Raw genomic sequence first — 65,709 nt, 5'->3', positions numbered from 1 at the left:
AGTTAGGTAAATATATATTTTATGGTGGTTTAGATGGTACAATGATTCTCTCTACACTATACTTGCTTGTTTTGTCACAAACTGAAATTAGGCGAACTATTCAAATTTTAGCAACTATGAAATGGCGGAGCTATATCTGCATAGTGCATCTTTAATTGTATTGTTAACAAATTTCAAGAAAATAATTTCAAAAGTAAAGTCAATATTGCATTTTAAAAAGCAGATTGAATATCTATTCAAATTGAAAGAGTGATTTGGTGCAGTGAACAAGTGACTGAGAATTTGGTTGTAAAGTTTTGAAACATGAGCCATTTTGATTATCTGTTTAGTTTTTGTGCCACATACATTACTTCTGAGTGATTGAAAAAAACTGTAATTGATCCTGCATCATGATACAGATGTGTGTACATCTTCTGTTTTATCTGGTGCAATATTATGTCCAGCTGGCAGGTATTGTGTAGGCCGTCATCGTAAATAGGAATTTGTTCTTAACGGACTTGCCTAGTTAAATAAAGGTTAAATAAGTTGTATTTTACCAGCCCTTCTCATCCTTTGACAGAGCATTCTGGCTGGTGACAGAACACATGCTTTGCACTTGGCTGAGTTCTCACACTCAGAGAGTTGTCTTGGGGGTGGCTTGTCGTTTCACACTCCCAACTCCTTCAGCCTCCCACCCATAGTCCTGTATGGTTCTGTATGGCTCAGTTGGTAGAGCATTGGAATTTGCAATGCCAAGATTATGGGTTTGATTCCCCTGGCCACCCATATGTAAAATATATGCACGCATGACTAAGTTGCTCTGGATAAAAGCTTCTGCTAAATGGCATGTATTGTTATATATTATCAAATTGTTTCAGCTACCAACTATTACATTCAGGTGAAGAACTAAACTCATTCTGATGACTTACTAATTGTATTTACCTTACAGCATTGAAGCATAATTCATGTTTTTGTCTGGTCTAGAATATACAAAACCAAGACTAAGGAGATGATTGTTGACTACAGGAAGAGGAGCACTGAGCACGTCCCCATTCTCATCGACGGGGCTGTATTGGAGCAGGTTGAGAGCTTCAAATTCCTTGGTGTCCACATCAACAACAAACTAGAATGGTCCAAACACACCAAGACAGTCATGAAGAGGGCACAACAAAGCCTATTCCCCCTCATGAAATTAAAAAGATTTGGCATGGGTCCTACAATACAGATGTGTGTCAGTCTTCTGTTTTATCTGGTGCAATATTATGTCTAGCTGGCAGGTATTGTATTTTACCAGCCCTTCTCTCACCCTTTGACAGAGCATTCTGGCTGGTGACAGAACATAGGCTTTCCGCTTGGCTGAGATCTCACACTCAGAGAGTTGTCTTGGGGATGCTTGTCGTTTCACACACACACCCACCCACCTCAACCCCCCACCCAGCTCTGGCTTGCCAGGGCACCGCAGCCTGCTCATGGACTAATGTGTCACTGTCAGTCCGCTGTCTTCAGATACTTCTTTCAAATAAATACTCCCACAGTGAGAAACAAGAAAGGAAAAAGAGAGACACTGATATGAATAGTTTTTAGGTAACAGAAAACAAAGTATACATTTTTATTCTATATCAAATCAAAGTGTATTTGTCACCTTACAGTGAAATGCTTACTTACAGGCTCTAACCAATAGTGCGGAGAAAAAAAAACTGTGTGTGTGTAGGTAAGTAAAGAAATAAAACAGTAAAAAGACATTTGAAAAAAAGAGTAGCAAGGCTCTATACAGACACCGGTTAGTCAGGCTTATTGAGGTAGTATGTACATGTGGGTATGGTTAAAGTGACTATACATATATATATATATGATGAACAGAGAGTAGCAGTAGCGTAAAAAGAGGGGTTGGTGGGTGGTGGGACACAATGCAGATAGCCCGGTTAGCCAATGTGCGGGAGCACTGGTTGGTCGGGCCAATTGAGGTAGTATGTACAGAAATGTATAGTTAAAGTGACTATACATATATATGATGAACAGAGAGTAGCAGCAGTGTAAAAGAGGGGTTGGGGGGTGGCACACAATGCAAATAGTCTGGGTAACCATCTCGTTACCTGTTTAGGAGTCTTATGGCTTGGGGATAAAAACTGTTGAGATGCCTTTTTGTCCTAGACTTGGCACTCCGGTACCGCTTGCCATGCGGTAGTCGAGAGAACAGTCTATGACTGGGGTGGCAGGTACCGAGTCAATGTGCGGGGGTAAAGGTTTTTGGGCCTTCCTCTGACACCACCTAGTATAAAGGTCCTGGATGGCAGGAAGCATGGCCCCAGTGATGTACTGGGCTGTAAGCACTACCCTCTGTAACGCCTTACAGTCGGATGCCGAGCAGTTTCCATACCAGGCGGTGATGCAGCTGTAGAACCTATTGAGGATCTGGGGCACCCATGCCAAGTCTCCTGACTTGGACCATGATAGTTTGCTGGTGATCGATGTGAATGGGGGCATGTTCGGCCCTCCCTTTCCCTGTAGTCCATGATCATCTCCTTAGTCTTGCTCATGTTGAGGGAGAGGTTGTTGTCCTGGCACCACACTGCCAGGTCTCTGACCTCCTACCTATAGGCTGTGTCATCGTTGTCGGTGATCAGGCGTACTACTGAGGTGTCGTCAGCAAACGTAATGATGGTGTTGGAATCATGCTTGACCACTTCTTGGCTACCGACGTGAGTGCTATGGGGCGGTAGTCATTTAGGCAGGTTACCTTCGCTTTCTTAGGTACAGGGACTATGGTGGTCTGCTTGAAACATGTAGGTATTACAGACTGTCGGGGAGAGGGTGAAAATGTCAGTGAAGACACTTTCCAGTTGGTCTGCGCATGCTCTGAGTACACGTCCTGGTAATCTGTCTGGCCCCTCGGCTTTGTGAATGTTGACCTGTTTAAAGGTCTTGCTCACATCGGCTATGGAGCGTGTGATCACACAATCGTCCAGACTAGCTGGTGCTCTCATGCATGCTTCAGTGTTGCTTGCCTCGAAGCGAGCACAAAAGACATTTAGCCCATCTGGTAGGATTGCATCACTGGGCAGCTCGCGGCTGCTTTTCCTTTTGTAGTCCGTAATAGTTTGCAAGCCCTGCCACATCCGATGAGTGTCAGAGCCAGTGTAGTAGGATTCAGTCTTAATTCTGTTTGGACGCTTTGCCTGTTTGACGGTTCGTCGGAGGGCATAGCAGGATTTCTTATAAGCGTCTGGATTAGTGTCACTTCTTGAAAGCGGCAGATCTAGGCTTTTAACTCGGTGTGAATGTTGCCTGGAATCCATGGCTTCTGGTTGGGATATGTATGTACGGTCACTGGGGGATGACGTTGTCGATGCACATATTGATGAAGCCTGAGACGGAGGTGATATACTCCTCAATGCCATTGGATGAATCCCGAAACATTCCAGTCTGTGCTAGCAAAACAGTCCTGTAGCATTGTCAGACCATTTCCGTATTGAGCGAGTCACTGGTACTTCCTCCTTTAGTGATCATCAATGAAAGATTTTGTAATAGTCAAATGTTTTTTTTTTCTTATTTGAGAAGATAATCATATAAAAAGTAATGTGTATATTCTATTGTGAAAGACAATGACTTTATATGTTGCAATGTGAAACATGTATTTCTAGATGAAACACTGATTAGTGACTGTATGATTTTTTGTGTTGTACTTTTAGTCAATTGAAAATGAGCTTACAGTTTTGAAACAACTGCCTTTTTGATTATCTGTTTGGAAATTTGTACTGTTGTAAAAATGTACCACATACTTGTGAAAATTGCACCAGTGATTTAATAAAAACTAACGAATATAGGTTGATAACAGCTGATTGCTGAACACTGTAAATGCATATGTTCACCTCATAAATGTATAAATTTGACAAATATAAAAATAAAAAAAAATCACATATGGATGTGGCTATAAATATTAAATCATCATTCTCCATCAGTCAGGTGGCTTCAATAGGACAAAGTGAAATTAGTCACAATGTGCTAACATTTGGAATTATATTGTTCTGTTCAATGCACTGCAGAAATACCTAGGTTGTATATACAGTAACAATATATTCCGCTCATCTGAATTTCATTGATACACTCTAAACTGATGAATTTCAAGCAGAGAGACAGGCGATACTGTATCAGATTACAAGTCACGGAGAAAAGGTGATCTTGTATAATGTTGCATGGGGCAGAAATGGCATACAACACCGTGCTACGTAGCCAACTGCTTTACAATACCTTTATTTCTGATGATTTGTCTAACGTACAGTTGAAGTCGGAATTTTAAATACATTTAGGTTGAAAACTCATTTTTCAACCACTCCACAAATTTCTTGTTAACAAACTAGTTTTGGCCAGTCGGTTAGGAAATCTACTTTGTGCATGACACACGCCATTTTTCCAACAATTGTTTACAGACAATTCCAGTGGGTCAGAAATGTACATACACTAAGTTGACTGTGCCTTTAAACAGCTTGGAAAATTCCAGAAAATTATGCCATGGCTTTAGAAGCTAATTGACATAATTTGAGTCAATTGAAAGTGGACCTTTGTAGGTAGGCCTTGAAATACATCCAATCTCAGTGCCTCTTTGCGTGACATCATGGGAAAATTAAAATAAATCAGCCAAGACCTCAGAAAACAAATTGTAGACCTCCACAAGTCTGGTTCATCCTTGGGAGCAATTTACAAATGCCTGAAGGTCCCACATTCATCTGAACAAACAATAGTACGCAAGTATAAACATCATGGGACCACGCAGCCGTCATACTGGTCAGGAAGGAGACGCGTTCTGTCTCTTAGAGATGAACGTATTTTGGTGCGAAAAGTGCAAATCAATCCCAGAACAACAGCAAAGGACCTTGTGAAGATGCTAGAGGAAAGCGGTACAAAAGTATCTATATCCACAGTAAAACAAGTCCTATATCGACATATCCTGAAATGCCACTCAGCAAGGAAGAAGCCACTGCTCAAAAAACGCCATAAAAAAGCCAGACTACGGTTTGCACATGGGGACAAAGATCGTACTTTTTGGAGAAATGTCCTCTGGTCTGATGAAACAAAAATAGAACTGTTTGGCCATAATGACCATCGTTTGGAGGAAAAAGGGGGAGGCTTGCAAGCCGAAGAACACCATCCCAACCGTGAAGCACGGGGGTGGCAGCATCATGTTGTGGGGGTACTTTGCTGCAGGAGGGACTGGTGCACTTCACAAAATAGATGGCATCGTGAGGGAGGAAAATTATGTGGATATATTGAAGCAAAATCTCAAGACATTAGTCAGGAAGTTATAAAGCTTGGTCACAAATGGGTCTTTCAAATGGACAATGACCCCAAGCATACTTCCAAAGTTGGCTTAAGGACAACAAAGTCAAGGTATTGGAGTGGCCATCACAAAGCACTGACCTCAATCCTATAGACAATTTGTGGGCAGAACTGAAAAAGCGTGTACGAGCAAGGTGGCCTACAAAGCGGACTCAGTTACTCCAGCACTGTCAGGAGGAATGGGCCAAAATTCACCCAATTTATTGTGGGAATCTTGTGGAAGGCTACCCTAAATGTTTGACCCAAGTTAAACAATTTAAAGGCAATGCTACCAAATACTAATTGAGTGTATGTAAACTTCTGACCCACTGAGAATGTGATGAAATAAATAAAAGCTGAAATAAATAATTATCTACTATTATTCTGACATTTCACATTCTTAAAAGAAGGTAGTGACCCTAACTGACCTAAGACAGGATTAAATGTCAGGAATTGTGAAAAACTGAGTTTAAATGTATTTGGCTAAGGTGTATGTAAACTTCCGACTTCAACTGTGTGTGTGTGAGAGATATACGTACAGTGCCTTGCGAAAGTATTCTGCCCCCTTGAACTTTGTGACCTTTTGCCACATTTCAGCCTTCAAACATAAAGATATAAAACTGTATTTTTTTGTGAAGAATCAACAACAAGTGGGACACAATCATGAAGTGGAACGACATTTATTGGATATTTCAAACTTTTTTAACAAATCAAAAACTGAAAAATTGGGCGTGCAAAATTATTCAGCCCCCTTAAGTAAATACTTTGTAGCCACCTTTTGCTGCGATTACAGCTGTAAGTCGCTTGGGGTATGTCTCTATCAGTTTTGCACATCGAGAGACTGACATTTTTTCCCATTCCTCCTTGCAAAACAGCTCGAGCTCAGTGAAGTTGGATGGAGAGCATTTGTCAACAGCAGTTTTCAGTTCTTTCCACAGATTCTCGATTGGATTCAGGTCTGGACTTTGACTTGGCCATTCTAACACCTGGATATGTTTATTTTTGAACCATTCCATTGTAGATTTTGCTTTATGTTTTGGATCATTGTCTTGTTGGAAGACAAATCTCCGTCCCAGTCTCAGGTCTTTTGCAGACTCCATCAGGTTTTCTTCCAGAATGGTCCTGTATTTGGCTCCATCCATCTTCCAATCAATTTTAACTATCTTCCCTGTCCCTGCTGAAGAAAAGCAGGCCCAAACGATGATGCTGCCACCACCATGTTTGACAGTGGGGATGGTGTGTTCAGGGTGATGAGCTGTGTTTTACGCCAAACATAACGTTTTGCATTGTTGCCAAAAAGTTCAATTTTGGTTTCATCTGACCAGAGCACCTTCTTCCACATGTTTGGTGTGTCTCCCAGGTGGCTTGTGGCAAACGTTAAACGACACTTTTTATGGATATCTTTAAGAAATGGCTTTCTTCTTGCCACTCTTCGATAAAGGCCAGATTTGTGCAATATACGACTGATTGTTGTCCTATGGACAGAGTCTCCCACCTCAGCTGTAGATCTCTGCAGTTCATCCAGAGTGATCATGAGCCTCTTGGCTGCATCTCTGATCAGTCTTCTCCTTGTATGAGCTGAAAGTTTAGAGGGACGGCCAGGTCTTGGTAGATTTGCAGTGGTCTGATACTCCTTCCATTTCAATATTATCGCTTGCACAGTGCTCCTTGGGATGTTTAAAGCTTGGGAAATCTTTTTGTATCCATATCCGGCTTTAAACTTCTTCACAACAGTATCTCGGACCTGCCTGGTGTGTTCCTTGTTCTTCATGATGCTCTCTGCGCTTTTAACGGACCTCTGAGACTATCACAGTGCAGGCGCATTTATACGGAGACTTGATTACACACAGGTGGATTGTATTTATCATCATTAGTCATTTAGGTCAACATTGGATCATTCAGAGATACTCACTGAACTTCTGGAGAGAGTTTGCTACACTGAAAGTAAAGGGGCTGAATAATTTTGCACGCCCAATTTTTCAGTTTTTGATTTGTTAAAAAAGTTTGAAATATCCAATAAATGTCGTTCCACTTCATGATTGTGTCCCACTTGTTGTTGATTCTTCACAAAAAAATACAGTTTTATATCTTTATGTTTGAAGCCTGAAATGTGGCAAAAGGTCGCAAAGTTCAAGGGGGCCGAATACTTTCGCAAGGCACTGTATATCTATCTCACACAGAATAACCCACAGCCTCTAGTCCTGAGGGGCCGCAGCACCCGGCCCAACCTTACCTCCTGTCTAGCAGACTCTGTGGGAGGATGAGGAGTGTGGTGTAGGATGAAGGTCCACCCAATGTGGAGGCACTGTGGGGATGGCAGAGGTCTGTGTCCCCCCCTAGGGGAGGGGGGTAGTTACAAGAGTCACTGTATGTACTATATAAGGATACAACATGCTCACAACCTGCCATTGGATACAAATTATAAGGAAATTGTGCATGTCAAGTTATAGTAAATACTGTATAGAAAATTATATTTACCATCTATTTCTATTCATCACTTTAAAAATAACAGTTTTGAAATGTCTACCTTGTATTTTTAGCTATTAGATTGAGCCTATCATTCCTTATCTGATGAATTGGTGACAAATATTTCTCAGCAAAACTGATTTTGCATGAAAATACTTGGGTGAAAGATGTTTGAAACCCCAATAAATGCTCAAAGTTTCTGAACATAAGAGAAGAGGCATTACAAGTGTTATACGTTTATAGAGTTTTGTACTTTAAGAGCTTTGAAAATATACCACTTACATCTGAAAAATGTACCAAAATGATTGAAAAAAACAAACGTTTATGTTTAAAAAATATTTGATAATGGCGCTATCTGGTGGTTGTCCAAAGAACATCTCAGAAAACATAGTCCTCTCTTCAGCACCAAGCCCATTCCAAGGAAATGGTACAGTTCCCTCATTTAGAAGCTGTGTACATTTGTTTAAGATTATTATCATAGTGTTGAAATCCATACAAAATAAAGTGTTTGTTTGTTCTCAGCTAATGGGTCAGGTTCTGAGTGCTTGTTTGTTTTTTCTCTCTCAATTCCTTCAGGGAAAAAGCACATTTGAGCAGGGGCCACAGAATATCCTAAAGCAGACAGAACTTTGTGTCATGATGGTAGTTAGTAATAATAGCGTAGGACTACTGGATCTATGTTCATTATTATTTTTTACTTATTTAACCAGGCAAGTCAGTTGAGAGCACATTCTTATTTACAATGACTATGTAGGCCTATACAGTAAATCTCCCACATCCAGCATGCTGCAAAATCTTTAGTAAAACAGTAGCCTAAATACAGTTTGTCAGCTTGCAAACCTGCAAACTGACTTTGCACTGAACTATGCCCCAGAGAGCTATCATTAATGGAATGTGAGGTCAATAGTGATAACACAATAAAGACTATAGTTCAAGTATTGTGCCAGAATTCATGTTCTTCCTGTACTTTATACTATTATCAATGGGATACATTTCAGAGTAGGCTATGATATGGTGATAACAATTGCTAAAACAAAAAGTCCATCATTTCCAAACAACCAGGTCAGGTCATGTCTGAAGACCCAAAATAAATATGAAGTTCTGTAGTAGGCTAATATTGTTTTACTGGCTTTGTTATTTCTGTGGATTGTGTGGGTTTACAGCTGAGCTGAACAATAGTCTTGGTCCATTTCGATTATACAGTGTGTCTCTCCTGGTTCCACCCTTAATTGTTCAGAATCTAACAAACGGATAGTCCAAAAATATTGAAAGCTCGTGCCCAACTTTTAAAGGGACGTTCTGTTTGACGTAAATCCTGTTGTGAAAACGCACAATCCAGTGATACGACACACCAGCTGCCAAGCATCTATTTTCCCGCGCACAGTCAAGGTTGGTTGACTCGCGAGTTTGACCTAGTTGGCACTCTGCCAACTCAGTGAGCGCTCATGGAGGCCAAAGATTTGGAACGTTTGTATAACAGGAATTTAGAGCGCGCGTGCGTAGCCACAAACCATTCTTAAAAAGATTCACATGAAACGAGCATAGTAGCCAACATGTTGTTTACACCATCTAATAGCAAAATAAGGATTGTGTTTGCTGTCATTCTGTTTTATGATAAGAATATATACAACTAAAAGCACATTTCTATAATGAACAAAAATATAAATGCAAAATGCAACAATTTCAAAGATTTTACTCAGATGATCCAGCAAGTGAAGAAGCTGAATGTGGAGTTCCTGGGCCTGGCGTGGGTACATGTGGTCTGTGGTAGTGAAGCCGGATGTGGAGGTCCTGGGCCTGGCGTGGGTACATGTGGTCTGTGGTAGTGAAGCCGGATGTGGAGGTCCTGGGCCTGGCGTGGGTACATGTGGTCTGTGGTAGTGAAGCCGGATGTGGAGGTCCTGGGCCTGGCGTGGGTACATGTGGTCTGTGGTAGTGAAGCCGGATGTGGAGTTCCTGGGCCTGGCGTGGTACATGTGGTCTGTGGTAGTGAAGCCGGATGTGGAGTTCCTGGGCCTGGCGTGGGTACATGTGGTCTGTGGTAGTGAAGCCGGATGTGGAGTTCCTGGGCCTGGCGTGGGTACATGTGGTCTGTGGTAGTGAAGCCGGATGTGGAGTTCCTGGGCCTGGCGTGGGTACATGTGGTCTGTGGTAGTGAAGCCGGATGTGGAGTTCCTGGGCCTGGCGTGGGTACATGTGGTCTGTGGTAGTGAAGCCGGATGTGGAGTTCCTGGGCCTGGCGTGGGTACATGTGGTCTGTGGTAGTGAAGCCGGATGTGGAGTTCCTGGGCCTGGCGTGGGTACATGTGGTCTGTGGTAGTGAAGCTGAATGTGGAGTTCCTGGGCCTGGCGTGGGTACATGTGGTCTGTGGTAGTGAAGCCGGATGTGGAGTTCCTGGGCCTGGCGTGGGTACATGTGGTCTGCGGTGAAGAAGCTGAATGTGGAGTTCCTGGGCCTGGCGTGGGTACATGTGGTCTGCGGTGAAGAAGCTGAATGTGGAGTTCCTGGGCCTGGCGTGGGTACATGTGGTCTGTGGTAGTGAAGCTGAATGTGGAGTTCCTGGGCCTGGCGTGGGTACATGTGGTCTGTGGTAGTGAAGCCGGATGTGGAGTTCCTGGGCCTGGCGTGGGTACATGTGGTCTGCGGTGAAGAAGCTGAATGTGGAGTTCCTGGGCCTGGCGTGGGTACATGTGGTCTGCGGTGAAGAAGCTGAATGTGGAGTTCCTGGGCCTGGCGTGGGTACATGTGGTCTGCGGTGAAGAAGCTGAATGTGGAGTTCCTGGGCCTGGCGTGGGTACATGTGGTCTGCGGTGAAGAAGCTGAATGTGGAGTTCCTGGGCCTGGCGTGGGTACATGTGGTCTGCGGTGAAGAAGCTGAATGTGGAGTTCCTGGGCCTGGCGTGGGTACATGTGGTCTGTGGTAGTGAAGCCGGATGTGGAGTTCCTGGGCCTGGCGTGGGTACATGTGGTCTGCGGTGAAGAAGCTGATGTGGAGTTCCTGGGCCTGGCGTGGGTACATGTGGTCTGTGGTGAAGAAGCTGAATGTGGAGTTCCTGGGCCTGGCGTGGGTACATGTGGTCTGCGGAAGCTGAATGTGGAGTTCCTGGGCCTGGCGTGGTAGCTGAATGAATGAGTTCCTGGGCCTGGCGTGGGTACATGTGGTCTGTGGTAAGAAGCTGAATGTGGAGTTCCTGGGCCTGGCGTGGGTACATGTGGTCTGCGGTGAAGAAGCTGAATGTGGAGTTCCTGGGCCTGGCGTGGGTACATGTGGTCTGCGGTGAAGAAGCTGAATGTGGAGTTCCTGGGCCTGGCGTGGGTACATGTGGTCTGCGGTGAAGAAGCTGAATGTGGAGTTCCTGGGCCTGGCGTGGGTACATGTGGTCTGCGGTGAAGAAACTGAATGTGGAGTTCCTGGGCCTGGCATGGGTACATGTGGTCTGCGGTGAAGAAGCTGAATGTGGAGTTCCTGGGCCTGGCGTGGGTACATGTGGTCTGCGGTGAAGAAGCTGAATGTGGAGTTCCTGGGCCTGGCGTGGGTACATGTGGTCTGCGGTTGTGAGGCTGGTTGGATATACAGCCAAATTATCGAAAATTACGTTGGAGGCGGTTTATAGTAGATAAATTGACATTCAGTTATCTGGCAACAGCTATATTGGACAATCCTGCAGTCATCATGCCAATTGTATGCTCCATCAAAACTTGAGACTGTGGCATTGTGTTGTGTGACAAAACAGCACGTTTTAGAGTTGCCTTTTATTGTCCCCAGCACAAGGTGCACCGGTGTAATGATCATGCTGCTTAATCAACTTCCTGATATACCACACCTGTCAGGTGGATGGATTATATTGGAAAATGAGAAATGCTCACTAACAGGCATGTAAACAAACAAACAAACAAACAAACATTTTAGAGAAATAAGCTTTTTGTGTGTGTGGAAAATGTCTGTAATCTTTTATTTCAGCTCATGAAACATGGGACCAACACTTTACATGTTGTGTTTATATTTTTGTTCAGTATACATAGGCCTACATGAAGAAAATGTTTGTAGGGTCGGCTATTATGAGAAAAAGTGTTCAGTAGCAACAAATGATAGGCTATGTGCTGCGTTCATATGCTTGTCGTAGCTTCCTATTTCCTACCTGTGATGTCGGAAATACGACTTCATTTCATTCATGTACTTTTTGGTCGGAACATTTCTTCAACCTATAATAAGACTTTAGCTATCTTGATAAGGTTGATAAGTTAATTATAAGCAACGTTAGATAGCCTATCTAGCTTTCTTAACAATGACAATATCTGTAGTTGTTTAAAACGGATTTGTTATAATCTTTTGTTCCCCACTTGTAAATTTATTCAGACTTGAAGGGTCTTTCAAGTGAATTTACGAATAGGAACTAGGAACTTCCAATATCTCGGATAATACATAAACACAGCAATAAACCCGTTCTAGATACACAACAACTATAATAAAAATAAAGGAAATATGAGGAAGATAAAAAAAAATAGTACTTTATATTATTGATGGAAGAAACAAAAATGTGTTTGGCTGTGTGATGGTAACCCTTTTAGTTTACAGATAATGAACCACTAATATAAACTATGAAACATAATAAATCATTGAATATATATGATTTATATAAAACATCTGGTTTTGTATTTAATATTCATATAAAATACTAAATGAGCCATTTATCCATGTTGACTTTAAAGATTATAATTCCGTATATATGCCTATACGCAGAACACTTTTTTAAGTGCCTCGAAAATGTATAGGCTACTTCTTTCCAAAAATATAATAATTCAACAACAAAACTATTATGGTTATGGATGTTGTGCTAGGATAGATACTTTGTGTTATTATCTAAGCGAAACATAATTCACTCAAACGTCTTACAATATTTGCAAGATATGGATGAGTTTATTGTGCCAAATTGAATGCTCAGTAAAAATGCGCATGCGCGTCAGGAGACCGCGGTAGGCCCTGCTGTTTATCCAACTCTAGTTCAACCCAGCGCAGAAAAACAAGGAGCAGGAAAATCCCGATGAACAGAGAAGGTAAGAATTACATTTTTACCGACAAAATCTACAATAATTTGGAAACGCGCCTGTTTATAGTGCGGACGCAGTCATATTGAAGAGGAGTCAACGGAGATGTTTTCTTGTTGTTGCTATGTTTGCTTGATTCAGAAGGCCTGGTGACCCACATTCATAATCTAGGCTACAAATACCGGAGAGTGAGCAGCAGAACGCCGCAGATGTTTTTGAGGTTTAAATATTCCCCGGGTTTCGTATGTTTACAATCTTCTGTAATATTGTTGCTATATCTATCGCATAATGTGTTAACTTTGTTTCTATATTTAACCTGGTTGCTCGCAGTGACCCCTGTTTTGGAGTGATGAAACGCGCAGTTGGTTTCGGGTGCGCATTTGGAATGACAGCACAGTTGCGTCTGTTTCACAGTAATTTCTAGCGATGTTCATTTTGGGGTTGAACGCTGCGGTTGTGCAGCTAAGGTGCCATTAGCTGTGGATGCGATTGTTACGTTTTTACTGTGCAATCGGATGCTTTCTCATGGATTTGGGCTCTCCCGTGTGAAACAAGTCCAAGTTATCCAGAACATTTTCACCTAGGTTCCGCGGACGCAACCTGTAAACGTAGCGAGCGGGTTGATCCAGTGAGAAATTCAAATCAATATTATGCAGAGGAAATCCGTTGGCTATAACGGGGATAAACATTTAGCATGAGCTTGAATGGGTTTGTCAGTGATCAGATATACTGCCAATGGGCATAATGGACACTGTAATCAAGAATGAGCTACAGTTACAATTCGAACCTCGGATTTTGGCTCATAGAATGAGGGAGAGCATTGTGCGCCAGTACACTAAATAGCTGCAGTTTGTGTATTTTTCTCAAAATATTGCAATGTAGGCTATGGGTAAAAAAATGCAGACCACTTATAGTTGTACGCAGATACAGTGGCTCTTGTAAGCAAGATTTTTAGCATATATACTGAACACAAATATAAATGCAACATGCAACAATTTCAAATATTTTACTGAGTTACACATCATATAATGAAATCAGTCAATTGAAATAAATTAACCAAGGCCCTAATCAATGGATTTCACATGACTGGGCAGGGGTGCAGCCCACCCACTGGGGAGCCAGGCCCAGCAAATCAGAATGAGTTTCCTCCACAAAATGGCTTTATTACAGACAGATATACTCCTCAACTTATGGTAGAGAAATTAACTCTCAATTCTCTGGCAACAGCTCTGGTGGACATTCCTGCAGTCAAGCATGCAAATTGCACGCTGACCTCAACTTGAGATATCTGTGGCATTGTGTTGTGTGACAAAACTGCACATTTTAGAGTTGCCTTTTATGGTCCACAGCACAAGGTGCACTTGTGTAATGATCATGCTGGTTAATCAGCTTCTTGATATGCCACACCTGTCAGGTGGATGGATTATCTTGGCAAAGTAGCAATGCTCAAATTGGTGGAGATTTTGAGAGAGTTTTGGAACATTTCTGGTATAAAAAAATAAAAAATTCAGCTCACGAAACCAACACTATGTGTTGAGTTTATATTTTTGTTCAGTGTATATGGCTTTTGACTCGGCTACAATGTATTCCACTGGTAAAAGTCTAAATGGCTTTAGTTCTAGTAACCAAATCAGTTGAGTAACCTATCTGACCATCTTCATTCTGTTATTGTACTGCCTTGATGTAGGCTACAAATGTTGTTTATTTATGCATGGGATGCCTGACAAATGCAATTTGAGTTCACTGGCTCCTGTGATGCTCAGTGGTGTTGGACAGCCTTGAAAAAATACCAATATGTTTCTTAATCAGCTGTAAAACAAGCAAATCCATGGTAGGTAACAGTAATACATTTTAAAGTGAAAAATCTTGTATGTTAAACAAAAACCAATGATTGCAAAGTTAAACAAACCATACAACTCTATACACAATTTTAGTAACAGAGTGATGCACTGTTTGTGCAGTCATTGTTACTAAACTTTGCATCTGCACTCTGTTACCGTGGAATTGCCCAGTATCACCTAACAATGGCTAATGTTTGCCTAGTCCAGGATGGATACGTCATCTGTTATTGATAAGTTGCCCTCTGACTTATGCCGATCCAATATCTGCACTGACGGATGCAGCGTGTAACCAATGCTGAAACATCCATTTAACCATGCAAATGGAATAACAAGTTGTTCAGTGGCTCTATGGTTGAACAAGTTGAGGGCAGGCCATGGTTAGTAATTCCTATTCTGTAATGGAATAAATATTCTGCACACTCAGGATCAATGCACAAATTTCATTTAAGTATGCTAAGCTTTCAGTCGCAAGACCTTCATCAGAGCATACACATTCTTCTCATTCTTAATAGTTATCCACTCTGAGCTGTATCTGTTTTGTTGACAGTACTAGAGATACCTAGTTTGCCCTGCATCTAGTGCTATCTTTAGTGCTGCGTCTGTGTGACTTGTCTGAGTGACCTTAGTGTTGTTGTTTGTGTTTAGGAGTTTGTGGCAAAGTTGTCTTTGAGTCCTGCACAGAGCATGGCCTTCATGGCCCTTGGCAGCTCTCTTCCCTCAAACCATCATTGGGTGCCACGTCACAGCTCTCACACAATATTGGGCAGGAAGCCATAACCTGCTGCACAGTAGCCTGTTGTCTGAATTCTAGAATCTGCACAGTGACTTTTGGTTTGACTGTGGCCAAGTTAGGTGTGTCAGTCGCTCCCCAAATAGTATGCGGTTTATTTCTTAGCCTAAACCTTGTATTCTTAGAAACTGCACAGTAAGGAAATATGTTTGAGGCAATGTGCATTTGACACCTAGACTCCGGCATACAATATTAGCTGCCCTCAGATGGAGTGACGTATAGATAAAGATAAAATCAAATCAAAGTTTATTTGTCACGTGTGCCAAATATAGCAGGTGTAGACCTTACAGTGAAATGCTTGCTTACAGGCTCTAACCAACAGTGCAATAAAAATAAAAAGGTATTAGGTGAACAATAGGTAAGTAAAAAATAAAAACAGTAAAAAGACAGTGAAAAATAACAGTAGCGAGGCTATATACAGTAGCGAGGCTATATACAGGCACTGGTTAGTCGGGCTGATTGAGGTAGTATGTACATGTAGATATGGTTAAAGTGACTGCATATACATTTACATTTAAGTCATTTAGCAGACGCTCTTATCCAGAGCGACTTACAAATTGGTGCTTTCACCTTATGACATCCAGTGGAACAGCCACTTTACAATAGTGCATCTAGGTCTTTTAAGGGGGAGGGGGAGAAGGATTACTTTATCCTATCCTAGGTATTCCTTAAAGAGGTGGGGTTTCAGGTGTCTCCGGAAGGTGGTGATTGACTCCGCTGTCCTGGCGTCGTGAGGGAGTTTGTTCCACCATTGGGGGGCCAGAGCAGCGAACAGTTTTGACTGGGCTGAGCGGGAACTGTACTTCCTCAGTGGTAGGGAGGCGAGCAGGCCAGAGGTGGATGAACGCAGTGCCCTTGTTTGGGTGTAGGGCCTGATCAGAGCCTGGAGGTACTGAGGTGCCGTTCCCCTCACAGCTCCGTAGGCAAGCACCATGGTCTTGTAGCGGATGCGAGCTTCAACTGGAAGCCAGTGGAGATAAACAGAGTAGCAATAGCGTGAAAGAGGGGGTGGTGGGTGGCGGGACACAATGCAGATAGGTGCGGGGGGCACTTGTTGGTCGGGGCTAATTGAGGTAGTATGTACATGAATATATTGTTAAAGTGACTAGGCATATATGATAAACAGAGTAGCAGCAGCGTAAAATAGGGGTTTGGGGGGACAGGGACACAATGCAAATAGTCCGGGTAGCCATTTGATTACCTGTTCAGGAGTCTTATGGTTTGGGGGTAAAAGCTGTTGAGAAGCCTTTTGGTCCTAGACTTGGCACTCCGGTACCGCTTGACATGCGGTAGTAGAGAGAACAGTCTATGGGGTCTTTGATAATTGTTAGGGCCTTCCTCTGACACCGCCTGGTGTAGATGTCCTGGATGGCAGGCAGCTTAGCCCCAGTGATGTACTGGGCCGTACGCACTACCCTCTGTAGTGCCTTGCGGTCGGAGGCCGAGCAGTTGCCGTACTAGGCAGTGATGCAACCAGTCCCAAGCACAACACAACAGCCTAGGGATCTCTAAGCTGAACCTGACAGCACTGCAGCAGGGAATGGCAGCTCAGATCGTATGCCCACCGACTACAGTTACATTACAGCCTGATAGTATTATGTCCTTAGGGCTTTTGATCTTGGAGCGTGTTATTAGTTCTTCACTGCAAAATACCTTTGACAGTCTTGAAATCAATTGCAGTGTTAAAGAATCGATCCAAACCTTTGTGAAATGTGTACAAAATTAGCTGTGGAGTTCAGGAATCGATCCATGATGTGGGGGTGTGATGACTTCTCTGTTGGAAATAATTAATGAGGAAACACACAAACAGAATGTCCTTTTTTAAGGTGGCAGAGTGAGGAGAGATCGAAACAGGCATGTGGTAGTACGGCTATAAGACCACATCCCTTTTGTAGCTACTCTGAACTTACCCTCATTTTCATTATGATCTTCCAGTAGAATGGAGGCTAATATGCAAATCCAGCTCGTTCCAATAAGCCTACTTGACACTTCTGTTCCCTTTTTAGGTATAGAGGTGGTCTTTTCCAGTAGTGTACAGTAATGTATCTAGGTCTAACTCAGTGTAGGACACCACCTCTCTTCTTGGGATGTATGTCAACCGTTTGATGCGAACTGACCACTCTGTGTCATGATGTTCAGGAAGAAATGGACGCAGATGGCTTTTTCTTCTAGCATAAGCTTGTCTCTGGCATTTGTACGCTATTGTGGTGCTGCCTGAAATTACAGTCTTTGTTATAGCAGAGCACCAAAGCTTTCATCACCGACAACAATATGTCACGTCTTTGACCATCGTCTGAAATAGCAAACCTTTAGCCACATTTTTTATTTAATGAGCATCTTATTGCAAAGGATAAATTGGCCTTTTGTTTTAACGCACAACACATCCATTTAATCCTTTGGTGACGAAGTTCATTGCTCTTATATAGCATTGACTTCATCTTCAAATTGTCGCGTTTAATGTATTTTTATCTTATGTATTCCTTGTATATTGCTAGAAGTTTCAGGGTAGGTAAACTTTAGTCTAGCACTACCTAGGTCAGACATAAATGTCAGTGGTGACTCAGACCAGACGGTGGATGTTCTGTGTAGAATGTGATCTCCACTCAAGTGGTGCCCTCCTACAGTGGTAATGGCGGTCAGACTGGCTCTGTCTTTGTGCAAAGAGGATGGAAACAGGGATTGGTTTGCTTTCATCAGAATGTAGCCTAATTTCCTTGCTTTATTATAGCACTGGAATTGATTGTGTGTGTTTCTGACTGGTGTGTGACTACTGTGGGAGCTTCAGGATGACCCAGATGTTTTAGTTGTGATTCATCTCTAATCAAAACCTCTGGGAGTAGCAGAGCAGGCAGGATGGCTCTCTGGGCTGGCGGTTCTAGAACAGAACCATCAGCACTGCGCTTCTCTCACATGGCACCACCTTGTCCTCTGAAAATATACACAATCCACCACAACCAACCCCAATGAAACCCAAATCTACACCATAACACCATCCTCGGTCCAACAGCTTATTGGATTAATATAAACCAAAACTGCGGACTTAAGAGCAAGAAAGAATGTGATGGGTGTTTTGAGGCTGTTTTCCCAAATAGTGGATTGTGTTAGGCTAGTATCCAATTCCCTCTGGGTCTCTGCCTGCTAAAGACTGCATTCTGGCACGATACATTGTTTGTTTCTTTGGCTGGTCACAAGGACATTTGAGAAGCTTCAGGAGGGTCACGTCACAAGAATGTCAGGTAACAACTGTTTCATATTCCTATCATGTAGACTATCCCAAACCACAGGACAATCTTGATATAATATGAGCATGATTATCATTGGCCTTTGTTTTTCTATTTTCCATGTGGACATTTTGAACAAGGCGGATGTGCAGAGACCACAGCCTGCAGAGGGTTTGTTGCCTTACAAGACATCTCTTAAAGTGAAGGAAGTAAGGAGATGAGGAAAAAGACTGTGGATTTTGAGGAATGTACAGTCTGTATGCAAGGATTCCATTTAGACTGACACCATTGGTGTGACGGTCTGAATAATTTCTGCATAAACGCTGTGACCAATTTAGGTTATGTGTATATGTAATTTAGATTGACTGATCTAGCTATGTGGCAGCCTATTGGGGGATGGGTTTCTCAATGCTGGTCTTTGGGTTTGCCGAGGTAAAGTCGTTGGTAAAAATGTGTCCAGGTAATAAGTAAAAATGGTGTTACGTAAGTGTTTTGGGATCATGGCCTGATTTTTAAAACAACAAAAATATATTTAAAAAAAAAAAATGATCGCCTGACTATCATGGAATAAATAGGTAAAATATCTATTGAATACGGTTTCTGATGTTGATGTGATTGTCTACTGTTGTACTTGTTTTTGTTTGTGTTGTTGGTGTATTGCTATGATGTCTTAGAAAGCTTGGACATACTGAGGGCTCCTTGATGACTTTGCCAGAGCAGTCTGTCTGTATCTTGCATCTCCAGAGAGCACACTCTTCCTCATTCAGCAGTCTGTAACTGTGGGAATTTCCCCTATAGCCAATGATCTCACTGTCTGGGCTACAGCAGACAGACAACCACTGAACTGATGTCTCCTTCCACCCTCCCTCCATTCAGCCCCATGACTGAGTTTGATGATATGAACATTAGGCCTAATGGAGTTGATCTCAGCAGGAATACATTGTTGCTGGGCTGTAGTTGGTCATCTGTAGGGTAAATTCCAATCTTTTGGGATGTATGTGGCAAATGGATTTTGGAAGAAAACTCTGCAACAAGTATTGGGATTAAAGGCTCCGAACTGAAGAAAATTGTGCCTTTTGATAAATTGACATCCCTGATCATCATCACCATTGGCTGTGATGCTAAACTATATGCTGCTGTGCACTCCCGTGTTTTTATGATGATTAAATTAGAAGTTTAATTGTCGAATGCAGGCAGTATTTGACAGAGCGTACCACCCTCTGTAGCGCTTTGCGGTCCCTGGCTGTGGAGTTGCCGTACCAGGCTGTGATGCAGCCCGACAGTATGCCCTCGATGGTGCCCCTGTAGAACACGGAGTGCCCTCGGAGACAGTCTACATTTCTTCAGCATCCTGAGGTTGAAGACTCTGTCGTGACTAGTTCACCATGGTGTTGGTGTGGTTTGACCATCTCAGCTCCTCGGAGATGTGTACGCTGAGGAACTTAACGTTTTTGACTGTCTCCGCTGTGATCCCGTTGATGACCAGGAATACGACTTTCCCGAATTGGATCCTTTGTTTGTACCCCCCATGGCAATTGAACTTATCCCAGAGGCTGCTCCAAGACGCCGCCGGCAGAGAAGGGGTATTCGGGGTGGACTTCTAGTCCGACTCAGGAGGCTGGCACACCATCCACCACTTCCGATTAGATTACTCGCTAATGTTCAGTCTCTGGACAATAAAGTAGACAAGCTCAGGTCGAGGATCTCCTTCCAGAGAGACATCAGGGATTGTAACATACAGAATCATGGCTCCCTCTGGTTATACTGTCCCTGTCCATACAGCCACCTGAGTTCTCAGTTCATCGCGCAGACAGGAATAAAGAACTCTCTGGGAAGAAAGGAGGGGGTGTATGTTTCATGATTAACTACTCATGGTTTGATTGTGATAACATATAGAAACTCAAGTCCTTTTGTTCACCCAACCCAGAATACCTCACGATCAAATGCCGACCGTATTACCTTCCAAGAGAATACTCTTCAGTTATAGTCACAGCCGTGTATATTCCCCCTCAAGCCGATACCACGACGGCCCTCAAGGAACTACACTTTACTTTATGCAAACTGGAAACTACATCCTGAGGCTGCATTTACTGGTGCTGGGGATTTTAACAAAGCACATTTTGAGAAAGAACTTCAGTAATGTTTATCAACACATTGACTGTTGTACTCGCTTAGGAAAAACAGATCACTGCTACTCGCCTTTTCAAGACTCCTACAAGGCCCTCCCCCGCCCTCCCTTTGGCAAATCAGATCATGACACCATTTTGCTCCTCCCTTCCTATAGGCAGAAACTTGAACAGGACGTACCCGTGCTAAGGACTATTCAAGTCTGGTCTGACCAATCGGAATACATGCTTAAAGATTGTTTTCATCATGCGGACTGGGATATGTTCCGGGTAGCTTCAGAGAATAACATTGACGTTTACCTGGACACTGTGACTGAGTTCATCAGGAAGTGTATAGGGATGTTGTTCCCACGGTGTCTATTAAAACCTACCCAAACCGTGGATGGATGGCAGCATTCTCGCAAAACTGAAAGTGTGAACTACCGCATTTAACCATGGCAAGGTGACTGACAATATGGTCGAATACAAACTTTGTAGTTATTCCCTCCGTAAGGCAATCGAACAAGCAAAACGTCAGTACAGAGACGAAGTGTTGCAATTCAACAGCTCAGACGCAAGACATATGTGGCAGGGTCTACAGACCTTCATAAGATTACAAAGGGAAAACCAGCCATGTTGCGGGCATCAATGTCTTGCTCCTAGACAAGCTAAACGCCTTCGCCCGTTTTGAGGATCACACAGTGCCACCGATGATTCCCGCTCCGAAGTATTGTGGGCTCTCATTCTCCGTGGCCGACGTGAGTAAGACATGTAAGCGTGTTAACCCTCGCAAGGCATGTTAACCCGGTCCAGACGGCTTCCCAAGCCGTGTCTTCGGAGCATGTGCAGACCAGCTGTCTGGAGTGTTTTACGGACATATTCAATCTCTCCCTATCCCAGTCTGCTGTCCCCACTTGCTTCAAAATGTCCATAATTGTTCCTGTACCGAAGAAAGCAAAGGCAACTGAACGAAATGACTATCGCCATGAAGCACTCACTTCTGTCATTATGAAGTGCTTTGAGAGGCTAGTTAAGGATCTGTCGTGTTTTTGGCTATGCCGGATTAAGTGATAAGACATGCTATTCTATAAAATCATTTCTTTGTAATTAATATTACGTGACTAAGCTAATCAGGTAAATGTAATTAACTAGAAAGTTGGGGCACCACAAAATAATGATTATAGAGCTGTTATCATCCAAATAAACTCTTAAAGACCTAGTAATCTTTTACATCAGTAGCAGTCAATATTTAATCCTCACTTTATTCAGTCCCATCTGAAAGTTGTAAATTCGAACCCTGGCTAACAAGTTGAATCAGCAATATAAAATTTGGTTGAATTATTTATTTACTAAATAGCTAACTAATCACACAGAATTACATCTACACAGAATGGATCATACATTGATTACAAATTATGTCATAAAGGAAAACGTCCCGAGCGGACGGAACAGATATGACGGCTGGTTACGCAAAGAAAGGGGGTTGGGTTTTGAATGAAAGAGCGGGAAGACTGAGGAACAAAAATATTTAGTCTCTATCAGGCAGCGATGCTATTGTAAATACAGTATCTTATGCATTCTAAATAACCGCCCATTTGAAAAAGGAAAATGCAATAAATATTTACTCTGAGCTGCGCTTCGGTAGATTGGTCGTAGATAGAAGGCCGGGTTGTCCAGCATGGATCTCTTGTCCTCTGAAGAATGTCTCTGGTGGTAAACTAGATACGTTGTAGTATCGTTGTGTGTGTTAGACTGGATATGTCGTCCGTCCTTTCCTAGCCCACGTTTACAGCGGCTGCTGCTAACTCAACGGCTAGGAGGTATCACATCTAGAGGGAATCAGAGTTTAAAGTTCATACCAGGTTGCCATACTTTTAAGCTTGTGTTATATTCTGGCTGGTATAGACGAAATTCATCCTATTGAATCGTCATCTTCAGGTTGAAATTCGATGCTAATTTTGTTAGGTTCTTGACGTTCAAACAGAGCTCACGCTGAGGTTGGCTTAGTTCTGTAGGTGATCTTTGTCCTGTCAACGTGCGGACCGCAAGTCCTCACGTCCTTGGAACAGAAAGTTAAATTTTCGTCAACAGGTTTATATTATGGTGAAAGAAGGGCGTGTTTCATAGTTTACAACCAATGTCTGTTCACTTGGGTGGGGCCTCTATGACAAACCTTTCTCTCATTTAAGAAGCTAAAATTACATTTAATCTTTTCACAAATAGTTTAATATTTAAACATTTTAAATTGCACAACAATTCCATGTGAATCTGATAACTAGAATGTGTCGACTTTCCAAGATAGTTTGTCATCCTGTCCATTAGTAGTAATGTCTCAGACAACAACTGATCTGAGATCATATTCATTAAGCATATTTTCAACTGGTTGAATTACCGAAATATGGTTCCGTTTCCCACCTTTTGATGTTACCAGACTCTCTTCTTTACAAAGGCTTTACAAGAGTCAACTCTATAAATTAGAGAGAGAGAGAAAAGGGGAAAGGTATTTATGGGGGTCATAAACCTCCCCCAACAGGCCAACGTCATGACAGATCATATTAACTCCACTTTACCTGACACCCTAGACACACTTAATTTCCCTTACCGACTCAATAGATTCACAGACGATACAATCACCATTGTAATGCACACTGCCCTATCCCATCTGGACAAGAGGAATAGCTATGTAGGAACGCTGTTCATTCAACACCATAGTACCCTTCAAGCTCATCATTAAGCTCGGGGCCCTGGGTCCGAACTCCGCCCTGTGCAACTAGGTCCTGGATTTCCTGACGGGCTGCCCCAGATGGTGATAGTAGGAAACAACACCTCCACTTTGTGATCCTCAACACAGGGGCCCCACAAGGGTGTGTGCTCAGCCCCCTTCTGTACTCGCCTCTTCAACCTCAGGAGGCTGAAGAAATTTGTCTTGGCCCTCTGAAACTTTTACAGATGTACAATTGAGAGCATCCTGTCAAGCTGTATCACCGCCTGGTATGGCAACTGCACAGCCTGCAACCACAGGGCTCACCAAAGTAGAGGTCGACCGATTATGATTTTTCAACGCCGATACCGATTATTGGAGGACCAAAAAAGCAGATACCGATTAATCGGCTGATTTTAAAGTCTATTTTTATTTGTAATAATGACAATTACAACAATATTGAATTAACACTTATTTTAACTTAATATAAAACATAAATAAAATCAATTTAGCCTCAAATAAACAATGAAACATGTTCAATTTGGTTTAAATAATGCAAAAACAAAGTGTTGGAGAAGAAAGTAATTTGTGCCATGTAAAAATGTGTGCCATGTAAAATATATGCCATGTAAAAAAGCTAACGTTTAAGTTCCTTGCTCAGAACATGAGAACATATGAAACTTGGTGGTTCCTTTTAACGTGAGACTTCAATATTCCAAGGTAAGAGGTTTTAGGTTGTAGTTAATATAGTAGTTAACCCACAGTTCCTAGGCAGTCATTGAAAATAAGAATGTGTTCTTAACTGTCTTGCCTAGTTAAATAAAAAGTATTACAAAAAGTATTCTTAAAACAAAGAATCAGAAATCGGCGCCCAAAAACACCTAATTAATCGGCCATTACGATTAATCGTTTGACCTCTACACCAAAGGGTGGTACAGTCTGCCCAACGCATCACTGGGGGCACACTGCCTGCCCTCCAGGACACCTACAGCACCCGATGTCACAGGAAGGCCAAAAAGATCATCAAGAACGTCAACCACCCGCGCCACTGCCTGTTCACCCAGCTATCATCCAGAAGGCGAGGATGGTACAGGTGTATCAAAGCTGGGGCCGAGAGACTGTAAAACAGCTTCTATCTCAAGGCCATCAGACTGTTAAATAGACCTCACTAGCCGGCCACCACCCGGCTACTCAACCCTGCACCTTAGAGGCTACTGCACTATAGACATGGAATCAGTGGTCACTTTAAAAATAAAACACTAGTCACTTTAACAAAGTTTACATACTGCTTTCCTCATCTCATATGTATACTGTATTCTATTCTACTGTGTTTTAGTCAATGCCACTCTGACATGGCTTGTCCTAATATATATATATATATATTTCTTTATTCTATTCTTTTACTTTTAGATTAGTTAATTGTTAGATACAACTGCACTGTTGGAGCTAGGAACATAAGCATTTTGCTAAACCCTCAATAAGATTGGTAAATATGTGTATGTGACCAATAAAATTAGATTTGAGGATGGGGGCGAGTACAGGAGGGTACTGAGGACACACCCCATGTGGGGCCCCCGTGTTGAGAATCAGTGTCGGAGATATTGTTTTCCATATGTGTGTGCAGTAGGTGAGGTGTTTGTTGACTCTGTTGTCTGATGAGTCATGATAGTGTAGCAGGTGACTGTGAAATCGGAAATGTTTTTGTTAGTCTGTTTGACCCCAGCCAATAAAGACAACCTTTGGACCAGGTGTGTCTGCAGGACTTTTTCACATGCAGAGAAAAACACTCATGTAGGCCAACACTCATGATGCATATGGGGGTAGGTGGTGACCAGTGGGCAGTTGGCATAGTATATTTTAATTTCCTCCTCTCATGTGCTGGCCTGGCAGTGCTCATCCCCCCCCCCCCCTCTTTCTCTCTCTCTTTTTTTTAACCCCACTGACCCAGTTGGCTGCAGTGCGGGGCCCTTGGTATGGTTCAGGCCCCTGTGGGACAGTGGCGGGACCCCTTCCAGCCTCTCCCTTCTCCTGCTGCTAGTGGAAACCGCTGCTCTTCTCTAAGACATTCCTGTCTGTGGCCTGTGGGACACATGCAAGCAAAGACTCCTTTTGTGCTGCGGGGTGCATGTTCTTGGGTGGAACACAGCTGGCTGCCCAGCTCTGGGAGGCTTCAGCTGCCCAGTGGTGGAGAGACTGGCTGGGGTAGGCAGGGCACTGGGCAGCAGCATGGATATATAGGAATAGCTCCAGACCTAGGCTTTAGCCTAAGCCCAGCTACAGTATGGGTCAATGACCATCAGAAGAATCAAGCCTGCTGCTGTTTGTCAGTAACTTCACTTACCAAGAAATCCACTGTATTCTCTGTTTTCTTGGAAATGTCAGCCTACTAATTAGAAGCCATTAACCACAGTGTGCACTGTAGCAGGCACACCCTCTCTTATTGTTTGAACGTGATTTAACAGGGAGAGGTGCAGCCTCTGATCTGATAGCGGGAGAAAAAGGTGTATATGCAAAGTGTGTGTAAATGTGTACTTGGTTGCAGTTCCCAGGAGTGAATGTGTTGATGCTCGTTGGTGGTTTCTGACTGCATTAGATCAATGAGGGATTCTCTGCCACAATGGCTGTGTTTACACAGGCAGCCCAATTCTGATCTTTTTTTCCACTAATTGGTCTTTTGACAAATCACATCAGATCATTTCACATCATATCAGAGCTGATCTGATTGGTCAAAAGACCAATTAGTGAAAGAAAAATATCAGAATTGGGCTGCCTGTGTCAACGCAGCCATAGAGCAGAACCTCTAATCCAGTTTATTCTCTGAAGGTTTTAAATGTTGGCGATGCGAGCCGATGGACCTGTTTCAATTGCTATGGCGGACTCATTTTTCCCATCCCTACTGTAAGCTCTCTGCTGCTACTTTTCAAACGTCGACACTCGGGCTATCCTACCCACTCACTAATAAATGGACCACAAATCCTCATTGGTTTCAGGTGTCAGGAATGGTACATACAGGCTTAGGCTCAGTTTAGAGAGGACCCATTCTGTATGCCAAGGTCCATATGATCTGGATCAGATTTTTTTTGTTTAATCTAGGTATGTTTTTTTTTTTCTTTTTTTTTTTCTGTTTTCCTTACCTTAATTTTCTGTATTCCTTCTTTGTTCTGCTCCGTTTACCCTGCTATATTCATTTTAACCCGGTTTTAGTTTTACAATGCTTCTAGACCAGAATGGTGGAAGCACTTTCCTTGATGGAAAGAGATTCTGCTGTATAATGGCAGGGGGGTGGGCATGCTTGGTGATTGAGTCTCTCTCTCTCTCATATATTAAAAACAGGGGGTTTCTACTGTATAACATAGAAAGCACACGTATGAGGACAGTCTCTTCTCAATAGCATTACAGAACACTCAAACGGTAATGGATGGTTTAGACTGCTTGCGAGCAGCATCCAGTGATGGAGGTAGGTCCTCTCTGTGGTAGTTAGACCATCATAGGGCAGCCTCAGCCAGATATAAAGGGATTCTCTCTCTGCTCTATTATAGAATAGGGGAGGCTCACTCCGTGATGGAGTCTCAACTGTAGAGGAATTCAGCTATGCTATTTTTACCCTGCATGGCGCGGGTGGTTGCTATGGCGTTGCCGATGGGCACCGTCGCTATGAGTGTGTGATGACAAGCGGCACCGAGGATCCACTTCACGCACAGCACATCAGCACAATGTGTGTGTAGAAATTGTGAGAAAGTGTTGGTGAGTGAGATTTTGTGAGTGCGAGAAGCGATGTATTTGAGGCTACTGAGAAATGATGAAGGGGCTTCTGTGTGGGCGGTGTATTTGTCTGTTTGGGTGTATATGAGGGAGAAAGATCATTTGCGGCATCAGTGATTTGAGTGGCTGCTTTAAACATTTCTCTTTCCCTTCCACCACTTCATTTTCCATTTCCCTCCCACTCTTCTCTTCGTAGTTCCTTTGTCTCACTACTGCCCCGGGGAAGCCAGGATGCATTTGGTTACTGTGTGATTAGCTTCCAAATGTTGTAAAATGCCGGTTAGGGACTTGATTGGCTGTTCAGGGCTCATGGTGACATACTCTGCTCACTGGTTGGCTGCTCAGGGTTTTACGGTGACTGAAAGTGCTCTGTTATTGGCTGCATGTGGAGCTGTGATGAAGTTTAAAGGGGAAGGAGGAAGAAAGTAGGTCATTGTGTCAGCAGGTCAGTGGAGCACTGAGTGCAGTTATACAAGCACAGCTTTTTGCTGCAGCTACCGCTTGTGTTCCTGCTGCTACTGCAGCTATTGCTGCTTTAAAGGAAACAGAAATGTTTCTATTAACCCTACTTCCTATCATTCCTTTGCTCTCACATCATGCCTTGTCTGCATGTCTTTTCCCACTGTCAACACGGACTCTTTTCAGTGTTGACAAAGTTTTAGTGATTGGCAGCTTTTAAAACAACAGTGTATGAATGAAACAGTGCTCTATGCTTTGATCTGATTACCCCTCCAAAAGCTGTAGGTGAGATGAGATACTACTCACTTGCTGTGACCCATATTCACCTTATGTAGCCCTGCCCACTTGACCCGAGATATTTTGAACATGTTTGTCTTTCAACTTCCTGCGCATTGACACAAGTAAAACCATTGTAAAATATGAATTACATTTGTCAAAACTATTAAATAATATGCACAGAATTTGAAATATGTTATCTGTTGACGAAAATGTATGAAAACATTTTGTTAGCCACATTTTTTTCAATCAATGCTTGAATGGACAATGTCATTAACGCAGAATATCAATGGCAAAAGACAAACTGTGCCCGAAATGTTTTATGTAAATAACATTAGGATATTTTATCTGTTGTGCCTCAAAGCTAACTAGCTAACCTGCCATGTTAACTCTATGGGAATGCTAATGTCGGCTTTCGAGTGCTTATACTACGAAAACACATTTTTCTATGTTTTTCCCCACTATGAAATGACCACATCTTTCAATTCTGTGCACTTTATTTATAGCCTGATGACTCACATTAATTTCATCCGCTGCTCTGTTTGCCACATGCTTGAGTGTGAGACGGACATCATTGAAGTCGTTTGTGGTGACGAGAGGCGTCAACAGCTATTTTTGAGCATCTCTAACCAATGAGTATCAAAGCCAATGACCAATTTTCAAATCGCTGCTTGTCCACGTGTTCTGGCTCTGGCCCAACTCATCGGTTTCTGGACCAATCAGATGGTGCCCTTGTTGCCAGGTTACATAAGGTGAATAGAAACTCTGCTGCTACTGTTACATACATGGTCACGTTGAGAATTTATTAAACCTATAACCTTATGTTTTTGACAGAGACCCTCACATTTTCTGTGTGATGTGTTTGTGGTGTGAGACCCTGTGTGTCGTGCTGCTTGTGCAGGTCAAATGTATCTGTTTTTTAAATATTTTTATTTCACCTTTATTTAACCAGGTAGGCTAGTTGAGAACAAGTTCTCATTTGCAACTGCGACCTGGCCAAGATAAAGCATAAGAATTCGACACATACAACAACACAGAGTTACACATGGAATAAACAAAACATACAGTCAATAATACAGTAGAAAAAAATAAAACAAAAGTCTATATACATTGAGTGCAAATGAGGTAAGATAAGGGAGTTAAGGCAATAAATAGGCCATGGTGGCGAAGTAATTACAATATAGCAATTAAACACTGGAATGATAGATGTGCAGAAGATGAATGTGCAAGTAAAGATACTGGGGTGCAAAGGAGCAAGATAAATAAATAAATACAGAATCGGGATGAGGTAGATAGATGGGCTATATGCAGTGATCTGTGAGCTGCTCTGACAGCTGGTGCTTAAAGCTAGTGAGGGAGATATGAGTCTCCAGCTTCAGTGATTTTTGCAGTTCTTTCCAGTCATTGGCAGCAGAGAACTGGAAGGAAAGGCGACCAAAGGAGGAACTGGCTTTGGGGGTGACCAGTAGATGTCGACCGATTACGATTTTTTTCAACGGCGATACTGATTTATTGGAGGACCAAAAAAGCCGATACAGATTAATCGGCCTATTTTTTTATTTTATTTTTTAAATCTTTTTTTTAAAATTATTATTATTATTATTTCTTATAATTATTTAAAAATTTGTAATAATGACAATTACAACAATACTGAATGAACACTTAATTTAACTTAATATAATACATCAATAAAATTAATTTAGCCTCAAATAAATCATGAAACATGTTCAATTTGGTTTAAATAATGCAAAATCATAGTGTTGGAGAAGAAAGTAACATGTGCAATATGTGCCATGTATGTGCCATGTAAAATGTGTGCCATGTAAAAAGCTAATGTTTAAGTTCCTTGCTCAGAACATGAGAATAAATTAAAGTTGGTGGTTCCTTTTAACATGAGACTATGTTTAAAGGAGGATATTCCAAGGAAGGAGTTTTAGGTTGTAGTTAATATAGTATTTATAGGACTATTTTTCTCTATACCATTTGTATTTCATATACCTTTGACTATTGAATGTCTTTATAGGCACTATAGTATTGCCAGTGTAACAGTATAGCTTCTGTCCCTCTCCTCGCCCCTACCTGGGCTCGAACCAGGAACACATCGACAACAGCCACACTCGAAGCAGCGTTACCCATCGTGCCACAAAAGCCGCGGCCCTTGCAGCGCAAGGGGAATAACTACTCCAAATCTAAAAGCGAGTGACGTTTGAAACGGTATTAGTGCACACCCAGCTAACTAGCTAGCTATTTCACATTGGTTACACCAGCCATTAGGCTGATAGGCTTGAAGTCATAAACAGCGCTGTGCTTGCGAAGAGCTGCTGGCAAACGCACGAAAGTGCTGTTTGAATGAATGATTACGGGCCTGCTGCTGCTCAGACTGCTCTTTCAAATCAGACTTAATTATAACATAATAACACACAGAAATACGAGCCTTTGGTCATTAATATGATAGAATCCGGAAACTATAATTTAGAAAACAAAACGTTTATTATTTCAGTGAAATACGTAACCGTTCGGTATTTTATCTAACGGGTGGCATCCCTAAGTCTAAATATTCTTGTTACATTGCACAACTTTCAATGTTATGTCATAATTACGTAAAATTCTGGCAAATTAGTTCGCAATGAACCAGGCAGCCCAAACTGTTGCATATACCCTGACTCTGCGTGCAATGAACGCAAGAGAAATGACACAATTTCACCTGTTTTAATATTGCCTGCTAAACTGGATTAGTAGTTATAACTAGTGATTATGATTTATTGTTTTTTATAAGATAAGTTTAATGCTAGCTAGCAATTTACCTTGGCTTCTACTGCATTCACGTAACAGGCAGGCTACTCGTGGAGTGCAATGGTTAGAGCGTTGGACTAGTTAACCGTACGGTTGCAAGAGAGCATACAGGTCGCAGTGGTGGGTAGTGTATGGGGCTTTGGCGACAAAACGGATGGCACTGTGATAGACTGCATCCAATTTGTTAAGTAGAGTGTTTGAGGATATTTTATAGATGACTTCGGCGATGTCAAGGATGGTCAGTTTTACGAGGGTATGTTTGGCAGCATGAGTGAAGGATGCTTTGTTGCGATATAGGAAGCCGATTCTAGATTTAATTTTGGATTGGAGATGCTTAATGTGAGTCTGGAAGGAGAGTTTACAGTCTAGCCAGACACCTAGGTATTTGTAGTTGTCCACGTATTCTAAGTCAGAGCCGTCCAGAGTGGTGATGCTGGACGGGCGGGCAGTGATCGATTGAATAGCATGCATTTAGTTTTACTTGCATTTAAGCCACGTCCAGAGAGCAGAGAAATGGGCATAGCTGAAAGTCAATGGGCTGTGACAATGCCCCTCCCCCTTCCTTTCAGGCACTTGGGGTCACACTTTATTTGGGTAGTCCATCTGTAGATGCTCTATAGATTTCCCAACACTCCCCTCATTCACCTAGACACTCCGCCACAGCCACCACACCCCTATGTCTGTCTCTGTGTCTGTCTCTCTCGGTCACTCTCTTTCTCTCCCAAAAATATGTTCATAGTTTAACATGTTGGATAACATTCACTTTAATGGTCTGTTCTATCCAGGCATTAGTCCAGTTTGTGTGAAAGCATTGCAGTCTGTTGGGTCAGAATGAGATTAATCATGATGCTGGTCATTTTAGGAAAGCTCACTATTAGAGACATATTGGTCAGTCGAGCTCCACTGTTGACGTCCTCGCATTGGCACAATTAGGCATTATTAGGATCCCTAACTAGTTTAGAGACTAGGGCATGTGTCTAAACCAGGATTTTATCATGTCAGTTTGTGTTTTTGGTTGCGTATTTGAGGCTGTGGCTGTCATGACCTTTCTGGCTCTTTATTTTTTATTTCACCTTTATTTAACTAGGTAAGCTAGTTGAGAACAAGTTCTCATTTACAACTGCGACCTGGCCAAGATAAAGCAAAACAGTGCGACACAAACAACAACAGAGTTACACATTGAATAAACAAGCATGCAGTCAATAACACAATATAAAAAAAGAAAGTCTATATACAGTGTGTGCAAATGACGTGAGGAGGTAAGGCAATAAATAGGCCATAGTAGCGAAGTAATTACAGTTTAGCAAATTGGAGTGATAGATACACATCATCTGCTCAAGTAGATATACTGGTGTGCAAAAGAGCAGAAAATTAAATAAAAACAATATGGGGATGAGGTAGGTAGATTGGGTGGGCTATTTACAGATGGGCTATGTACAGCTGCAGCGATCGGTTGAATCAGCTTTTCCATCATCATGTAATCGTTAAGGATATAAGGTTCTGTGTACGTCTATATGTAAGGTTATTTCTGTGTCTGTTGCAGGGTTTAAGGATGTGTGTGTTTTCAGGGTATATGTTGTGTGTTTTTTTTCTTATTTTAGATCCCCGAAGGAAAACATCTCTTTTCTAGTCCAGTAACCATAGCGGCTCCAGACGAACCATGTGATTGGTAAGTGCTCACCTCTGCTCTGTACTAAACATATAGCTCTGCTTAGCCCACTGATATGCTAAGTGGAATTTCTGCCATATAACATTTATCGAATAAACTAATTCCAGATAGCCTCTGTACCGTAGGTTGTTGTCTATGGTTGAATTGGGATTGTGTAAATAGACCACTTTACAGGTTAATTCATGTAATGTCTTCTCTTTTGTAACCAGTTAGAGCATCCGATGTAGCTGTCATGTGGTACATCCACAGCCCAGCACGGCGGAATGCTCAGCTCAGCAAGGAGCCGTTGACAACCGCTGGCCTTTGACAAAGGATCCTCCCAGTGACTCTTGTAACTACCCCCCTCCCCTAGGGGGGGACACAGACCTCTGCCATTCCCACAGTGCCTCCACATTGGGTGGACCTTCATCCTACACCACACTCCTCATCCTCCCACAGTCTGCTAGACAGGAGGTAAGGTTGGGCCGGGTGCTGCTGCCCCTCAGGACTAGAGGCTGTGGGTTATTCTGTGTGAGATAGATATACAGTGCCTTGCGAAAGTATTCGGCCCCCTTGAACTTTGCGACCTTTTGCCACATTTCAGGCTTCAAACATAAAGATATAAAACTATTTTTTTGTGAAGAATCAACAACAAGTGGGACACAATCATGAAGTGGAACGACTTTTATTGGATATTTCAAACTTTTTTAACAAATCAAAAACTGAAAAATTGGGCGTGCAAAAATTATTCAGCCCCCTTAAGTTAATACTTTGTAGCGCCACCTTTTGCTGCGATTACAGCTGTAAGTCGCATGGGGTATGTCTCTATCAGTTTTGCACATCGAGAGACTGAAATTTTTTCCCATTCCTCCTTGCAAAACAGCTCGAGCTCAGTGAGGTTGGATGGAGAGCATTTGTGAACAGCAGTTTTCAGTTTTTTCCACAGATTCTCGATTGGATTCAGGTCTGGACTTTGACTTGGCCATTCTAACACCTGGATATGTTTATTTTTTAACCATTCCATTGTAGATTTTGCTTTATGTTTTGGATCATTGTCTTGTTGGAAGACAAATCTCCGTCCCAGTCTCAGGTCTTTTGCAGACTCCATCAGGTTTTCTTCCAGAATGGTCCTGTATTTGGCTCCATCCATCTTCCCATCAATTTTAACCATCTTCCCTGTCCCTGCTGAAGAAAAGCAGGCCCAAACCATGATGCTGCCACCACCATGTTTGACAGTGGGGATGGTGTGTTCAGTGTGATGAGCTGTGTTGCTTTTACGCCAAACATAACGTTTTGCATTAAAGCCAAAAAGTTCAATTTTGGTTTCATCTGACCAGAGCACCTTCTTCCACATGTTTGGTGTGTCTCCCAGGTGGCTTGTGGCAAACTTTAAACTACACTTTTTATTGATATCTTTAAGAAATGGCTTTCTTCTTGCCACTCTTCCATAAAGGCCAGATTTGTGCAATATACGACTGATTGTTGTCCTATGGACAGAGTCTCCCACCTCAACTGTAGATTTCTGCAGTTCATCCAGAGTGATCATGGGCCTCTTGGCTGCATCTCTGATCAGTCTTCTCCTTGTATGAGCTGAAAGTTTAGAGGGACGGCCAGGTCTTGGTAGATTTGCAGTGGTCTGATACTCCTTCCATTTCAATATTATCGCTTGCACAGTGCTCCTTGGGATGTTTAAAGCTTGGGAAATCTTTTTGTATCCAAATCCGGCTTTAAACTTCTCCACAACAGTATCTCGGACCTGCCTGGTGTGTTCCTTGTTCTTCATGATGCTCTCTGCGCTTTTAACGGACCTCTGAGACTATCACAGTGCAGGTGCATTTATACGGAGACTTGATTACACACAGGTGGATTGTATTTATCATCATTAGTCATTTAGGTCAACATTGGATCATTCAGAGATCCTCACTGAACTTCTGGAGAGAGTTTGCTGCACTGAAAGTAAAGGGGCTGAATAATTTTGCACGCCCAATTTTTCAGTTTTTGATTTGTTAAAAAAGTTTGAAATATCCAATAAATGTCGTTCCACTTCATGATTGTGTCCCACTTGTTGTTGATTCTTCACAAAAAAATACAGTTTTATATCTTTATGTTTCAAGCCTGAAATGTGGCAAAAGGTCGCAAAGTTCAAGGGGGCCGAATACTTTCGCAAGGCACTGTACATAGTTGAAGTCGGAAGTTTACATACACCTCAGCCAAATACATTTAAATTCAGTTTTTCACACTTCCTGACATTTAATCCTAGTAAAAATTCCCACGTCTTAGGTTAGTTAGGATCACCACTTTATTTTAAGAATGTGAAATATCAGAATTATAGTAGAGAGCGATTTATTTAAGCTTTTATTTCTTTCATCACATTCCCAGTGGATCAGAAGTTTACATACACTCAATTAGTATTTGGTAGCATTGCCTTTAAATTGTTTAACTTGGGTCAAACGTTTCAGGTAGCCTTCCACAAGCTTCCCACAATAAGTTGGGTGAATTTTGGCCCATTCCTCCTGACAGAGCTGGTGTAACTGAGTCAGGTTTGTAGGCCTCATTGCTCGTACACGCTTTTTCAGTTCTGCCCGCAAATTTTCTATAGGATTGAGGTCAGGGATTTGTGATGGCCACTCCAATACCTTGACTTTGTTGTCCTTAAGCCATTTTGCCACAACTTTAGAAGTATGCTTGGGGTCATGGTTCTTTTGGAAGACCCATTTGCAACCAAGCTTTAACTTCCTGACTGATGTCTTGAGATGTTGCTTCAATATATCCAGACAATTTTCGTCCCTCATGATGCAATCTATTTTGCGAAGTGCACCACTCCCTCCTGCAGCAAAGAACCCCCACAACATGCTGCTGCCACCCCCGTGCTTCATGGTTGGGATGGTGTTCTTCGGCTTGCAAGTCTCCCCCTTTTCCTCCAAACATAACGATGGTCATTATGGCCAAACAGTTCTATTTGTTATATCAGACCAGAGGGCATTTCTCCAAAAAGTATGATCTTTGTCCCCATGTGCAGTTTTAAACCATAGTCTGGCTTTTTTTATGGTGGTTTTGGAGCAGTGGCTTCTTCCTTGCTGAGTGGCCTTTCAGGTTATGTCGATGTAGAACTTGTTTTACTGTGGATATAGATAATTTTGTACCTGTTTCGTCCAGCATCTTCACAAGGTCCTCTGCTGTTGTTCTGGGATTGATTTTCACTTTTCGCACCAAAGTACGTTCATCTCTAGGAGACAGAATGCATCTCCTTCCAGAGCGGTATGACTGCTGCGTGGTCCCATGGTGGTTATACTTGCGTACTATTGTTTGTACAGATGAAAGTGGTACCTTCAGGTGTTTTGAAATTGCTCCCAAGAATGGACCAGACTTGTGGAGGTGTACAATGTTTTTTTCTGAGGTCTTGGTTGATTTCTTTTGATTTTCCCATGATGTCACTGAACTGAGTTTGAAGGTAGGCCTTGAAATACATCCACAGGTACACAGATGATGTCAATTAGCATAACAGAAGCTTCTAAAGCCGTGATGTCATTTCCTGGAATTTTCCAAGCTGTTTAAAGGCACAGTCATCTTAGTGTATGTAATCTTCTGACCCACTGGAATTGTGATGCAGTGAATTATAAGTGAAATAATACGTCTGTACAATTGTTGGAAAAATTACTTGTCATGCACGCAGTAATGTCTTAATTATAGTTTGTTAACAAGAAATTTGCGGAGTCTATATATATATACACACACACACACACACACACACACACAGTGGGGAGAACAAGTATTTGATACACTGCCGATTTTGCAGGTTTTCCTACTTACAAAGCATGTAGAGGTTGTAATTTTTATCATAGGTACACTTCAACTGTGAGAGACACAATTTAAAACAAAAATCCAGAAATTCACATTGTATGATTTTTAAGTAATTAATTTGCATTTTATTGCATGACATAAGTATTTGATCACCGACCAACCAGTAAGAATTCCGGTTCTCACAGACATTTTAGTTTTTATTTAAGAAGCCTTCCTGTTCTCCACTCATTACCTGTATTGACTGCACCTATTTGAACTCGTTACCTGTATAAAAGACACCTGTCCACACACTCAATCAAACAGACTCCAACCTCTCCACAATGGCCAAGACCAGAGAGCTGTGTAAGGACATCAGGGATAAAATTGTAGACCTGGACAAGGCTGGGATGGGCTACAGGACAATAGGCAAACAGCTTGGTGAGAAGGCAACAACTGCTGGCGCAATTATTAGAAAATGGAAGAAGTTCAAGATGACGGTCCATCACCCTCGGTCTGGGGCTCCATGCAAGATCTCACCTAGTGGGGCATCAATGATCATGAGGAATGTGAGGGATCAGCCCAGAACTACACGGCAGGACCTGAAGAGAGCTGGGGCCACAATCTCAAAGAAAACCATTAGTAACACACTACGCTGTCATGGATTAAAATCCTGCAGCGCACGCAAGGTCGCCCTGCTCAAGCCAGCGCATGTCCAGGCCCATCTGAAGTTTGCCAATGACCATCTGGATGATCCAGAGGAGGAATGGGAGAAGGTCATGTGGTCTGATGAGACAAAAATAAAGCTTTTTGGTCTAAACTCCACTCGCCGTGTTTGGAGGAAGAAGGATGACTACAACCCCAAAAACACCATCCCAACCATGAAGCATGGAGGTGGAAACATCATTCTTTGGGGATGCTTTTCTGCAAAGGGGACAGGACGACTGCACCGTATTGAGGGGAGGATGTATGGGGCCATGTATCGCGAGATCTTGGCCAACAACCTCCTTCCCTCAGTAAGAGCATTGAAGATGGGTCGTGGCTGGGTCTTCCAGCATGACAACGACCTGAAACACACAGCCAGGGCAACTAAGGAGTGGCTCCGTAAGAAGCATCTCAAGGTCCTGGAGTGGCCTAGCCAGTCTCCAGACCTGAACCCAATAGAAAATATTTGGAGGGAGCTGAAAGTCCGTATTGCTCAGCGACAGCCCCGAAACCTGAAGGATCTGGAGAATGTTTGTATCGAGGAGTGGGCCACAATCCCTGCTGCATTGTGTGCAAACCTACAGGAAACGTATGATCTTTGTAATTGCAAACCAAGGTTTCTGTACCAAATATCAAGTTCTGCTTTTCTGATGTATCAAATACTTATGTCATGCAATAAAATGCAAATGAATTACTTAAAAATCATACAATGTGATTTTCTGGATTTTTGTTTTAGATTCCATCTCTCACAGTTGAAGTGTACTTATGATAAAAATTACAGACCTCTACATGCTTGGTAAGTAGGAAAACCTGCAAACTCGGCAGTGTATCAAATACTTGTTCTCCCCACTGTATATATCACACATGCAGTCAAAGGTTTGGACATACCTACTCATTCCATGGTTATTCTTTATTTTTACTATTTTCTACATTGTAGAATAATAATGAAGACATCAACTATGAAGTAACAAATATGGAATCATTTCGAAACCAAAAGTGTTAAACAAACCAAAATATTTTTTATATTTGCGATTCTTCAAAGTAGCCACCCTCAGTCTTGACAGCTTTGCACACTCTTGGCATTCTCCCAACCAGATTCATGAGGTAGTCACCTGGAATGCATTTCAATTAACAGGTGTGCCTTGTTAAAAGTTAATGTGTTGAATTTCTATCCGTAATGCGTTTGAGCCAATCAGTTGTGTTGTGACATGGTAGGGGTGGTATACAGAGTGAGCTCTATTTGGTAAAAGACCATATAATGGCAAGAACAGCTCAAATAAGCAAAGAGAAATGACAGTCCATCATTACTTTAAGACACGAAGGTCAGTCAATACGAAACATTTCAACAACTTTGAAAGTTTCTTCAAGTGCATTCGCAATAACCATCAAGTGCTATGATGAATCTGGCTCTCATGTGGACCGCCACAGGAAAGGCAGACCCAGGTCTGATGAGTCCAACATTTTATTTCATGAGGAATGCTTTTCCAACAGTCTTGAAGGAGTCACAACACAACTGATTGGCTCAAACGCATTAAGAAGGAAAGAAATTCCACAAATGAACTTTTAATTGGTTTCTTCATGATCCCATATGTTATTTCATAGTTTTGATGTCTTTATTATTCTATAATGTAGAAAATAGTAAAAATAAAGGAAAACCCTTGAATGAGTAGGTGTGTCCAAACTTTTGACTGGTACTGTACATTATTTTTAGTTTCAGGCTGTAATTGTAATTTCACTGTTAATCTCGCTTTTTCTGACAGGTTCATTCACAAATGTCTACCTCACGATTAAAAGGCCCCTCTCCATAACTGCGACCCTGAACAGGCTACAAAATGACTTCCAGTATAGGCGGGTGAGTTAGTCTACCAATCTCCTCCTACACTTGAGAGAAATGGATATCCTACCCTACCTGCTCATCTAACTGGTAGATGTCTGTCAAATCATCTGTGACTAACAATCTATAAAATAAAACGTTTTTTTAAATGTTCTCAATCTGTGCTTTACTTTGCCTGGATTTAGTTATGATGATTTCAAGCAACATTTGGTGGATCTTTAGGTGTGTGTGTGACTGACCTGTGTGCATGGGTGGCTCTGGACCTGTTTTAACTGGCTGGGGTAGCTGAGTGACAGCAGGAATGTCCCACCAGCACGGGATCTCCCGCCTTCATCCCAGGATTAGCATGCCGCTCAGCCCTGCTCCGTTTTGAGTGGTTGGTGTTTATTATTAAATATCTATTTAAATATCTATATTTATGATTTAAAAAATAATAATTTACCCCTTTTTCGTGGTATCCAATTGTCTCTGCAACTTCCGTACGGACTCGGGAGAGGCGAAGGTTGAGAGCCGTGCATCTTCCGAAACACAACCCAACCAAGCTGTACTGCTTCTTGACACAATGGCCACTTAACCCGGAAGCCAGCCACACCAATGTGTCGGAGTAAACACTGTACATCTGGTGACCGTGTCAGCATGCACTGCACCCAGCCCGCCACAGGAAACGCTAGTGTGGGATGGGACACGGTCATCCCTGCCGGCCAAACCCTCCCCCAACTCGGACGACGCTGGGACAATTGTGCACCGCCCCATGGGTCTCCCGGTCACGGCCGGCTGCGACAGAGCATGGACTTGAACCCAGAATCTCTAGTGGCACAGCTAGCACTGCGATGCAGTTCTTTAGACCACTGCTCTACTCGGGAGGTCATGGTTGGTGTTTTTACTCTTCCCCTGATGTGTGTGTGCCGTCTCATGTGACAGAGGTGGGCCAGCCAGGGCCTGGGGCTTCTGTCGGCACCACTGAACTCCCCCTTTACTGTCATTAGAGCAGGGGAGGCGGGTGCGGTGGGTGGTCAGTAAAGAGTATGGAACATGACCTCATGCTGAAGGAGGGGCTTAATTTGGCCAATCAAAGGCAAATAGTTTCCTAGAAGGAGAAGTTGGGTTCCTATGGACTATGGAGAGTACACTCATTCCCCCCTGGCATGGATATACTATACCTTGCCAGGTCGACATTGTAAATAATAAGTTGTTCTTAATGGACTTGCCTGGTTAACTCTTTACACTCATACCCACTCATAAAATTAGAGGTCGACCGATTAATCGGAATGGGCGATTTTAATTAGGGCCGATTTCAAGTTTTCATAACAATCGGCATTTCTGGACACCGATCATGGCCGATTATATTGCACTCCACGAGGAGACTGCGTGGCAGGCTGACTGCCTGTTATGTGAGTGCAGCAAGGAGGTAAGGTGCTAGCTAGAATTAAACACATCTTATGAAAAACAATCAATCTTAACATAATCACTAGTTAACTACACATGGTTGATGATATTACTAGTTTATCTAGCTTGTCCTGCGTTGCATATAATCAATGCAGTGCCTGTTAATTTATCATTGGATCATAGCCTACTTCGCCAAACGTTTTTTTAACAAGTGCATTTGTGAAAAAAGCACCGTCTCTGCACCAATGTGTACCTAACCATAAATATCAACTCCTTTCTTAAAATCAATACACAAGTATATATTTTTTAAACCTGCATATTTAGTTAATATTGCCTGCTAACATGAATTTCTTTTAGCTAGGGAAATTGTGTCACTTCTCTTGCGTTCTGTGCAACAGTCAGGCTATATGCAGCATTTTGGGCCGCCTGGCTCGTTGCGAACTGTGTGAAGACCAACTTCGCCAAACGGGGGATGATTTAACAAAAGCGCATTTGCGAAAAAATCACAATCGTTGCACGAATGTTCCTAACCATAAACATCAATGCCTTTCTTAAAATCAATACACAGAGGTATATTTTTTAAAACCTGCATATTTAGTAAATCCAGGTTAGCAGGCAATATTAAACTAGGGAAATTGTCACTCGTTGCGAACTAATTTGCCAGAATTTTACGTATTTATGACATAACATTGAAGGTTGTGCAATGTACCAGGAATATTTGGACTTATGGAAGCCACCCGTTAGATAAAATATGGAACAGTTGCGTATTTCACTGAAATAATAAACTTTTTGTTTTCGAAATGATAGTTTCCGGATTTGACCATATTAATGACATAAGGCTCATATTTCTGTGTGCTATTATGTTTATAATTAAGTCTGATTTGATAGAGCAGTCTGACTGAGCGGTGGTAGGCAGCAGCAGGCTCGTAAGCATTCATTCAAACAGCACTTTCGTGCATTTGCCAGTAGCTCTTCCCTGTGCTTCAAGCATTGAGCTGTTTATGATGTCAAGCCTTTCAACTCTGAGATTAGGCTGGTGTAACAGATGTGAAATGGCTAGCTAGTTAGCAGGGTGCTCGCTAATAGCGTTTCAATCGGTGACGTAACTCGCTCTGAGACCTTGAAGTAGTTGTTCCCCTTGCTCTGCAAGAGCGATGGGTAACGATGCTTCGAGGGTGGCTGTTGTCGATGTGTTCCTGGTTCGAGCCCAGGTAGGGGCGAGGAGAGGGACGGAAGCTATACTGTTACACTGGCATTACAAAAGTGCCTATAAGAACATCCAAAAGTCAAAGGTATATGAAATACAAATGGTATAGAGAGAACAAGTCCTATAATAACTACAACTTAAAACTTCTTACCTGGGAATATTGAAGACTCTTGTTAAAAGAAACCACCAGCTTTCATATGTTCTCATGTTCTGAGTAAGGAACTTGAACGTTAGCTTTTTTACATGGCACATATTGCACTTTTACTTTCTTCTCCAACATTATTTGCATTATTTAAACCAAATTGAACATGTTTCATGATTTATTTGAGGCTGAATTGATTTTGACGTATTATATTAAGTTAAAATAAAAGTGTTCATTCAGTATTGTTGTAATTGTCATTATTACAAATAAATTAAAAAAAATTGGCTATCGGCTTTTTGTTTTTGGTCCTCCAATAATCGGTATCGGCGTTGAAAAATCATAATCGGTTGACCTCTAGTTAAAATAGCAGATTTGGATGCTGATAAATGCCTAAATTGAAATGCAGTGGGTGAACAAAAACATGCTATATCATGTCAGCTCAAGGTCTCCGCTTTACAGCTCAGTATTGGTTTTCACTGACAGCCGTTCTGAACGTGAACACTGCGTGTGACAAGAAGTTGCCCCACCTCCCGCAGTTTTTTTTGTCTGAGTAAGGGAAATGCTCTAAATAGAGGTCTCATAAATATATTGAGTCGTTAAGGATTATAATAAATACCACTTTGATGTCATACAAGCGAGCCAAACACCCGTTATACAAGTGAGCTAAACACACCTAAATCTGCACTTCACATTTCCATATCATGAAACAAATTTCATAGTGTCAACGTTTATGATCACTCTGCTTCATGTACAGTTACAAGTTGACATGGTATCATACCCTGGGTTGTCCTGAACAGAATGAGCCTATGTTTGTCATTTTGTGAAGACGTTTGGCGGGGAACACGCATTTGAATGCACTCATCACTCTTTTCTACAGTGCATTCAGAAAATATTCAGACTCCTTGACTTTTTCCACATTTTGTTACGTTACAGCCTTATTCTGAAATGTATTGAATACATTTTGTCCTCCTCTACCTACACACAATACCCCATAATGGTATTTTTTTTGTGCAAATGTATTAAAAATAAAAAACAGAATCTTATTCACAAGTATTCAGACCATTTTCGATGAGACTCTAAATTTTGCTCAAGTTCATCCTGTTTCCATTGATCATCCTTGATGTTTCTACAACTTGATTGGAATCCACCTGGGGTGAATTTTTAATTGTTTGGACATGATTTGGAAAGGCACACACCTGTCCATACAAGGTCCCACAGTTGACAGTGCATGTCAGCGCAAAAACCAAGCCATGTGGTGGAAGGAATTGTCCGTAGAGCTCCGAGACAGGATTGTGTCAAGGCACAGATCTGGGGAAGGGTACCAAAACATTTCTGCAGCATTGAAGGTCCCCAAGAACACAGTGGCCTCCATTCTTAAATGGAAGAAGTTTGGAACCACCAAGACTATTCATAAAACTAGCCACAGGGCCAAACTGAGCAATCGGGGGAGAAGTGACTTGGTCAGGGAGGTGACCAAGAACCTGATGGTCACTCTGACAGAGCTACAGAGATCGTCTGTGGAGATGGTTGTCCTTCAGGAAGGTTCTCCCATCTCTGCAACACTCCACCAATCAGGCCTTTATGGTAGGGGCCAGACGGAAGCCGCTCCTCAGTAAAAGGCACCTAAATGACTCTGACCATGAGAAACAAGATTATCTGGTCTGATGAAACCAAGATTGGTTTCCTTGATTGGTTTCCTCAAGTCCGGGCTCTGGAAATAGCTGTCCAGCGATGCTCCCCACCCAACATGACAGAGCTTAAGAGGATCTGCAGAGAAGAATGGGAGCATCTCCCCAAATACAGGTGTGCCAAACTTGTAGCATCATACCCAAGAAGACTCTGCTGTAATCACTGCCAAAGGTGCTTCAACAAATTACTGAGTAAAGGGTCTGAATACTTAAGTAAATGTATATTTCAGTTTTTTTTTATGTTTAATGAACTTGCAAATAATTTCTACACCTGTTTTTTGCTTTGTCATTATGGGTTATTGTGTGGAGTTTGAGGGGGAAATTTAAAAATAATAAGAATAAGGCTGTAATGTAACAAAGTGGAAAAAGTCAAGGAGTCTGAATATTTTCCGAATGCACTGTATGTGCACTTGCCATGTGAAAGCCTAACCACTGTAAGATCATATTTTACAACTTATCCATGTTGGCCTTAGAACATGCTTTCAAATAATGCCCACCAGACCGGATTGTGAATTATAATGGAACATTTTTGGAATGCATAAACAACAACCGTAATTGTGTGATAGTGGGGATGCTGGGCTGTGTTCCAAAAGAAAACAAACAAGTCTCCTTGCTCTAGTTCCTGGACAGCACAGCTGAGAGCTAAAAATAGCACCTTTTTATAGTTGACTCTTCTTTGAGTCATAAAAGTGCATTGGAATTATGTAGGAACCGAGCACACTTTGGAGAGGTACAGTGCCTTAAAGTATTCACACCCCTCAACTTTTTCCACATGTTAAAGTGGGATTCAAATTCATTTAATTGTGATTTTTGCTAACGGTCTACACAAAATACTCTGTCAAAGTGGAAGAATAATTCTAACAAGAAATTTGACAAATAAAACAATATCTTGAGACAATACATGTTAGAAATACCTTTTGGCAGTGACTACAGCTGTGAATCTTTTAGGATAAGTCTCTAAGAGCTTTGCATACCTGGATTGTACAATATAACATTCTTCAAGCTCTGTCAAGTTGGTTATTGCTATTATGCTATTTCCAAGTCTTGCCATAGATTTTCAGTCAAAACTAACTAGCCCACTCAGGAACATTCAATGTCATCTTGGTGAGCAACTCCAGTGTAGATTTGGCCATGTGTTTTAGGTTATTGTCCTGCTGAAAGGTGAATTTGTCTCCCAGTGTCTGTTGGAAAGAAGACTGGACCAGGTTTTCCTCTAGGATTTTGACTGTGCATAGCTGTATTGTTACTTTCTTTCCTAAAACAACTCCCTTTCCAATGACGAGCATACCAATAACATGATGCAGCCACCACCAATGCTTGAATATATGAATAGTGATACTCAGTTATGTGTTGTTGGATTTGCCCCAAACATAACGCTTTGTATTCAGGACAAAAAGTTACTGTCATTTAGGTTAGTATTGTGGAGTAACTACAATGTTGTTGATCCATCCTCCTTTTTTTCCATATCACAATCATTAAACTCCGTTTTAAAATCGCCATTGGCCTCATGGTGAAATACCTGAGCAGTTTCCTTCCTCTCTGGCAACTGAGGTAGGAAGGACGTCTGCATCTTTGTAGTGACTGTGTGTATTTATACATCATCCAAAGTCTAATTAATAACTTTACCATGCTCAAAGGGATTTTCAGTGTCTGCTTTTTATTTTTTTACATCTACCAATCGGTGCCCTTCTTTGTTAGGCATTGAAAAGCCTCCCTGGTCTTTGGTTGAATCTGTGCTTGAAATTCACTACTCGATTTGAGGGACCTTACAATTATTTTTATGTGTGGGGTACAGAGATGGGCTAGTCATTCAAAAATCATGTTAACCACTATTATTGAACACAGAATGAGTCCATGCATCTTATGTGAATTTAAGCACATTTTTACTCCTGAACATTTACGCTTGTAATTTATCATATTTTTGATAAGGTTCTATGAAGACAATTCCACTTGACATTATGGGCTTATTGTGTGTATATCAGAGACACAAAATCAAAATGTAATAAATTTGAAATTCAGGCTGTAACACAACAACATTTTGAAAAAAAGTAAAGAGTTATGAATCATTTCTGGAGACACTGTATGTGGCCACTTGGAGACACCAGTTAGACCTCTCACTCAAAACCTTGTCATTTTTTCGTCCTATTTTGCACCTACCCCAAATTTGCCATGAATATTATGTTACTGAATGTATCCAGAGTATTGTCAGATTTCGTTATCAACAAATGCAATGAAAGTACAGCAAATGTAAAATGCATATATAATCAACAGTGTAATGTTTGGATTCAGTCTTGTAAGATGAACTGTTTTGTCCTCACCTTTTAGTCTAATAATTTTCCCATAATCTCCAAAATGTTCCCCTTTTTTAAATGGCTGCCATGGTTATGCATATATTTTCCATATTTCTTCTGTAAGAAACATTTCAATTTAGCCCTATTCATAAAGGACAACTCCAGCAAGTGTACGGGGTTGAATAGAGGTTAAAACATTTTTAAATCCATTTATTTATTCACATTAGCTGCTACTTAAAGGAACAAATGGTAATGATTTGTGATGATTGAAAACAAACTGCACAACCGCTATAGAAATACCCTTTGTCAAAAGTCCTTCATTAGTTTTGTGTAAGGTATGTTGATAGTTTAGCAGGGGTGTCAAACTCATTTGCCCTGTGGGCTGCATTTGGTCTTCACATAATATTGATATTTCCTCGCCGTCAAAACGTGCAAAAAATGGTCTTCTATCAATCTCTTCTGGAATTTTCTACGTTCCCTGACTGTCTAGCTTTCGTTTCAATGACTAATAGCAAGCTGGACAGAGTGAAGAGACTAATTGTACGTCCATTATTTTTTGTCATTTCATTGTCCATTTGAGATTGTTTTTCAGGGGAAAATTTACAAAAACAAGATTAAAATGGGCCTTGAGTTTGACACGTGGTCTAAGGTATGTTGATGGCAGTTGTGTAAGTATGTTTTGTGTGAGCAGGGCCTGTTGCTCATTGTCCCTTGGGGAATAGGTTTTTGTTGCCACACCTATAGAGCCCTCCGGTCTTCTGTAGCTCTGCCTCCTGTAAGGCAGAGGTTAGAGCTGACAAACACTATTACCACCGTCTTAAATACACAATCCTCAGGCTTTACATGGCATCATATTAAAACACTGGCAGCTTTACGTGGCCTAATTTTAATTGTGTGCAATGGGTGGAATCTCATTTGGTCATGTGGCATCTTTAAGGGCATGTTGTTAAAGCTCTACCTCCAGGAAGGGGAATGTAATAAGAAAGTTCTTCTTTCCGTCCATATCAGTTCACATATCTCCCGAGTCCCATTCTCATATGAGAGCAAACACCATTCGGGTAAATAAAAAGCCAGAGCCTGACTGTACTTGTATATCTTTGGCTTGGTGTGGGATGTACAATAGAGCTGGGATGATAAACCCAAAATTACCCACACCGACATTGCCCTCTTACCGGAGCAGTTTGCTTAGGTCGGTAATTTTAAATTTTTCTACACAACGTTCCTGCACATACTTTTTTGTTCTAAGACGATTATTTGGCCAACATTGATCGCTCCCTCTCCCCACTGTGCGCACAGAGGGAGGGATGCTTTCTGATAAGCACAAGCATATGACCATTGCTCCAAATGCAATTGCGGGACAGACTGTTTTCAAAGTTACTACTGTTTTTTCTCACCTCTTAATAGTGAGTTTATGCCACCACTTTACAACCGGAGTATGGTTTTGATGTGCCCACGGAGCGGAGTGCACCATTTGCGCTGAATATGCTTACATCAAGTAGCCTAGGCCTAGTACTGGAAAGTTTTGTTGGACATTACATTTACTGATAGCTAGATTGCTAACTCTACATGGCTAAGTGTTTTGAGTTCTCACTTCCACATGTGGTGAACAATATAACCTAGAACAGGGGTGTCAAACTCATTCCATGGAGGGCCTAGTGTCTGCATGGTTTGGGTTTTTCCCTTTCAATTAAGCTCTAGACAACCAGGTGTGGGGAGTTCCTTACTAATTAGTGACCATAATTCATCAATCAAGTACAAAGGAGGAGTGTGAACCTGCAAACATCTCAGCCCTCCGTGGAATAAATTTGACACCTGTGGCCGAGGCCAATAGGCGTGGGCAAATTCATCTCTGAAGAACTCAAAACAAATCTGATCATTCTGGATCCTATTTTGACAGGTTGCACATCAAAATATCCCTGGAAATAATTTACATTTTCTATCATAGTCTATACCATCTCAGTTACTTGTCTTGGCACAACAACAAAAAACTGCCACTAATGGAAAGTAGGCATAATTGTCCATTTAAAAAAATATCTATAAATAAATACGTTAGAGAAATACAACGATTGAGATATATATATCACTATCAAGCAAAATTGTTACATTTTATATTACTTTTGGTCCATATCGCCCAGCACATGGTTGTAAAATGCTTGTTTACTCTTCATTACTGTATTTGTTGTTTGCTATTAAACTATTGTGTTTCTACATTGTTGACTTTAATGGGCTTGTCTGAAAATAGCATTGGTGAGTGTAATTGGATCTTATTTGTTTGAAGTAGCCCCGGGGTAAAAAACCACAGGCACCACATTATTCTCATGCTCACACAGCATGCACAGAAATGCATGAAGGCAAATTAGGTACAGATGCACACATACAGAAAAGCATGCCAGTATATGTCATTCCACAGAATGTCATACGCTCAGATCAGCCTCCCCCCCCCCCCCCCCCCCATTGGTCCATTAATTATTGTTCAATGAGAAGTGTGCAGTGAAAATAGACCTTGGAGGGAGAAACCTTGAGGGAATCTTATTTGAGTCAGAAATGTATGTTCATATGACAGGGAAGATATAGGAAACCTTGCAGAGAGCATATCCAACTGACAATCTCTTAGGGGAAAAAAACAAAGTAACTGATGTTGGCACAAGATGGAGGAAAAGTTGGAGCATAACTAACAAAATGACAGTATGAAAATATAGGCTTAATCCAGTATAAACTAATGTATGGAATTTATTATACATGAGAGAATTCACAAATTCTACAGCACAACTGCAGAGTCATGTCTTTAAGTGTAAAACTAATAATGACTCCATAATCCATGCTTTCTGGGAATGCTATAAAGTCTGGAAGTTGTGGGCAGCGCTAGAAAGTTGGCTGTCAGAAGTATTACAATGTAAATGTACTTTTAATCTGTCTGCCTGCATATTTTAAGACGTGCCTATGGGTGTGTATTCAGTGCTTGACTTGCGCCGAAGCTGTCCGGAACACCATACTGGCACTTCCAATTTTTGGGGAATTGCATACCGGCAACTCTATAAAGTAGCCTTTTGCTGGCCCAGATTCACACACCCTGGCAAAAAAAGGTTGATCAAAGTGGAATGAAGGTGGGATCTTCATTGAAAAGCAATGGAGAGTGGGCATTCATTTCCTGATTTACAGTTTGTTCAATTTATTTGCCGTTAGTCTGTGAATCCTTGAGTGACAGTAGGCTGTTCGAGATTGCACTGATTAAAAATGTGCCAGATGAGGGTCAAATAAGGGTTTGTGTAGTCAGGAAAAGTCATGGAAATGAGTTTCATAATTGTTGTTAATATAATTCATGAAAGCACATATCTTGCCATTATCAGAATGGCCCTTCAGTGCATGTCTGGTGCTGCGTGTGTGCCAATGTGAGTGGGCCGTTGCCCGAGGGGAGAGAGTGCGTCATTTCAGTAGCAGGTATAAAATAATTGCAGACTAACTATACTGAACAAAAATATCAACACAACATGCCGCAATTTTAAAGATTTTACTGAGTTAGAGTTCATATAAGGAAATTACTTGAACTCTGTGAAGCATTTGTTTGGGCTGCAATTTCTGAGGCTGGTAACTCTAATGAACTTATCCTCTGCAGCAGAGGTAACTCTGGGTCTTCCTTTCCTGTGGCGGTCCTCATGAGAGCCAGTTTCATCATAGCGCTTGATGGTTTTTGTAACTGCACTTGAAGAAACTTTAAAAGTTATTGAAATGTTTCATACTGACTGCCCTGCATGTCTTAAAGTAATGATGGACTGTCATTTCTCTTTGCTTATTTGAGCTGTTCTTGCCATAATATGGACGTAGCCCTATTTGGTAAAAGACCATCTTCTGTATACAGCTATTTCAGTCACACCCGTTACTAACGGTGTATAAAATGAAGCACACCGCCATGCAATCTCCATAGACAAACAGTAAATAAAATGTCCTTACTGAAGCGCCCCAGTGACTTTCAATGTGGCACCTTCATAGGATGCCACCTTTCCAACAAGTCAGTTCGTCAAATTTCTGCCCTGCTAGAGCTAGGAGCAACAACGGCTCAGCCGCAAAGTGGTAGGCCACATAAGCTCACAGAACGAGACCAACAAGTGCTGAAACATATAGCGTGTAAAAATCATCTGTCCACTGTTGCTTCACTCACTACCGGGTTCCGAACTGCCTCTGGAAACAATGTCCACACAATAACTGTTAGTCGAGAGCTTCATGAAATTGATTTCCATGGCCGAGCAGCCGCACACAAGCCCAAGATCACCATGCGCAATGCCAAGCGTCAGCTGGAGTGGTGTAAAGCTTGCCGCCATTGGACTCTGGAGCAGTGGAATCGCGTTCTATGGAAAGATGAATCACGCTTCACCATCTGGCAGTCCAACAGACTAATCTGGGTTTGGCAGATGCCAGGAGAACGCTACCTGCCCCAAAGCATAGGGCCAACTGTAAAGTTTGGAGGAGGAATAGTTCCAATGAAGGGAAATCCTAACCCTACAGCATACATTGACATTCTAGACAATTATGACTTTTCAACTTTGTGGCAACAGTTTGGGGAAGACCCTTTCCTGTTTCAGCATGACAATGCCCCCATGCACAAACAGAGGTCCATACAGAAATGGTTTGTCGAGATTGGTTTGTAAGAACTTGACTGGCCTGCAAAGAGGCCTGACCTCAACCCCATCGAACACGTTTGGGATGAATTTCGAACGCCAACTGCGAGCCAGGCCTAATCATCCAACATCAGTGCCCGACCTCACTAATGCTACTGTCGCTGAATGGAAGCAAATCCCTGCCGCAATGTTTCAACATCTAGTGGAAAGCCTTCCCATAAGAGTGGAGGCTGTTATAGCAGCAAAGGGGGGACCAACTTTATATTAATGCCCATGATTTTGGAATGAGATGGTCGACAAGCAGGTGTCCATATGCTTTTGGTCATGTAGTGTATATAACAACTATGTAGAACTGGTTGGAAGGACTGAGGAGCACAGTGAACGCTCACCTGGACCTGAGGAAAGTGCACCTGAATATCCACGCATGCAAACAGACAGACGAGCACTTTCATTTTGTTCTTGAAGGTGTGTATTGACATTTACTGGGTGTACACACTTATATACACACAGCTACATGCATACTGGCACGTACACAACACCATAGGCTACAATAGGTCGCATCCATGCTGACACTACTTCAGGATTATTATTTTTTAACTGCAGGCAGAACATTAGCTATGCCACTTGTCAAGGTTCTAATAATGACCATCTGACCTACATGTTAGTGACGTCAGTCCTAGTCTGCTGAGTAAGCAAAAGGTTCTGCCTTCCAAGGCAAATGAGTTGCATTCCTGGTCATTCTGCCTCAATACCAGCTGAGTCATTGAGCATGGGCTCTGTCTAAATTTAGACTATGCTTCGCACTGCCCTCTACTGGGGTAGCAGTCTGACCAATGCTATCTGCACCAGCGTTTTGGCCCGAAATAAAAATGGTTGGTTGTTTGTTTTTCAGGGATGACGCCAGCAGTATCTTTGATGGGTTAATGGAAGAAGATGAAAAGGACAAAGCAAAACGGTGAGGTCTTTATGAGCTCAAGCGAAACATTAAAGACAACTCCGTACGTAGGCTTAGTTTGATCAAATCAAATCACATTTTATTTGTCACACAGACCTTACAGTGAAATGCTTACTTACAAGCCTTGAACCATCAATGCAGTTTTAAGAAAATACCTAAAGAAAGAAGTAATAGAAAAGAATAACAAATAACTAAAGAGCAGCGGGATATAACAGTAGCGGGGCTTTATACATGGGGTACCGGTACAATGTCAATCTGCGGTGGCACTGCTGTTGAGGTAATATGTACATGTAGGTAGAGTTATTAAAGTGACTATGCATAGATAATAACAGAGTAGCAGCAGCTTTATGGGTAGCCATTAGATTAGCTGTTCAGAAGTCTTACGGCTTGGGGGTAGATGCTATTTAGGAGCATCTTGGACCTAGATGTGTGGTATCAGAGAGAACAGTCTATGACACGGGTGGCTGGAGTCTTTGACCATTTTTAGGGCCTTCTTCTGACACCGCCTGGTATAGAGGTCCAGGATGGCAGGAAGCTTGGCCTCTGTGACGTACTGGGCCGTACACGCTACCCTCTGTAGTGCCTTGCGGCCTGAGGCCGAGCAGTTGCCATACCAGGCAGTGGTGAAACCCATCAGGATGCTCTCGATGGTGCAGCTATAAAACCAATTGAGGATCTGAGGACCCATGCCAACTTTTTTCAGTCTCCTGAGGGGGAATATGCTTTGTCGTGCCGTCTTCATGACTATTTTAGTGTGTTTGGACCATGATAGTTTGTTGGTGATGTGGACACCAAGGAACTTGACACACTCAACCTGCTCCACTGCAGCCCCGTCGATGAGAATGGGGGTGTGCTCGATCCTTCTTTTTCCGTTAGTCCACAATCATCTCCTTTGTCTTGATCACATTGAGGGAGAGGTTGTTGTCCTTGCACCACACGGTCAGGTCTCTGACCTCCTTCCTATAGGCTATCTGATTGTGGTCGGTGATCAGGCCTACCACTGTTGTTTCATCAGCAAACTTAATGATGGTGTTGGAGTCTTGCCTGACCATGCAGTCATGAGTGAACAGGGAGTACAGGAGGGGGCTTAGCACACCCCCTGAGGGGCCCAAGTGTTGATGATCAGCGTGGCGGCTGTGTTGTTACCTACCCTTACCACGTGGGGACGGCCCGTCAAGAAGTCCAGGATCCAGTTGCAGAGGGAGGTGTTTAGTCCCAGGGTCCTTAGCTTAGTGATGAGCTTTGAGGGCACTATGGTGTTGAACGCTGAGCTGTAGTCAATGAATAGCATTCTCACATAGATGTTCCTTTTGTCCAGGTGTGAAACGGCAGTGTGGAGTGCAATAGAGATTGCATCATCTGTGGATCTGTTGGTGCGGTATGCAAATTGGAGTGGGTCTAGGTTTTCTGGGATAATGGTGTTAATGTGAGCCATGACCAGCCTTTCAAAGCATTTCATGGCTACAGACATGAGCGCTACGGGTCGGTAGTCATTTAGGCAGGTTACCTTAGTGTTCTTGGTCAAAGGGACTATGGTGGTCTGCTTGAAACATGTTGGTATTATATACTCAGACAGGGAGAGGTTGAAAATGTCAGTAAAGACACTTGCCAGTTGGCCTGCGCATCCTCGGAGTACACATCCTGGTAATCCGCCTGGCCCTACGGCCTTGTGAATGTTGACATTTTTTAAGGTCTTACTCACATCGGCTGCGGGGAGCATGATCACACAGTCGTCCGGAACAGCTGATACTCTCATGCATGTTTCAGTGTTACTTGCCTCGACGCGAGCAAATAAGTTATTTCGCTCGTCTGGTAGGCTCGTGTCACTGGGCAGCTCTCGACTGTGCTTCCCTTTGTAGTCTGTAATAGTTTGCAAGCCCTGCCACATCCGACGAGCCAGTGTAGTACGATTCGATCTTAGTCCTATATTGATGCTTTGCCTGTTTGATGGTTCATCGGAGGGCATAGCGGGATTTCTTATAAGCTTCCGGGTTAGTGTCCCGCTCCTTGAAAGTGGCAGCTCTACCGTTTAGCTCAGTGCGAATGTTGCATGTAATCATTGTGTTGTTTTTGTTAGAATCTTAGTATGTGTATTCTTGTTTATCATGTCCAACCCTCCAGAGTGTCCCGTAACAAGTCTGAGAAGAAACGCAGAGACCAGTTCAATGTCCTCATCAAGGAGCTGGGTACCATGCTGCCAGGCAACACCCGAAAGATGGACAAGTCCACCATCTTACAGAAGAGCATCGACTTCCTACGCAAGCATAAAGGTAGAGACCTCTCCTCCTAGGCCTCGGATATCAACATTTCTGGAAGAATAGGAACATTTCTGTGTTTTTACCAAGCTGTCTGAGTATTTAACATCAGTTACTCCTCCATCTGTGTTTCTGTCAGAAATAGCTGCGCAGTCAGAGTCGAGTGAGATCCGACAGGACTGGAAACCTCCTTTTCTTAGTAATGAAGAGTTCACACAGCTGATGCTGGAGGTTAGTGGCACTTGACACACTAAAGTACAGTAGTTTGCACATCCTTTCACTAAGAAGTATCCTGAAAGAAAGGATGTCAGTCCAAGGATATCAGTAGCAACATTCTGTACTGTTTTTGTAGTTAACTGAAGAAGGTTGACAACGAAACGTCTGTGAATTTTTTTCCCTGCCTGCTGTGTAAGCAAGAAAACCCCCCCACCCTTTTTGGTTTAACGCACCAAGGACTATTCAAGTTCAAGGTTGAGCGCAATGGTACCTGTTTTCTACATAGTTCACTTTCTCACATTCTATTTTGCAAGTAGGTGGTGTTTTAACACACTGTTTTGTATCTGCTAGGCATTAGACGGCTTCTTCCTAGCAATTATGACAGATGGGAACATAATCTATGTCTCAGAGAGTGTTACATCTCTACTGGAACATCTTCCTGTAAGTATTCACTCCATACATATACATGAGTTAATGCCTACAGTATGTAAGGTTGAGGTCGGTCTAAGTGCATTTATGGTCACAAACCAAATACAGACCAGCTACTTGTGTACTACATTCAAAGTCAAATTTTTCCTAAATCAATATAATGAAAACTTACCATTATTTAGGGACTTGAAGTTTCCGATGACCAAGGATGACATACATGTGTGTGTTTTGTTTCAGTCTGACCTGGTGGATCAGAACCTGTTGAACTTCCTGCCCCTGGGGGAACATTCAGACGTGTATAAAGCCCTGTCATCTCACATACTGGAGGGAGAGACGCTAACGCCAGAGTATCTCAAGAGTAAGTACTGGAGCTGTTTCAGTATTGTCTAGTAGTTTCTATCATGTTCATGGTCTAAATGGCCTATGTCAAGTTTTGGCCACAGCATGCCATGAGTAAATGATTTGTTTCAGAACTAGATGAGTTTATTTAAACCAAGTCAATCAAATTGTACTCTGCTTTATTGTATGATTTAATTTGTTTTCAGCGAAAAACCAGTTAGAATTCTGTTGCCACATGCTCCGAGGGACGATCGACCCCAAAGAGCCTCCTGTGTATGAGTATGTTAAGTTCATCGGAAACTTCAAGTCCCTAAATAATGGTAAGTTTTCATTATATTGATTTAGGAAAAATTAGACTTTGAATGTAGTACACAAGTAGCTGGTCTGTATTTGGTTTGTGACCATAAATGCACTTAGACCGACCAAAAGGCAACAATGACAAATTTTCCCTTTCTCCTATAGTGCCTAACTCAACTCGAAACGGCTTGGAGGGGGTGATCCAGCGGTCACTCCGGCCCGCTTTTGAGGACCGAGTCTGTTTTATAGCAACTGTGAGATTAGCCAAACCACAGTTTATCAAGGTAAGACAATTGGAATTCTATAGACTTATATATCACAGACTGCATATTTCGGTAGCTAGGTAACCAAATATGTCTAATGTTGTACTGTAAAGTGTTCTTAGTAGGAGCACTGTACATTATTTTCTTTGTATGAGATGTAAACATCTAGTTTTTCTTAATTCACCCCACAGGAGATGTGCACTGTTGAAGAACCCAATGAAGAATTCACCTCTAGACACAGCTTAGAATGGAAGTTCCTCTTCTTGGACCACCGGTAATGTGTGCTGTCTATATCCATGTCTGTGTGTGTGCTTACTTGCCTATGTCATGCAAGAGAGAGTTAGCCTCTAGCCGTGTGAGACTCAGCACATCAGTCAGAACACAGTCCCAGTGAGAGTGTGTTTGGGTCAACTCTGTTAGCTGGCTGCTATGTTCTATATCTGGGCCAGTCAGTCGGCTTGCTCTCTAGAGGAGACAGCTCTGAGTCTCAAACGTTTAGGAGCAACAGCACTAGATGGAGTACTTAGTGTTTCACTGCTACTGAAAACCTATATTATATGGACCTTTGTAGACACTATGTCCAGAGGTTAATACAATGCTTTGTATGGGGTTTTAATGTGTTATTACTGCTTAAAAGGCTGAGAAACTGTATATCATTGTATTTAAATGGGTTATGCTGTCACATTAATAACATTGCTTGTTTATCTCCCCAGGGCTCCGCCCATAATAGGTTACCTGCCGTTTGAGGTTCTGGGTACATCTGGATATGACTACTACCACGTAGATGACCTGGAGACACTGGCCAAATGCCACGAACACTGTGAGTCATTTTTTTTGTCGCATTTGTGTATTTTGTAAGTGCACATTTTATGAGTGTGTTTGTGTTTTACTGTCCCATGTACAGATCTGTGACATCATCTCTCTCCTCTCTCTCTCTCTCTTGCTGCATTCTGCAGTAATGCAGTATGGGAAGGGGAAATCATGCTACTACAGGTTTCTCACCAAAGGTCAACAGTGGATCTGGCTCCAGACCCATTACTACATCACCTACCACCAGTGGAACTCCAGGCCCGAGTTCATCGTCTGCACGCACACTGTCGTCAGGTGAAGATCGACTAATCACTAAAAAGGATATTCATATGCATATCTCGCAACAAGTATCAATGTGTCAGTCATACTACATATAACCAGCAGTATTGCATTGACATCCTAAACACTATCACATACACCACCATCGGGCATGATGTTCAACACGGTCTCTCTCTTGTGGAGCAGCTATGCTGAGGTGAGGGCTGAACAGCGCAGAGAGCTGGGGATTGTTGAGGAGTCACCGCCAGAGATCTCTGCAGTAGATAAGGTGAGACACTTATAAGACCAATGTGAGAACTTGCTGACCACTGAACATAAGAAATCACTGAGCAGGAATAAAGAGATGGCTGAGTTTGGTTAATGAGGTCTTGTTCAGCTTAAGGGATACGATGTCTCACTGTCTGTGACTCTCACTGGAGTAAGACATGGTTAAGTGCTCAGACAACAAGGAGGATGTTAAAACATCTTTGGTGAGCAAACAGTGGGGTTATGGGTTTTGAATGCGTCCTTCAATCCCAGTAGTACGATCCTTCTTTTCACCAATCCAACTGTGTTAGATCAGTGATTACCTCATGCAAGGGAGGAAGGAAGGATGTATTTCCCAAGTGTTCTAACAAGGCTTGGGAGTTCTAGTAGTGAGTCTCTACTGACTGTTCTCTCTGCTCTCTCATCTCACAGCAGTCTCAGGACTCTGGTTCTGAGTCTCAACACCAGCTCAACACCTCCAGTCTGAAGGAGGCCCTAGAGGGCTTTGACCGCAGCCGGACGCCCTCGGCCTCCTCACACAGCTCCCGCAAGTCCTCGTCCCACACTGCCATCTCCAACCCAGCCTGTAAGAGCTGACCACATGACGTCACTACATCCATCTTGTCTAATATGATGTCATCTGTCCTGAGAGCTTCTTTGATCCTAAGAGTAAGGTGTTTGTTCTTTCCTTCTCAGCACCTAAGCTTAAGACAGACAGAGGTACACCGGGATGCCAGTCCGTCTCTGCTATTGAGATGACATCACAGCGAAGATCATCCATCAGCAGTCAGGTCAGAGTGGGTTTGTTTCAGCTTGCGGTCAAGCCTCTCTATATTTGATAGTGATTTGGTTCCTAATGTAGTTCCTGTGCTTGTATCCAACAGCAATCGATGAGCTCCCAGCACACCCAGAACACAGGGCAGAACATGACCCCATCCATGGTTCCACAACAACAACCGCAGCAGCAGCAACAACAACTGCAACAGCAGCAACCACCACCTCAACAGCAGCAGCTTCAGATCCAGCCCAGTGTCCAGGTGAGAAATCTTCCTCATGATTGTAATTTGGCAGTTTCTTTTGCTAGAGTCAGTGACACAGAAACTCAACAACAACAAAAAATGTCCTCTCACTGTCAACTGCGTTTATTTTCAGCAAACTTAACATGTGTAAATGCTTGTATGAACATAACAAGATTCAACAACTGAGACATAAACTGTCACTAACAGAAATGGAATAATGTGTCCCTGAACAAAGGAGGGGGGTCAAAAGTAACAGTCAGTATCTGGTGTGGCCACCATCTGCATTAAGTACTGCAGTGCATCTCCTCCTCATGGACTGCACCAGATTTGCCAGGTCTTGCTGTGAGATGTTACCCCACTCTTCCACCAAAGCACCCACAAGTTCCCAGACATTTCTGGGGGGAATGGCCCTAGCCCTCGCCGTCCGATCCAACAGGTCCCAGACGTGCTCAATGGGATTGAGATCCGGGCTCTTCGCTGGCCATGGCAGAACACTGACATTCCTGTCTTGCAGGAAATCACGCACAGAATGAGCAGTGTGGTTGGTGGCATTGTCATGCTGGAGGGTCATATCAGTATGAGCCTGCAGGAAACGTACCACATGAGGGAGGAGGATTTCTTCCCTGTAACGCACAGCGTTGAGAATGTCTGCAATGACAACAAGCTCAGTCCGATGATGCTGTGACACACCGCCCCAGACCACAACGGACCCTCCACCTCCAAATCGATCCCGCTCCAGAGTACAGGCCTCGGTGTTACACTCATTCCTTCAACGATAAACACGAATCCGACCATCACCCCTGGTGAGACAAAACCGCGACTCGTCAGTGAAGAGCACTTTTTGCCAGTCCTATCTGGGCCAGTGATGGTGGGTTTGTGCCCATAGGCGACATTGTTGCCGGTGATGTCTGGTGAGGACCTGCCTTACAACAAGCCTACAAGCCCTCAGTCCAGCCTCTCTCAGCCTATTGCGAACAGTCTGAGCACTGATGGAGGGATTGTGTGTTCCTGGTGTAACTCGGGCAGTTGTTGTTGCCATCCTGTACCTGTCCCGCAGGTGTGATGTTCGGATGTACCGATCCTGTGCAGGTGTTGTTACACGTGGTTCTGCCACTGGTTCTGCCACTGCGAGGATGATCAGCTGTCCGTCCTGTCTCCCTGTAGCACTGTCTTAGGTGTCTCACAGTACGGACATTGCAATTTATTTAGCATCGGCTACATCTGCAGTCCTCATGTCTCCTTGCAGCATGCCTAAGGCATGATGAGCAGGGACCCTGGGCATCTTTCTTTTGGTGTTTTTCAGAGTCAGTAGATAGGCCTCTTTAGTGTCCTAGGTTTTCATAACTGTGACCTTAGTTGCCTACCGTCTGTAAGCTGTTAGTGTCTTAACGACCGTTCCACAGGTGCATGTTCGTTAATTGTTTATGGTTCATTGAACAAGCATGGGAAACAGTGTTTAAACCCTTTACAATGAAGCTCTATGAAGTTATTTGGATTTTTACGAATTATCTTTGAAAGACAGGTAACTTTGTTAGCCCATGGTACAGTTTTCCACCCAGCTGGATGCAATGCAGCACCTGAAGGATCAGCTGGAGCAGAGGACCAGGATGATCGAGGCCAACATCCAGAGGCAGCAGCAGGAGCTCAGGCAGATCCAGGAAGAGCTCAACAAGGTGCAGGGCCATGGCCTACAGGTGAGCACTGCCCCCTACTGTCTGTCTGGGGAATAGCGCTATTGGGCCTCATACTAACCACCTGCCCTCTTATGTAGAACTGTGTGAGTACTTGAACCAAAAGGTCTGCACATTTGCGTGGATGCATGTATCTGTCATTATGCCTGTGTTTATCTATGAAAGGAGATTCGTCTTACTCTGTGGTATTTGCTCTGGTGCAGATGTTTCTCCAGCCGGGTACAAGTGGGCTGAGCCTGGGCTCTGTGCAGCTGGCACACGGGACCACCATGCAGCCAGGGGGTGCTCTCACCATGCATGGCCAAGTGGTGTCTGCAGGCAGTCTGCAGGGCAGCACTCCACAGCAGCACACGGTCCAACAACAACCCCAGCAGCAGTCCCAGACCCAACAACAGAACCTGTTACGAGACACCAGCTCTGTCCTCTCACAGTCTTCAGTGCGGTCGACTCACTCTCTGCCGCCCCAGCAGAGTGCCCTGCCGGCTTCCCTATACAACACCATGATGATCTCTCAGCCCAACCAGGCCAATGTGGTCCAGATCGCTACCAGCCTGGCCCAGAACAGCAGCAACAACACAGCTGCCATGGCAAACTTTGCCCAGGACCGCTCGGGACAGATCAGGTACACGATGCCACCAACAGGGTATGTTCTCCTCTCACTCGGTATGCGCCACACTCAGTGGCTGATGTTACTGAGAAATATGCTGATTATCCACAGGATTTGCATACATTTTCATGTGTCTGTTTAAAAAAATATATGTTGCTCATTCATTACCACCCTCACTCCCTCAGGTTCCCTGCTGGCTCTCAGTTGCTGACTAAGCTGGTGACTGGGCCGATGGCGTGTGGAGCGGTGATGGTCCCTACAACCATGTTCATGGGCCAGGTGGTAACAGCATTCGCTCCTCAGCAGGGCCAGACTCAGACCATCAGCATTGCCCAGCAGCAGCCTCAGCAGCAGGAGCAGCAGGCTCAGTCTCAGGCCGAAGCCACACAGCAAGGGCTGGCCCAGCAACAAACACAGTTCCTCCAGGTGAGGTGACCACCAGAGAGTAACGTTTCTAAAGGTAGATCCGGTACTTGTCCCTATTCTGACCAGCCACTCACCTCTCTTTTCTTCCTATCTAGGGCCCTCGGCTGCTCCATGGAAACCAGTCCACCCAGTTGATCCTGCAAACAGCGTTCCCACTGCAGCAGCAAGGAGCCTTCGCCAGCACACAACACCAGCAGCAGCAGCTACAACAGCAACATCAGCAGCAGCAGCAACAACTCCAGCAGCATCAACAACAACAGCAACAACAGCTCCAACAACAGCAGCAACAGGAGCAGCAGCTGGCCTCTCACAGGGCAGATAGCATGTCAGGCCGCTCCAGCACACAGCCCCAGTAACCTGGCAACGTCCGATCAGACATATGGACTGAACCAAATCTATTTGTCTGTGTGATGGGGTGAAGAGATCGGTTGAGAAAGCAGTATTGAGACTATGCCTCTAAGACTACCCTGCTTCAACTTGGTCTGTAGAGTTTGTGATGGATGGATCAATAGATGGATCTCTGGCTGCCTGCACTGAACTCATGAGCCACTGGCGCGTCAGATAGAAAACAATGCTGTGCTCACAGTGAGCACGGAGTTGCTCCGCTTCATGGCCATGCTTAGAACTCTTTCCCACAGAGACCTCCACTCTGTCGAGGTCCCCTCACCACTGTGACAGGGGCCAGTGCTTGTCCCCTACCCTGCCCTCTTGTTGTGTGTTCAGTGTGTGCTCCCGTCACCCTCACAGATTTTATTTATGCAGGACGATCCAGTCTGGAGCTTCAATCAAGGCTTCAAAGAAGTCCTACAGAGAGTAGACAGACGCCTCGTTTGTTTTCTGGTTTTCTCATATTGTTTTTCATGTCAAAGTAATTATGGGTCAGAAAATATTTTTAAGAATGTCATGTGGATTGAACTTTTATTGTACAGAACAAAAAATAATATGTAAATATATGGAAAAAAAGAAAAATAACTAATATTTTATATGATGCATGAAATTAAAAGCATAGTCTGTTATTTGTAGCTTTGAATATACCTTTTTTTCTAGTACTCTATGAAAAAAAGAACCTAAACACGCTTAATGGCTGATCTTTTCACAGATGTTCTTCTTCCCAGGGGCCGTGTGTCTTTTTGGGACCGTGGGTGTCTGTGTAGCTGATGCTGCTGGTCATGTCACAGTTTGTTTCATCCTCTTCCTCACTTTCGTAGTTTTAATAAAACTTCTCTATTGAGATTAAAAACAGAAATGTTTTAAAGTTACAATATTTTTTTAGAATATATATTGTGGTCCAACGCGACATGTTGAGGACTAAATAGATACATGATTTTACTCAGAACAATATTTTAAATTGTAAATAAAGCAAAGACCCAAAGTTTACCAAAAATACTTTAAATGTATCCTATGGAAAGCTTATGAGCTCCTTATTTTCTCTGCCATCATGCCTCATAACAGTTGCCATAGCTATTCATAAACATTTTTTTACTTTTAAAAAGTCCTTAGTGTTTATCTTTAGTTGATTTAAATATGAGTGAGGCATTATGACTGTTTTAGTGTGGTCTCGTAACGCTCATAGCAATGCATGCAAAGTACCTCTAGGTACAGACTATACTAGTGCTTTACAATACTGTACTTTTTTAGCCCTAAAGGCTTGTGTAGAAAAATGAGTATTCTCATAAATATATATTCAATTACGTTTTAAATGGTCACAAAAATTACCTTAAACTCAGAAATGCAATTCACGCAGTGATATTTCTGCACATTATCCTATTTCTGCCGTTAGAAATCTAGTGTCTGTTCTATGAATGAAATGCATCCCCTTATGTTCCTACTCTCTCCTGTCACTTGCAACTACAGCATGTTTATCTCCTATTAAGCTTTTTATGGGTTGGCAATGTCAGAACAAACAAACGAGTGATATCTCCCCTCTTTAGAACATTAAATGATGGTGGATCTCATCAAATAAGTGTTTGGACAGAATGCCGCTAGCAATTGTTGTGATCTGAGTTCATCTTCATGTGTTAATAAAGTGAGCTTGTCTGTTTTATCTAAAGCCAGTCAGACAGTGCTGGAGGCATTATAGTGTGTGGTGGGATGGGGAGGGTTACTATTTTAACCAAGAGATGCAAATCTGAGCTGCTGGGGTCATTAAAGTAAACATATAGCACTTATTTATACCTCTCTAACACTAAGTACCCCTTACAGACAGTATTCTCCACTTCTCAGTTGTTTGAATGGGAGAAGAGAAACTACAAAAATGTTTCCTAATGTGTACTATGGCTAATCCCAGTCCAGACAAGAATAGAGCGAATGCTAAGGCTATTTGATCCATGGCCTAGAACACAAATTACCTCTGAAATAAGTGAAACTGGTGTTAGTTGGACCTTCCAAGAGAATGAATTGAAACAATTCATCATACGGATAACAGATGTGGTATGTTTGAAGTTTTTCTGCTCCTGCTCCTCTGCCGCTTCTGTCAGACAGTACTTATCCCCATGTAACTGTGTTATACGGTGATGGTTTGATTGTCGTGCTGATGGGGTGTCGCTTGCCATGGCAAATTTAAAACGATGTTTGTTGAGTGGGGTCCTATGAACTGGTTGTAATGTACGTTGCCATAATAACTTCTATAGGGGATTTCCAGGTTTCTATTGTAAATGTTGTGGAGTGGGGCTCTTGGGGGTCGAGCCTCTGGTTTTCCAAGCTGCTCATTTCCTGTCAGGGGCCTCTGTAGAATGGCACTTTAGTAGTAGTCGTATTGAATGTTAACTAATCCTGTCCCTTACCGTGACAAGTTATGTTCATCTCAAGAAAAAAACTATTGCCAAACTATTTAGTTATGCTTGCTTGGGCATTTCCCTCATTCCTCGATTTTCAGTGTGACAATCCTGCATCATGTGGTCAGAAAGAAGTTATTGTTTAATTGGTAGCATTTATCTTTGTGGTCTAGATGGCAAAATGTTTTTATTGAGGACTGTGTGAAACCTACATTATTTCACTTTTTATTGGTGGAAGAAAATCACATATCAAACCTCTCTGGTATCATAGCACAACACTATGTAGAATGTCTGGGCCCTCTAGGGGTCATTTCCTGCTCCGGTCTCTAACATGGCTGGCTGCTCCAATCTACAGTGCATTGGGAAAGTATTCCGACCCCTAGACTTTTTTCCTAATTCTGATACGTTACAGTCGTATTCTAAAATGGATTAAATAGTTTTTTTCTTCCTCAATCTACACACAATACCCCATAATGACAAAGCAAAAACGTTTTATTTTTTATGTTAGCAAATGTATAAAATAAAAAATAGTACATTTACATAAGTATTCAAACCCTTTACTCAGTACTTTGTGTGTACCTTTGGCAGTGATTACAGCCTCGAGTCTTCTTGGGTATGATGCTACAAGCTTGGCACACCTGTATTTGGGGAGTTTCTCCCATTCTTCTCTGCAGATCCTCTTAAGCTCTGTCAGGTTGGATGGAAAGTGTTGCTGCAAAGCTATTTTCAGGTCTCTCCAGAGAGTTCTATTGGGTCCGGGCTCTGGCTGGGCCACTCAGAGACTTATCCCAAAGCCACTCCTGCATTGTCTTGGCTGTCTGCATAACGTCGTTGTCCTGTTGGAAGGTGAACCTTCACCCCAGTCTGAGGTCCTGAGCACCCTGGAGCAGGTTTTCATCAAAGTTCTCTGTACTTTTCTCCGTTCATCTTTACCTCGATCCTGACAAGTCTCCCAGTCCCTGCCGCTGAAAAAACTCCCCACATCATGATGCTGCCACCACCATGCTTCACTGAAGAGATGGTGCCAGGTTTCCTCCAGATGTGACGCTTGGCATTCAGGCCAAAGACTTCAATCTTGGTTTCATCAGAACAGAGAAGCTTGTTTCTCATGGTCTGAGAGTCTATAGGTGCCTTTTGGCCAAATCCAAGCGGGCTGTCATGTGTCTTTTACTGAGGAGTGACTTCTGTCTGGCCACTCTACCATAAAAGCCTGATTGGTGGAGTGCTGCAGAGATGGTTGTTCTTCTGGAAGGTTCACCCATCTCCACAAAGGATCTCTGGAGCTCTGTCAGTGATATCGGGTTCTTGGTCACCTCCCTGACCAAAGCCCTTCTCCCACGATTGCTCAGTTTGGCCGGGCGGCCTGTTCTAAGAAGAGTCTTGGTGGTTCCAAACTTCTTCCATTTAAGAATGATGGAGGCCACTGTGTTCTTGGGGACCTTCAATTATGCAGAAATGTTTTGGTACCCTTCCCCAGATCTGTGTCTTGACACAATCCTGTCTCGGAGCTCTATGGACAATTCCTTTGACCTCATGGCTTGGTTTTTGCTCTGACATGCACTATCAACTGTGGGACCTTATGAAGACAGGTATGTGCCTTTCTAAATCATGTCCAGTCAATTGAATTTACTACAGGTGAGCTTCAATCAAGTTGTAGAAACATCAAGGGTGATCAATGGAAACAGGATGCACCTGATCTCAATTTCGAGTCTCATAGCAAAGGGTCTGAATAATTGTATTTTTAATACATTTGCAAAAATGTCAAAAAACCTGTTTCTGCTTTGTTATTTTGGGGTATTGTGTGTAGATTGATCAGGAAAAAATGTAATAAAATGTGGATTAAGTCAAGGGGTCTGAATACTTTCCAAATGCACAGTATGTTCATGTACCTCATGGCAAAACTGTCCCAGGCCCTTGTGTTTACAGTGCAGTAAGTCAGTCTGCTCGTCTCTGCTTTTTGAAATTCACGCTTAGTGCAAATGGTGGTCCCTGCTGCTAGGTTATTGGTGGTGCATTGCCATGTACAGCAGAACTTAGCTGGTACTTCTTATAACCACAAAGTTATTGTCTTGCCAGTAATGCATATCGACACAGATTTATTCAACACGTTGTACAGAAACTGTCCGTGGCTCTTACGTAAAGTTGTTTGGTCACTGTGATTTTATAATATTTTTTTGGACACAAAGTAAACCTGTGCCACCAATGGCGTGATAAACCTTACAGCTACCAGTACCGGGTCAGGCAGTGCAATACTTGAATGAATGTAATTCAATATCAAACGCTAACATAGCTGTCTGAAGACGGTCATGCATAAATAAATGAATAGTCGAGGAGGGCTTAGTTGAAAGTATTTTAACAGAAAACAAACCTCAGATGTTTCTATGGCCAAGCTAGACCTCAAACGATGAATTGAGCGAGTAGATATATAACGTCATACACTGTAATATACTGCGTTCATTGTGTAGAGAAGAAAGCAAAACAAAAATCTACCCAATGCATTACCTCAAATGAGAAAGGAATTAAACAAACTGTGACTGTTGATCTAATGTACCCAAAACAGAACTCATCATGAGCTCATCACGAGCTCTTGGTTATGCAAAGGTGTACAGAAATATTTAAAGAAATAACTATTTAACATCATATATCCCCCCATGTAATTGGTTTCTTTTTCCCAATAAATGTAATAAATTCTCTGAAAATGTGATGAGGAATACTGGATACATTTTTTTTGTTTTTATTAAGTTTGAACAATTAGGAATGCTAGATTTTAATATTTTGGATCATCTCTAGGATGACCACATTCATGGTAACTTTTAACAAATGACCCATATAAGACTTATCCACATGTTTTTTGGACGTATCAAAGTAGGAATCCCTTATGTTGTTTCTCAAAAGGCTACAATAAGGTCATTCAACCCAGACTATGTGAGGTGGGGAAAATGGAGGGAGTGGTATTGATGTTTTGTATCCAAAGTGAAAGATGGGAATAAATTGTTATACCTGGTTTTAATACCCAGATGGGAAGCCCAATGTAAAATGTGGTGAATCATGTTCTAATG

The 65,709-nt window shown here is 42.5% G+C and overlaps 1 protein-coding gene across 4 annotated transcripts; it reads left to right on the top strand.

Annotated features, from left to right (window-relative positions):
* The first annotated feature begins 12,727 nt into the window (after positions 1-12,727).
* LOC115108538 (circadian locomoter output cycles protein kaput-like) lies at positions 12,728-65,354 on the top strand. 4 transcript variants are annotated; one of them, XM_065009126.1, is made up of 23 exons: positions 12,728-12,814; positions 32,355-32,422; positions 32,632-32,875; positions 37,620-37,679; positions 38,644-38,735; positions 50,937-50,999; positions 53,121-53,269; positions 53,394-53,485; positions 53,822-53,911; positions 54,137-54,257; positions 54,445-54,558; positions 54,701-54,819; positions 54,990-55,072; positions 55,512-55,618; positions 55,755-55,902; positions 56,074-56,155; positions 56,566-56,719; positions 56,830-56,924; positions 57,018-57,170; positions 58,700-58,846; positions 59,047-59,486; positions 59,636-59,876; positions 59,972-65,354. In XM_065009126.1, exons 5-23 carry the CDS (start codon positions 38,716-38,718, stop codon positions 60,230-60,232), a joined length of 2,679 nt encoding a protein of 892 aa, XP_064865198.1. In that variant the 5' UTR covers positions 12,728-12,814; positions 32,355-32,422; positions 32,632-32,875; positions 37,620-37,679; positions 38,644-38,715; the 3' UTR covers positions 60,233-65,354. The 4 variants fall into 4 exon arrangements, with proteins under 4 accessions (XP_064865198.1, XP_029488867.2, XP_029488866.2 ...); XM_029633007.2 differs by lacking the exon at positions 37,620-37,679 and having other exon boundaries at positions 59,047-59,465; XM_029633006.2 differs by lacking the exon at positions 37,620-37,679.
* The last annotated feature ends 355 nt before the right edge of the window (positions 65,355-65,709 follow it).

This window comes from Oncorhynchus nerka, linkage group LG24 (assembly GCF_034236695.1).
Source record: "Oncorhynchus nerka isolate Pitt River linkage group LG24, Oner_Uvic_2.0, whole genome shotgun sequence".
NCBI classification, from domain to species: domain Eukaryota; kingdom Metazoa; phylum Chordata; class Actinopteri; order Salmoniformes; family Salmonidae; genus Oncorhynchus; species Oncorhynchus nerka.
This window is presented reverse-complemented; position numbering and strand designations above follow the sequence as displayed.

Coding starts and splice junctions, on each gene's coding strand:
- LOC115108538 (XM_029633006.2), top strand. CDS start 38,716: ATGACTTCCAGTATAGGCGG. Junction 54,258..54,444: donor AACGCCAGAGTATCTCAAGA/GTAAGTACTGGA, acceptor ATTTGTTTTCAG/CGAAAAACCAGTTAGAATTC. Junction 55,073..55,511: donor TTCCTCTTCTTGGACCACCG/GTAATGTGTGCT, acceptor TTATCTCCCCAG/GGCTCCGCCCATAATAGGTT.